The sequence below is a fragment of the Mus pahari genome, chromosome 11 (assembly GCF_900095145.1).
Source record: "Mus pahari chromosome 11, PAHARI_EIJ_v1.1, whole genome shotgun sequence".
Classification (NCBI taxonomy): domain Eukaryota; kingdom Metazoa; phylum Chordata; class Mammalia; order Rodentia; family Muridae; genus Mus; species Mus pahari.
Genome location: NC_034600.1, coordinates 11392071 through 11454127, shown reverse-complemented (window position 1 = coordinate 11454127; position 62057 = coordinate 11392071). Strand labels below are relative to the sequence as shown.

General features: G+C 37.6%; 1 protein-coding gene and 1 pseudogene across 1 annotated transcript; one reads left to right on the top strand and one right to left on the bottom strand.

The window, feature by feature from the left end:
- Nucleotides 1-32361: 32361 nt before the first annotated feature.
- On the bottom strand, nt 32362-33126 carry LOC110329260 (annotated as a pseudogene).
- A 26671-nt stretch (nt 33127-59797) lies between these two features.
- On the top strand, nt 59798-60727 carry LOC110329087 (60S ribosomal protein L6). The gene has a single exon (XM_021208649.2). The coding sequence runs from the start codon at nt 59814-59816 to the stop codon at nt 60696-60698; it is 885 nt and encodes a 294-aa protein (XP_021064308.1). The 5' UTR covers nt 59798-59813; the 3' UTR covers nt 60699-60727.
- The last annotated feature ends 1330 nt before the right edge of the window (nt 60728-62057 follow it).

The following is a 62057-nucleotide window of genomic DNA, read 5'->3' as shown; positions in this document are numbered from 1 at the left end:
GCTTCCTCAGACTCCTTTCTTTCTTTCCATAGGATATTTTCTTTATTTACATTTCAAATGTTACCCCCTTTCCCAGTCTCCCCCCTAGCCTCTTATCCATCTCCCCTCCCACTGTTTCTATGAGGGTATTCTCCCATCCACTCAACCATTCATGCCTCCCCACACTGGCCTTCCCCTACACCGGAGCATTGAACACCCTCAGGCCCAAGGAACTCTCCTCCCATTGATTCTCTACAAGGTCATCCTCTGCTACATAGCCATGGGTTCCTCCACAAGTATGCTTTGTTTGGTGGTTTAGTCCCTCAGTGCTCTGGGGGGTCTGGTAAATTGCTATTGTTGTTCTCCTTATGGGGTTTCAAACCNCTTCAGCTCCTTCAGTCCTTTCTCTAGCTCCTCCATTGGGGATCCCATGCTCAGTCCAATGGTTGGCTGCAATCATCTGCCTCTGTATTTGTCAGGTTTGGCAGAGCTTCTCAGGAGACAGCAAATCAGGCTCCTGTCAGCAAGCACTTCTTGGCAACTACAGTAGCGTCTGGGTTTGGTGACTATACATAGGAAGGATTATCAGGTGGGGCAGTCTTTGGATGGATTTCCTTCAGTCTCTGCTCCACATTTTGTCTCCATATTTCCTCTCATGAGTCTTTTCTTCTCCATTCTGAGAAGGACCGAAGTATCCACACTTTGTTCTTCCTTCTTGAGCTTCATGTGGTCTGAGAATTGTATCTTGGGTATTCTGAGCTTTTGGGCTATTATCCACTTATTGGTGAGTACATACCATGTATGTTCTTTTGTGACTGGTTACCTCACTCAGGATGATAATTTCTAATTTCATCTATGTGCCTAAGAATTTCATGAAGTCATTGTTTTTAGTAACTGCATAGTACTACATTGTGTAAATGTACCACATTTGTAAATGCAATGTAGGGGGAGGAAGGGATAATAAAAAATGGATAATAATAATGTTAAGAATAGTGTGAAGTAGCAGTAATCAGAATGCTGCTACAAATGTGTAATGCTTTCAAAGAAGAAATGTAATAAAGATAATTCTTTAAACTTTGCTTTTAAACAGTATACTTAGAAGAAAACAAAAAGTGTCTCATCACTAGTGGAAGCAGATTATGGTAGGCAGCCTCCAAGATGAGTCAAATAATTGTTTATGGTATTTATAGCCTTGTGAAATTATCCCATATTGAGTCAGACTAGCCTATGCAATGAAAAGAATTAGGAGAATAATTGTGTAATTTCCAAAACATAGTTGTTAGAGGGTAATGAAATGTTTACCTTTCTCATGAGTTTATATAGATAACTTCAAAATAATGAGACAACTGTAATTCTCTTTTTTCCTCTGACAACTGTAATTCTTCATATTGACAATGTATGTAAGTCTAGAGTCAACTACAAGGTAAACCACGTCTGTGAGGTTGTTTCTAGGTGTGTTCGTTGAGATGAATCACCTTACTCTTAGGATGGAAAGAAGGAAGGAAGCTGAGCACTTGTCTCTCAGCCTCTTGCCTGGATGTAATGTATTCAGGTACCTATTTCTACTGCAGCTGTGCCTTTCTCCCAAGTAGTGGCCTCTACCCACAAGCTGTGGGCCTATCCTTTCATTTAAAAAAGTGTCTTCTTTGTTTTTTAGCTTAACAATGATGGTGAATTGAAAGACTTACTGTTGTCAATGTTTTATTATGCACTATGTGCTTTACTTAATAACTTTTAAAAATGAAAAAAAATATTTATTTATTTTTTTACACGCCATATTTTGTTCCTCCTCTATCCACCCTCCAAATGTTCCATATCCTATACCTTCTTCCCAGCCCCCTGTCTTACATGGATGTCCTCACCTCATACCCCACCCGACCTCCCTGCGGCCTCCAATCTCTTGGGCATCCTTGTTTTGTCCATGATTTCAGAGGGATTGCTTCAAGTATGTCTCCATTTAATTTGATATTGGCTCTTGGTGTGCAGTAAATTGTTTTTATTATGTTTAGGTATGGGCCTTGAATTCCTGGTCTCTCCAATACTTTTAACATGAAGGGGTGTTATATTTTGTGAATGCATTTTCTGCATCTAAGGAGATGATCATGTGATTTTTTTCTTTTTTGTTTGTTTATATAGTGGATTATATGAATATATTTTCTTACATTAAACCAACCTTGCTTCCCTGGGATGAAGCCAACTTGATCGTGGTGAATGATGGTTTTGATGTGTTCTTGGATTCAGTTTGCGAGAATTTTATTGAGTATTTTTGCATCGATATTCTTAAGTGAGATTGGTCTGACGTTCTCTTTTTGGTTGGGTCTTTGTGTGGGTTAGGTATCAGAGTAATTGTGGCTTCATAGAACAGTTAGGTAGTGTTCCTTTTCATTTTATTTTATGGAATAGTTTGAGGAAAACTGGTATCAGGTTTTCTTTGAAGGCCTGGTAGAATTCTGCACTAAATTCATCTAACCCAGGTTGTTTTTTTTTTGTTTTGGGGAATTTTTTAATGACTTCTTATATTTCCTTGTGTGATTTGGGCCAGTTTAGATAGTTTATCTGCTCTTGATTTAACTTTGGTATGTGGTATCTATCTAGAAAACCACGCATTTCATCTAGATTTTCAAGTTTTGTTGAGTATAGGCTTTTAGAGTAGGATCTGATGATTTTTTTTGAATTTCTTCCATTTCTGTTGTTATGTCTCCCTTTTCATTTCAGAATTTGTTAATTTGGATACAGCCTCTCAACTCTTTAGTTAGGTTGGCTAGGGGTTTATCTATCTTGTTGATTCTCTCTAGGACCAGCTTTTGAGTTTGTTGATTCTTTGCATTATTTACTTTGTTTCTATTTGGATGATTTCTACCCTGAGTTTGACTATTTCATGCTTTCTACTCCTCTTGGGTGAATTTGCTTCTTTTTATTGTAGAGTTCACAGGTGTGTTGTTAAGTTGTTAGTGTAAGATCTCTCCAGTTTCTTTAAGAGGGCACTTAGTACTATGAACTTTCCTCTTAGCACTGCTTTCATTGTGTCCCACAAGTTTGGGTATGATGTGTCAATATTTTCTTTAAATTCTAAAAACTCTTTAATTTCTTCCTTTGTTTCTTCCCTGAACACGTTATCATTGAGTAAAAAATTGTTCAGTTTACACAAGTATGTGGACTTCTTGTAGTTTTCGCTGTTATTGAAGCCAGCCTTAGGCCATGGTGATCTGATAGGATGCATGGATTTATTTCAATTTTCTTGTATTTGCTGAGGGTTATTTTGTGACCAATTATATGATCGATTTTGGAGACAGTACTATGAGGTGCTGAGCAAAAAGTGTATTGTTTCCTTTCAGGGTGAAATTTTCTATTCATATCTGTTAAATCAGTTTTGTTCATAACCTCTCTTAGTTTCACAGTGTCTCTGTTTATTTTCTGTTTCAATGACCTGTCCATTCATGAGAGTTGGGTGTTGAAATCTCCCACTATTATTGTGTGGGTTTCATGTATGTTCTGAGCTTTAGTAAAGTTTCTATATGGGTGCTCTTGCATTTCAGGCATAGATGTTTAGAATTCAGACTTTCATCAAGGGGTGGATTTTCCCCTTGATGAATATGAGGTGTCCTTTATCATGCTTGATAAGTTTTGGTTGAAAGTCTTTTTTATTAGATATTAGGATGGCAACTCCTGGTTGTTTTCTGGGATCATTCGCTTGAAAGATGTTTTTCCATCTTTTTCCTCTGAAATAGTAGCTGTCTTTGTTATTTACATATGTTTCTTGTATGCAGTAAAATGCTTGATCCTGTTTGCACATCTAGTCTGTTAGCTTATGTTGTTTTATAGGTGTGTTGAGTACATTAATATTGAGAGATATCAAAGATAGATGTCTGCTGATTCCTGATATGTTTGTTTTTGTAGGTGGCTTTATATGCTGTGGTTCTCTCAGTTTGGCTTTGCTGTGAGATGCTTAATAGCTTGTCCTTTCTTTGGTGCAGGTATCTTCCTTGCCTTGGAGTTTTCCTTCCAGGATCCTCTATAGGACTGGATTGGTAGATACTGTTTGAATTTGGTTTTGTCCTGGAATATTTTGCTTTCTCCATCTGTGTTCATTGAGACTTTTGCTGAGTACAGCAGCCAGGTTGGCATTTGTGTTCTCTTATAGTGTGGACGAACTAGGCTCCTCTGGCTTTCTTTTTTCTCTTTTCTTTTTTATTAGATATTTTCTTTATTCACATTTCAAATGCTATTCCCTATCCTGGTTTCCTCTCCAAAAAACCCTTATCCCCTTCCCACTCCCCCTGCTCTCTAAAACACACACTCCCACTTCCTGTCCCTGGCATTCCTTTCTACTGGGGCATAGAACTTTCACAGGACCAAGGGCCTTTGCTCCCATTGATGACCGACTAGGCCATCCTCTGCTACATATGCAGCTAGAACTGTGAGTCCCACCATATGTTTTCTTTGGTTGGTGGTTTAGTCCCAGGATGCTCTGGCATTAATGGTTAGTTTATATTGTTGTTCCTCCTATGGGACTGCAAACCCCTTCAACTCCTTGGGTACTTTCTGTAGATCCTTAATTGGGGACCCTGTGCTTCATCCAATGAATGGCTGTGAGCATCCACTTCTGTATTTGTCAGACACTAGCAGAGCCTCTCAGGAGACAGCTTTATCAGTCTCCTGTCAGCAAGCTCTTGTTGGCATCCACAATAGTGTCTGGGTTTGGTGGGATCCCCAGGTGGGGTAGTCCACTAATATTGAGAGATATTAAAGAGAGATGACTGTTGGTTCCTGACATGTTTGTTTTTGTAGGTGGCTTTATGTGCTTGTGGCTCTCTTGCTTTGGCTTTGCTGTGAGATGCTTAATAGCTTGTCCTTTCTTTGGTGCAGGTATCTTCTTTGCATTGGAGTTTTCCTTCTAGGATCCTCTATAGGGCTGGGTTGATAGATAGATATTGTTTGAATGTGGTTTTTTTCCTGAAATATTTTGTTTTCTCCATCTATGTTGATTGAGAGTTTTACTGGGTATAGTAACCTGGGCTGTGGCATCTGTGCTCTCTTAGAGTCTGCATGACCTCTGACCAGGCTCTTCTGGCTTTCACAGTCTCTGTTGAGAAGTCTGCTGTAATTCTGATAGGTCTACCTTTGTATGTTTCTTAGCCCTTTTCTCTTGCAGCTTTTAATATTGTTTTTTGGTTCTGTGCATTCATGGTTTGATAATTATGTGACAAGAGGATTTTCTTTTCTTGTTCTATTTATTTGGTGTTCTATAGGCTTCTTGTAGCTTTATGGCCATCTCTTTCTTTAGGTTGGAGAAGTTTCCTTCTATGATTTTGTTGAAGTCATTTTCAGGTCCTTTGAGTTGGGAATCTTCATTTTCCTTTATTCTGATTATTCTTGATTTGGTCTTTTCATTGTATCCTGAATTTTTGGGATGCTTTTGATTAGAAGTTTTTTTATGTTTTAAATTTTCTTTGACAGTTGTGTCAACCTCTTCTATGGTATCGTCTGTACCTGAGAATCTTTCTTCTATCTCATGTACTCTATCTCATGTATTCATGTACATCTGTAATTCCTGACCTCCTTCCTATGTTTTTTATTTCCAGGTTTGTCTCTGTTTGTGTTTCTTGTATTGTTTCTTCTTCCACTTTTAGGTCTTGGATCACTTCATTCAGTTCCTTTACCTTTTTACCTGTGTTTTCCTGTATTTCTTTCAGTGAGTTATTGATATCCTCCTTAAAAGACTATTATCTTCATGAGATAGGATTTTAGGACAGATTCCTGATTCAGGTGTGTTGGTGTATTTAGGGTTTGCCGTGGTGGGAAAACTGGGTCCTGATGATGCCCATGTATTTTGGCATTTGTTGGTTATGCACTTGCCTTTTGCCATCTGGATATTGCCATCTGGATATTCCTGGTCTTTGTTGATCTTGATGACTGTCTGGAGTCTGCTTCTTTTGACCCTGGTTGCTTCGGGTCTCCCAGTAGGCCTACAGATCTGGATGTAGCAGACCACCTGAAGGGTCTTCCAACTGGGGGTCTCTTCACAGGGGCAGAGAAGCTGCTGATCTCTTGCCCTGGCTGCAGTAGATCTCTTGGGAAATCTTCAGACTGTTAGGCCTTCAGTGGAGCAGTCCAACTGCTATGAGTATGGCTGATCCTCAACTCCTCTGAGTACAGATGATCCTTAACTTCTCTGAGTGCAGCAGGTCCTCAACTGTTCTGAGTACTTCAGGTCCTCTAGGATGAGTCAAGATATGGTGTCTTCATGGGAGCAGACCAACTAGGAATCTGTCCCAGCAGAAAGAGACTGGGCAGAAGGGGTGGAACAGATGGAAAGGGAGTGGTATTTAGGAAGGCAGGGGTTTGATGAGTGATGGGTCTGGAGTCTACCAGGCTCCCAGTGACAGCTCTAGGACTGATGTGTGTGTGGGGGGGTGGGGGTGGGGAGTTCTTACCAACTTCTCTGAGTGCAGAGGGTCAGCATATGGTGACTTCACTGTAGTAGACCAGCTAGAAATCTGCCCCAGCAGAAAGAACAGGGTGAAAGAGTGGAAAAGACAGAAGGGGAGAGGTATTTGGGAGGGCAGTAATTTTGGTGGGTGATGGATCCCCAGTTTACCAGACTCCCAGAGGCAGCTGTGGGACTCTGGAGGATGGGTTCTTATTAACTGTTCTGAGTGCAGTGGGTCCTCTAGGATGGATCAGGATATGGTGTCTGAACAGGAGCAGACCATCTAGAAGTCTACCCCAGCAGAAAGGACCGGGTAGAAGGGTTATATCCTTTATTTATTTATTTATTTATTTATTTATTTATTTATCTATCTATTTATTTATTTAATGAATCTAGAATTTTGAAATATCTGCCTAACAAAATATATTGGTAAATTATTTTCTATGCATTAAATTAAAAATATTACCACTTACACAACTGTTATAAAAGATAGTCATAATTATAAGTTGGCATAATTTCAGTTTAAATCATAGATGCTATCATTTTAGTTTACTATGTGGCCTTATGCTCAATTTCCATCAAATTTATTTAAAATCTGTGTAAGAAGTTAGAGACCTTAAAAAAATAGTTCCTTCACACAGTCTTTCTTGAAGGACAAACTGATTTCATTGATATGGATACATGAATCAAGTTTAATGATCTTTCTGTTTTTGTAATACACTCTTGCCTCCTTTTAGATTTGTCTAATAAAATTTGTATTGTAAGCACTTGTTTCTCTCCACTTAGTGTGAAATATCTGCATGTAAATTCTTTCCTTTGGATACCTCTGAATTTGAATTAATGTGAGGTGATTACATAGTTCTAAATACACAGTAAATGTGAGGAAAACACTGATATTTAAAAATTTGCCTCCTCAGGACTGTGTCTCCTCTATCAGAGCATGCTGGGTCCCTGGTGTGGCACAATAACACTTGACTTCATTCTTGCCAAATAAATACCTCTGTATGAATTACTCATATTCGCTTACAGTGGAGGGGCCACTTCAACTCATTGTAATACACTCAAGAGTGTCAAAGTTTCTACAAAAATCACAATAGGATTTTGTCCTCATTTCAGATACCAAAGGGAATACTTCTTTCCAGAGAAATGCTTCAAAATATAGGAACATGTTTCACAAGCAACAAAATGTCTACTTAGAATGAAGAAAGAAATTGATTTGCCCCAAGAAAAGCCAGTTTCCTCTGAAAATATGTTGTCTCACTGACCTTATTTTCCTTTACTTATCCTTAAATTATTATCACTTTAAAACCCAATCGCATTTTGTGCAATATTTCAAAACCTTAAAACATAAAGTATTTTATTTATGTTCTTAAACAATTCTGTAATAAAATATATAGTTATATGGAAGTAAGACTCCTAACTTCAATGAAAAGGATAATATAAAATAAGTAAAAAGTATGAGGACATCTCTACCTTCACAACTGTGTGACATACTTGAAATAGGTCAAAGAAGCATAAGGAACAGCCGTGCAACCATCTTGAACTGAATCTTGACCCACAACTGGGAATGTTTCTTAGAACAGGGTAGCAATCATGTGTTAGCAGCATTTTCTTATGGAAATGGCCAGACAGAAGATAAACTAATATAATTATTTATATATAACTGGACAATGTCAAATAATCAAGTTTTGTTTAAGAATTCCTTGACTAGAGGATAGAATATTTCCCTCTGTGATCATGAGAAATTATAAATAGCCAAACATACCAATATCATATTCAATCCTTTCCAGTTGTAACTCTGCAATGCAGTCTGAAAATATATTTAGGCTTAATAGATAATGGCACCATGACTGAATATAATTCACATGATGGATTGTCATTTCCCCTTCTCTGGCTTGTAAGTTGTCAATGAAATGTTGTAGATTAATTAGTAGAATTTTTTTCTATTTTTAAATAACAAATAAAAACAATGTTGTGTCTATTGATTGATAACATTCATTAGCATTTTATTGAGTCTAATAACTTAATTTTAAAGTCTTAAAACACGCTAAAGAAATTATTTTATAATCAATAGCATAGTCAGTATAGTTGTTTCTTTTCCCTTTGGCAAGAAGTTGAATCTTATATTGAATGATTATAACAGATAGAAAAGTAGACACGAAAACCACAGTTTTCACAGTTTGTTTAGTTATATGTTATTGTATCCTCCATTTTCAAGAAATAAATTACCTATTGAGAAAATTATTGAAAGAAAATCTATTGCAAAATACCAATTACCTTTCCTAAAGTTTTTTTTAAGATTATGATATAATTACATTTCTCCTTTCTTTTTACTTTCTCCAAGTCTTCCATATATTTCAAGTTGATCTGATTTCAAAATCATGATCTCCTTTTAGTTAATTGTTATTACTCTATGTATGTGAATATATTTATATACATAATATAATTGCTCAATCATGTAGCTATGTGTTCAGGACTGACCATTTGGTATTAGATAACCAATTTGGGAGCTCTTGATTGGTGAAGAAGTCAAAAGCAATCATATTATTAATCATTATTTAAGAAAACTGTAATCCACATAATTCTGAGTGTAAACATACATGTATAGTTTAAATTAATTTTTCACATGTGGGATGAAATTACTTCCACTGTGAGCCAAAGGACACCCAACAAAAACCCCAACATCAGGACTTACAAGTGCTGTTTTTAAATTGCTGATCAGGGATATCTAAGAACTCCCAAAACATTACATTTTACTGGTTGCTCTTTTTTGCCCCACAGGTGGAGAGTAAATCCCTTTCTATTACTTACAATGCCATGTACTTTGAAAATAGGGTCCAGACTCCAATAAGTAGGACAGGATTTGAAAGCCTTCCCCTTGAGACTAGCTTTCATGATATCAGAAGACAAAATGCATGGTTCCAAAAGGAGGAAAGAAACTAATAGTCTAAGATGACTGTGAACCTCATCAATAAACATCATGGCTCAATAATCCTAAGGACAACATATTGATCCATAAGCTTTTGAGATAACCAAAAATTATCTAGTTTGACTTAATAATTACCTGTAAAAGAAGTCAAAATACTTTAGATGTCTACTAAAATGTGAAAACAATGCAGTATTTTGAAAATATTGCAAAGTACTAATGTCTTTAAGCACTTACATTTAGAGAGAATAGAAAAACAGGTGGCCCTTTCCAGCCTGCACCTTCCTCTGGGGCAGATCATCAGCTTCTCTGCTCCTCTAAAGACCCCACAGAGTGAAGGCTTCACAGGAGTAATGCTTCACAGAGAGCAACAGACCCCATAGTCTGAAGACATCTCAGGAGAACAACTACATGAAGGGTGACAGCTTGAATGCTCCTCTGAAGATCCAAACTTATGGTGGCCTCCCAGGAGATCTGTTGCACATGGGGGAATGGATCAGCAGCATGTCTGCCTACTCTGAAGACCCAACAGTCTGAAGACCTCACAAGGGGTCTACAACAGCCAGGGTCACAGACCTCCCATGAAACCTGCAGCAAGCTAGGGAAAATAAAGGCATTCTCCATAAAGAGACACTCAGGCCATCTAACACCAGAGCTAGTGAAATGGGTAGAGGCAAGAGATGGACAAAAAGCAACAGAAACAAATATACTTTGGCATCATCAGAACCAAGTCATCTCACCACAGCAAGCCCTGGATATATGAACACACCTGAAAATGAGGAAGCTGACCTAAAATCCTATCTCATGAAGATAATGGAGTCCTTTAAGGAGGAAATAACACACTGAAAGAAATACAGGAAAATACAGGTAAACAGGTAGAAGCCCATAAAGAGGAAACAAAGGATTCCCTTTAAAAAAAAATACAGGAAAACACAACCAAACAAGAGAAGGAATTAAACAAAGTGGTCCAAGACTTAAAAGTGGAAGTAGAAGCAATAAAGAAAACACAAAGGGAAGCAAGCATTGAAATGGAAAACCTAGAAAAGAAGCCAGGAATTACAGATGTAAACATCATTAACAGAATACAAGAGATAGAAGAGAGGATCTCAGCTGTAGAAGATACCTTAAAAGATATTAACACAACTGCCAAAGAATAGTCAAAACATATAAAACTCCTAACCCCCCAAATCCAGGAAAAGACCAAACATAAAAATGATAGGAGTAGAGAAGAGTAAGGATTCCCAGCTTAAAGGACCCAAAATATCATCAACAAAATCATAGAAGAAAACATCCCCAACATAAAGAAAGAAATGGCCATAAATGTATAAAAAGCCTATTGTACTGAATAGCTTTGTGTCAACTTGACACAGCTGGAGTTATCACAGAGAAAGGAGCTTCAGTTGGGGAAATGCCTCCATGAGATACAGCTGTAAGGCATTTTCTCAATTAGTGATCAAGGGGGGAGGGCCCCTTGTGGGTGGTGCCATCTCTGGGCTGGTAGTCTTGGTTCTATAAGAGAGCAGGCTGAGCAAGCCATGGGAAGCAAGCCAGTAAAGAACATCCCTCCATGGCNTCTGCATCAGCTCCTGCTTTCTGACCTGCTTGAGTTCCAGTCCTGCATCCTTTGGTGATCAACAGCAGTATGAAAATGTAAGGTGAATAAACCCTTTCCTCCCCAACTTGCTTCTTGGTCATGATGTTGTACAGGAATAGAAACCCTGACTAAGACACCTATAGAACACCAAATAAATGGGAAAAGAAATGAAAATCTTCTTGTCACATAATCATCAAAACACTAAATGCACAGACCAAAGAAAGAATATTAAAAGCTGCAAGGGAAAAAAGCCAAGTAACATACAAAAAATTACATCAGAATTATACCAGACTTCTCAACACAGACACCAAAAGCCAGAGAAAGTATCACAAGTCAGATTTAGGGATGGAGCTGAGAGTGACAGAAAGAGAATGCCGGTGACTCAGAGGATCAGGATATATTAGTGTTTATTCATAAACAAATATAAAACAAATAGAGGGCGAAATGGGATCACATTCATTCATACACTCACTTGACTCTCCTCTGGTCCATCATATGTAGCCTGGCTCAGATGGCTGTGCAGGCAAGGCCCACAACATTCCCTGCTGTGTTTCAGATCTCTGCTGGAGCTTTGGTCCAGAGTTGGTGTGTCTGGAATCAGTGCGCTGGCTCTGGCCATGAGCTGTTCTCAACTCAACTCAACTCAACTCAACTCAGCTCAACTCAATAGTATGTGTAGGGTCCTGAGAACTCAACAATCTGTGTAGGGTCCTGGGATCTGGGCAGGTTGAAGTTGCCAGACCAGAGTTTTAAGTCTCTTTCAGGTCAGGCATTCAGCATTTCTTTATCTGACATTGGGCCTTATCATGTTCATTCAAACAGTCCAAACTTGGGTTTCATGGTAACAATTTAGCCAGTCAAAATTGAGGCATTCACTTAGTCATGGCCTTTACCTTAACACATTTCACACACACACACACAGAGTCTGGACTGGGTATATATATATATATATATATATATATATATATATATATATATATATATTACATTTATTCTTTACATAAACCTAATCAGAAGTCATGCAGACTCTAAGAGAACATAAATGCCAGCCCAGGCTACTATAGCCAGCAAAATTCTCAATCAACTTAAATGGAGAAATCTAGATGTTTCAGGATCAAACCAAATTCAAACAGTATCTATCTACCAATCCAGCCATGCAGAATATTTTAGAAGGAAAACTCCAACACAAGGAGGGTACCTACACTAAGGAAAAGACATGGTATTAATCATCTCACAACGAAGCCAAATGAAACACATCAAATGCACATAATGATACCCACAACAACAAACATAACAGAATCTAACAATCATCTGTCTTTAATATCTCTCAGTATCAATGGATTCAATTCACCAATAAAAGAACCTAAGCTATCAGACTGGATAAGCAAACTGGATCCAGCATTTGGCTGGAAACAAACCTCAATAACAAAGACAGACACTGCCTTAGAGAAAAAGGTTGGAAAAAAAGTCTTCCAAGCAAATGGTCCAAGGAAACAAACTGGAAGTGCCAGCATAATATCCAGTAAAATAGACTTTTAACCAAAACTTTTCAAGCTAGATCAGTAAGGACACATTATATTCATCAATGGAAAAATCCACCAAGATATAGTCTCAATTCTGAACATCTATGCTCCAAATGTACAGGTGCCCACATTCATAACATAAACTTTACTAAAGCTCAAAGCACACATTGAGCCCTACACTATTATAGTAGAAATTTCAACACCCCACTCTCACCATTGGACAGGTCATTGAAATGGAAACTAAACAGAGACATAATGAAATTTACCGAGGTCATGAAGCATTGAATTAAACAGATATCTACAGAATATTTTACCTTAAAACAAAAGAATATATCTTCTTCTCAGCACCTCATTGTACCTTCTCCAAAATTATATGTGACCATATAAGTTGGTCACAAAACAAGCCTAAATAGAGATGAGAAGTTTGACATAATCCCATGCATCCACTCAGACCACAACAGACTAAGGCTAGAATTCAATAACAGCAAAAGCAACAGAAAAACCAAATAACAATGGAAACTGAACAACTCTCTACTCAAAGACAACTTGCTTGCTCAGGAAAGAATTAAAGAAAGAAATTAAAGACTTTATAGAATTCAGTGAAAATGGTTATACAGCATACCCAAACTTATGGGACAAAATGAAAGTGGTACTAAGAAGAAAATTCATAGTAACAAGTATTCTGTTAAAGAAAATAGAAAAAAATCCCATACAAGCAACTTAACAACACATCTGAAAGCTCTAGGACAGAAAGAAGCAAACACACCAAAGAGGAGGAGAAGGTAGGAAATAGTCAAATTCAGGGCTGAAAGTAACCAAATAGAAACAAAGAGAACAATACAAAGAATCCACAAACCCAAAAGCTGGATCCTTAAGAAAATCAACAAGAGAGATAAACCCTTTTAGCCAAACAAACAAAAGAGCCCAGAGGCAATATCCAAATGAACAAAATTATAAATGAAAAGGAAAGCATAACAACAGAAACTGAGGAAATTCAAAAAATCATCAGATCCTACTACAGAAGACTACACTCAATGAAACTGGAAAATTTAGATGAAATGGATAATTTTCAAGACAGATAGCACAAACCAAATTTAAATCAATAGCAGGTAATTGATCTAAACAGGACCATATCCCCTAAGGAAACAGAAGAAATCATTAAATACCTCCCAACCAAAAGAGCCCAGTGCCAGATGGCTTTAGGGCAGAATTCTACCAGACCTTCAAAGATGAGGAAATACCAACACTCCTCAAAGTGTGCCATAAAATAGAAACAGAAGGAATGCTAACTAATTCATTCTATGAAGCCATGATTACTCTGATACCTAAAACACACCAGGACCCAACAAGAAAGAGAAAAGTTCAGACAAAAAAACACAAGATCATCTTCTTAGATACAGAAAAACATTAAAAAACAAAACAAAACAAAACAAAACAAACCACCATCCCTTCATGTATAAAGTCTTGAAAATATCAGGAATTCAAGGCCCATACCTAAACATAGTAAAAAGCAATATACAGCAAACTGTGGGGCAATGGGCTATGCACAGACAGCCTGGTGTCCAGGCAAACTTAGGTCTCGAACCCCGGTGGGATTTGGTGGGTGGTTAATTCCACCTACATGGGACAGATCATGTCTCCTGGACCCCTAGCTCCTGTCAAAAGTACTACCCCCACACCCCCATAGGAGAGGTCTGTGGCTATCAGTCACACAGACAATGTCCCAATCTTCTGGCATTCTGGCTAGACTCCTCTCCAGTTACATGGCAACGGTCTGATACCCCAACCCACTATAAGAGGGGCTGGTTGGCCCATCCTCACTCTCTTTAAACTTTTACCTTTCTTACTCTCTTCTTGCCCTCCTTCCCTCTCTCTCTTCCCCCCTCTATCCAGGTGGTCATGGACATCCTCTCCCTCTATCTTTCTACCCTCTCTCCATTCTCCCTACCTTTCTACAATAAAGCTCTAAAACCAGAGATTGCCTCTGATCATCAAGGCCAGCCATGCGTGAATGATGGGATAGGCTTTCTCCTAATGAGCCACATCTAACCTCCTGCTAGAAGGCCTTTCTAAACTGCAGCCACGGACTGGACTAAGGACTCTTGCCTGCCTGAGAACCACCCAGCACCCCCCCTCTCCCACTGCCCTCTCTTCCCTTATCTCCGGGCCGAGTGCTACCCCAGGGCCTCTATTCTGTTACCAGCCCCTCTGTTGTATTGAGTGTAGGATGCCTGAGACTGAGAACCTGGTACCTGGGGCTTTCCCTTGTCCACCACCCGCCATGTGGGGTCAGTGGCTAACACAACCAGATGCCCACCCGGGGCCATGTGGAAAGCGTGCACAGTCCTCCTGTGTCCACCTGGCCAGAGCACTGGAACTGTGTTCTCTTCCACACCCCTCTTTTCCCCACACCCACGGCCCAGCAGTAAACCAGTAGATAACATCAAATTAAATGTAGAGAAACTTGAAGCAATTCCACTAAAATCAGGGACTAGACAAGGCTGCCCACTCTCTCCCTACCTATTCTATATAGTACCTGAAACCCTAGCAAGAGCAATTAGACAACAAAAGGAGATCAAAGGGATATAAATTGGAAAGGAAGAAGTCAAAATATCACTGCTTGCAGATGGTATGATAGCATAATTAAGTGACCCCCCAAAAATCCACCAGAGAATTCCTACAGGTGATAAGCAATATCAGCAAAATATCTGGATATAAAAATTAAGTCAAATTAATCAGTAGTTTTCCTTTATACAAATGATAAACAGGCTGAAAAAGAAATTAGGGAAATACCACCCTTCACAATAATCACAAATAATATAAAATATCTTGGGGTAACTCTAACCAAACAAGTGAAAGATCTGTATGACAAGAACTTCAAGTCTCTCAAGAAAAAAAAATTAAAGAGGACCTCAGAAACTGGAGAGATCACCTAAGCTCATGAATTGGTAGAATTAACAGACTAAAAATGGCCATCCTACCAAAAGCTATCTACAGATTCATTGCAATTCACATCAAAATTCCAACATAATTCTTCAAAGAAATGGAAAGAGTTCTCAATTTCATATGAAAAAATAAACCAACAAACAAAAAACCCAGAAGAGTTAAAATAATTTTTAACAATAAAAGAACTTCTGGCTAGGCAGTGGTGGTGCACGCCTTTAATCCCAGCACTTGGGAGACAGAGACAGGCGGATTTCTGAGTTCGAGGCCAGCCTGGTCTACAGAGTGAGTTCCAGGATAGCCAGCACTATACAGCGAAAGCCTGTCTTGAAAACAAACAAACAAACAAGCAAATAAATAAATAAATAATAGAACTTCTGGGGGAATTACCATCCCTGACCTCAAGCTATATTACAGAACAATAATGACAAAAATGACATGATAGTGGTACAGAGACAGACAGGTTTGTCAATAGAATAGAATTGAAGACCAAGAAATAAACCTCCACACTTTTGAACACTTGATCTTTGACAAAGAAGACAAAAATATACAATGTAAAAAGAAAGCATCTACAATAATGATGCTGATCTAACTGTAAGTCTATATGTATAAAAATGAAAATAGATCCGTGTTTGTCACTTTGCACAAAGCTCAATCCAAATTAATCAAGGACCTCAACATAAAGTCAGATACACTGAATCTAATAGAAGAGAAAATGGGAAATAACCTCAAACACATTGGCATGGGGGAAATTTCATAAATAGAACTCCAGTGGCTCAGACTTTAAGATTAAGAATTGATAAATGGCTCCGGCAGGGACTCTCAGGAGACAGCTATAACAAGCTCCTTTCAGCAAGCATTTCTTAGCATCCACAATAGTGTTGGAGTTTGGTGACTGTATCTCAGATGAGTTCCCATGTGGGGCAGTCTCTGGATGGCCTTTCCTTCAGTCTATGCTCTACACTTTGTCTCCATATTTGCTCCTGTGAGTATTTTATTCCCCTTTTTAAGAAGAACCGAAGCACCCATACTTTGGTCTTCCTTTTTCTTGAGCTTCAAGTGGCATGTATGTGAATTGTCCTCACAGCCAATCATTGCCCTGAGTGTGGAGTCCCCAATGGTGTTAGAAAAAGGACTGAAAGAGGTGAAGGGGTTTGTAACCCCATAGGAAGAACAACAATATCAACCAATTACACACCCCCTCCAGTGCTCTCAGGGACTAAGCCACCAACCAAAGAGTACACATGGCTCCAGTTGCATAAGTAGCAGAGGATGGCCTTGTCAACCATCAACGGGAGGAGAGAGGTCCTTGGTCCTATGAAGGCTTAATAGATGCCCCAGTGTTGGGGAGTCAAAGGTAGGGAGGCAGGAGTGGGTAGCTGAGTGGAGGAACACTCTCATAGAAGCAGAGGGTGGGGATGATGGGATAGCAGGTTTCCTGGAGAGAGGAAACCAGGTAAGAGGATAACAATTGAAATGTAAATAAATTTAAAAAATAAATTAATTAACTAATTTTAAAAAGAATTGATAAACAGGACTTCATGAAACTGAAAAGCTTTTGTATGGCAAAGGACACAGTCAATAGATAAAAATCAGCAACTAATATCCAAAATATATAAATAACTCAACAAGCTAAACTCCAAAAGACCAACAACCCTATCAAATAATGGGGTATAGAACTAAATAGAGAACTCACAACTGAGGAGTCTCGAACGACTGAATAGCACTCCACAAAATGTTAAAAGTTCTTTGTAATTAGGGAAATGAGAAATGAAACAACCCTGAGATTCTACTTTACACCAATCAAAATAGCTAAGATCTAAAACTCACATGTCAGCTCAGGTTGGTGAGGGTGTGAAGGAAGTAGAACACTCCTCCACTGCTGGTAGGATTGAAAAATGGGACAACCACTCTGGAAATCAATCTGGAGATTCATCTGAAAATTGGAAATACATCTACCTGAACACCCAGCTTTACCACTCTTGGGAATATTCCGAAAAGGTGACTCACCATGCCACAGGGCACAAGTTCCTCTATATTCATAGTGACCTTATTTGTGATAGCCAAAAGCTGGAAACAACTCTGATGTTCTACAATGGAAGGATGGATGGAGAAAATGTGGTTCATTTACATAATGTAACACTACTCAGCTATTAAGAATGAAGTGATCCTGAATTTTGTAGGCAAACGGAACTAGAAAATAACATCCTGGTTGAGGTAACTCAGCTCCAAAGGACATGCATGGTAAGTACTCACCAATAAGTGGATATTAGCCAAAACATGCACAGAATACCCAGGATACAATCAACAGAACTCAATAAATTTAACAAGCTAAAGGGCCCAAATAAAGATGGCTCAATCCTGCTTGAGGAGAAGAAGAAAGCAGTCACAAGGGGGAGATGGAGGGAGGAACATGGGTGGGAGAAGGTACAGGGAGGGGAAAGGGGGGACATGATATAGTATTACGTGAGGAAACAGCAGTGAAATCCTGGAGGCTAGCAGAAAGAATGGAAATGGGTAACCTCAGGAGGTAGGAGGTGGGGGAACACCCTGGAGAAAGTACCAAGACCTGGGAGACTATCCAGACTAGAAGGGAGGGGCCTTTGATGAAATAGCCCTACAGTAAAGAGAGGGAAATCGTGCAGTCTATCTACATTAGAAGTATAGGTCATCAAGTGGAGAGACATGGTTGCCATGCTGCAGCCAAGAGTTCTGACCCAAAGTTGTTCCTGTCTAAAAGATACACCTAAACCTTGAAAGACTTGAGGCCTCAGGGAGTAGGGATGTCTGATGGGGTCGGGCTGCAGGGTGGGGATGTTGTCTTGGAGATGAGGGAGGTTGAATGGGATGAGAGGCTATTAGAGGGCAGACTGGGAGTGGGATGCCGATTGGACTGTGAAAAATCAGTAAAGGATAATACTAATAAAAATAAAAATAATTTAAAAAAAGTAAAACAGGTGGTCATGATGAATTTCATTATAAATTTATTGATCATTAATTCTAATTATTTTCACAGAATCTAAATTTGAGTTTTCAAAATAAAATCCCCTCATGATATAATTTTTATTTTGGGAATGTAAATCATTAATCCATAATTAACATAATGGCAAATGCATCCCAAAGTTTTACTTACAATATCAAAATACATATATCATTATGACAGAATTAAGATAAAAAAATATAACACTAAGCTCTCCATACCCAAATCACGTCTGGAGAGAGCTGGTCTTCCAGGAGTACTGTCACAGGTGAGACCACCACTACTGCTCCAATACTTAGCCCAAGAGGGACCCTACAGGAGCCCACAGGGCACAGGGAGCAGCTGGGCACAGGGTTCTTCTGGTTTCCCTCTGCACCCCAGAGCTAGCTTTGTGCCACTGCTCTCCATACCCAAATTCTGCCCAAAGAGAGCTGGTCTCCCAGAAGTGCTGACACACCTAAGGTCACAGTAAAACCACCATTACTGCCCTAATACCTGTCCCAAGAAAGACCTGCCAGATGCACACAGGGAACAGGAACCACAGAGAAGTGAGAGACAGGATCAGATCCTTGTAGTTTCCATTTTCACCCTGAAGTTAACTCTGTGCCATAGCTCTCAGTATCCAAATTCTGCCTAGACAGAGCTGGTCTCCCAGGAGTGTTATCACCACTAAAATTATAGTCTCACAGGCTCACAGGCTCACAGGCTCACAGGATTACAAGCTCCAGTCAGAGACAGCAAGAACAACTAACACCAGAGATAACCAGATGGTTAGAGGGAAGTGCAAAAATCTAAGCAACAGAAACCAAGGCTACCTGGCATCATCGGAACCCTGTCATCCACACCACAGCTAACCCTGGATACCTCAACACACTAGAAAAGCAAGATTCTGATTTAAAATTGCATCTCTTCAAGATGATGGAAGACATTAAAAAGAACATAAATAACCCAATTAAAGAAATACAGGAGAATACTGGTAAACAGGTAGAAGCACTTAAAGAAGAAAAACAAAAAATCCCTTTAAAAATTACAGGAAAACACAACCAAACAGGTGAAAAAAATGAATAAAACCATTTAGAATTTAAAAATGGAAATAGAAACAATGAAGAAATCACAAAGGGAGAAAACCCAGGAAATAGCAAACCTAGGAAAGAGATCAGGAGTGATAGATGCAAGCATTACCAATAGAATACAAGTGACGGAAGAGAAATCTCAGGTGTAGAAAATACCATTGACATGACTATCAAAGAAAATGCAAAAAGCAAAAAGCTCATAACCCAAAACATTCAGGAAATCCAGGACATAATGAGAAGACCAAATGAGGATAATAGGTATAAAAGAGAGTGAAGTTTCCCAACTCAAAGGGCTAGTAAATATCTTCAACAAAATTATAGAAAACACCTTCCCTTTTCTAAAGAAAGAGATGCCCATAAACATACAAGAAGACTACCAAACTCACAATAGATTGGAACAGAAAAGAAATCCCTCCCACCCCATAATAGTCAAAACACCAAATGCACAAAATAAAGAAAGTATATTTAAAGCAGTAAGGGAAAAGGTCAAGTAACATATAAAGGCAGACCTATTAGAATTATACCAGACTTCTCACCAGACATTATGAAAGCCAGGAGGTCCTAGACAGATGTCATACAGACCCCAAGAGAACACAAATGCCAGCTCAGGCTACTATACCAAGCAAAGCTCTTAATTACCATAGATGGAGAAACCAAAGTATTCCATGTCAAAACCAAATACACAATATCTTTCAAAAAATCCAGCCCTCCAAAGGATAATAAAGGGGAAACTCCAACATAAGGAGGGAAATTATGCCCTAGAGAAAGCATGAAAATAATCTTTCCACAAACCTAAAAGAAGAAAGTCACAGGAAGGGACAGTTACTTTTCCTTACTAACTCTTAATGTCAATGGACTCAATTCTCCCATCCCCCAAAAGACATAGACTAACAGAGTAGCTCCATAAACAGGACTGAACATATTGCTGCATATAGTAAACCCACCTCAATGACAAGGGCAGACACTACCTATTCAATATAGTACTTCAAGTCCTAGCCAGAGCAATTCCACAACAAAAGGACATCAAAGGGATACAAATTGGAAAGGAAGAAGCCAAAATATCACTAATTGCAGATGATATGATCAAATACATAAGTGACCCCAGAAATTCTACCAGAGAACTCCTAAACCTCATAAATAACTTCAACAAAGTAGCTGGATATAAAATTAACTCAAACAAATCAGTGGTCTTTCTCTACCCAAAGGATTAAACAGGCTGAGAAAGAAATTAGGGAAACAACACCCTTCACAATAGTCACAAATATAAAATACTTTGCTGTGACCCTAACTAAGCAAGTCAAAGATCTGTATGATAAGAACTTCAAGTCTCTGAAGAAAGAAAGAAATAGAAGAAGGTCTCAGAAGATGCAAAGTTCTCCCATGCTCATGGATTGGCAAGATTAATATAGTAAAAATGATGATCTTGCTGAAAGCAATCTATAGATTCAATGCAATTCCCATCAAAATTCCAACTCAATTCTTCACAGAGTTAGAAAGGGGAATTTGCAAATTCACCTAGAATAACAAAAAAAACTAGAATAGCAAAAACTATTCTCAATAATCAAAGAACCTCTGGTGGAATCACCATTCCTGACCTACTAGTATAGTGACAGACATGAAGACCCAGAAATGCACCCACACACCTATGATGACTTGATCTTTGAAAAGGAGCTAAAACCATCCAGTGGAAAAAAAGACAGCATTTTCACCAAATGGTGATGGCAAAAATTGGTGGCTAGCATGTAGAAGAATGGGAACCAATCCATTCTTATCTCCCTGTAGAAAACACAAGTCCAAGTTGATCAGGGACCTGTAAATAAAACCAGAGACATTGAAAGTTATAGAGGAGAAAGTCAGAAAGAGTCTCGAACATATGGGCACAGGGCAAAAATTCCTGAGCAGAACACCAATGGCTTGTGCTGTAAGATCAAGAATCAACAAATGAGACCTCATAAAATTGCAAAGCCTCTGTAATGCAAAGGACACTATTAATAAGAAAAAAGGCAACCAAAAGATTGGGGAAAGATCTTTACCAATCTGATAGAGGGCTAGTGTCCAATATACACAAAGAACTCAAGAATTTTGACTCCAGAGAACCAAATAACCCTATTACAAAATGGGATACAAATCTAATCAAAGAATTCTAAGTGGAGGAATACTGATTGACTGAGAAGCACCTAAAAAAATTGTCAAAAAGTCGTCAGGGAAATGCAAATAAAAACAACCCTGCGATTCTACCTTACACTGGTCAGAATGGCTAAGATCAAAAACTCACAGACTACAGATGATGGCAAGGATATGGACAAAGAGGAACACTCCTTTATTTCTGGTGCGATTGCAAGCTGGTACAAGTACTCTGGAAATCATTTTGGTGGTTCCTCAGAAAATTGGACATAGTACTACCTGAGGACCCAACAATACCACTCCTGGGCATATACCCAGAAGATGCTCCAACTTGTAATAAGGATACAGATTCCACTATGTTAATAGCAGCCTTATTTATAACAGCCAGAAGCTAGAAAGAACCCAGATGTTCCTTAACAGAGGAATGGATACAGAAAATATGGTACATTTACACAATGGAGTACTACTCAGCTATTATAAACAATGAATTTATGAAATTCTTTGACAAATAGATGGATCTGGAGGATAGCATCCTGAATAAGGTAACCCAATCACAAAAGAACACACTGATAAATGGATATAAATTAGCCCAGAAGCTCGGAATACCCAAGATACAATTCAGAAAACACATGAAACACAAAGAGAAGGAAGGCTAATGTGTGGATACATCAATACTTCTTAGAAGAGGAAACAAAACACCCATGGAAGGAGTTACAAAGTGTTTAGCAGACAGATGGAATGTCCATCCAGAGACTGCCCCACCTGGGGATACATCCCATATACAATCATTAAACTCAAACACTATTGTGGATCCCAACAAGAGCTTGCTGATAGGAGTCTGATAGAGCTGTCTCCTGAGATGCTCTGCCAGTGCCTGACAACTGCAGAAGTGGATCCTCACAGCCTTCCATTGGACAAAGCACAGGATCCCCAATGAAGGAGCTTGAGAAAGTATCCAACAAGGTGAAGGGGTTTGCAGCCCCATAGGAGGAACAAAAATATGAACTAACCAGTACAATCAGAGTTCCCTGGGATAAACCATCAAACAAAGAAAACAAAATTGTGGGACTCATTGCTCTAGTTGCATATGTAGCAGAGAATGGCCTAGTGGATCATCAATGGGAGGAGAAGCTCTTGGTCCTATGAAAGTTCTATGCACCAGTATAGGGAAATGCCAAGGCCAGGAAGCAGCAGTGGGAAGGTTCGTGAGCAGGGGGAGGGGGAATGGGATAGTGGTTTTTCAGAGTGGAAAACAGGAAAGGGGATAGCATTTAAAATGTAAATAAAGTCTCTATTTTTTTTAAAAGTGGAAAAAAATATTAGTCATGTGAATAAATGCACAATTATGTAAATATTCTTTTGTCCTAATATTGAAAAACTTACAATGATAGTGGATGTCTCCAAGTTCAATGATTTTAGTAAATATGATATAATGTATACATATGATAAGAAGTACACATTTTATCAGAAAATGTAACACAAAGTCTATCCCAGAATATTGGAGCAGTCAGTGACTGTGTAATAGTTGTCAGTCCTTTGACAGTAATATTTGTACAAACAGAGGCCTTGATTATGAGAGAATGGAGGGGGGAAGACAATATGAATAGGTATTGGGGGGCAGGAGAGAAGCTCTGAGGTCTAGCAGAATGAATTGGTAGTATATAACCTCAGGATGAGATGTAGGGGTACCCTCTAGAATCTACCAGAGACATTGTAGTTGAGAGAAGCTCTGGACCCAAAGGGAGGGACCTTAGATAAAATATCCAACTGTAGGGAGAGGAAACTTGTAGAGTCCACCCCTATCAGAAAGACAGGGAATCAAATGGACGGGTGGGGTTGCCATCCCACAGTCAAAAATTTTGACCTAGAATTTTTCCTGTATAAAGAACTGTGGGGGCAAAACTGGATAAGAGGAAAAGGAGGTCCAGTGACCTGCCTAACTTGGAATCCATCTCAAAGGGAGTCTCCAAGGCCTGACACTTCTACTGATATTATTATGTGCTTGTACAGAGGAGTCTACTGTGGCTGTCCTTTGAGTGTGGCCCAACAAGCAGCTGACGAAGACAGATGCAGATGGTTAAATGGAACCATTGGACTGAAGTCAGAGACCCCTGTTGCTGAAGAAGTTGAGGAGGAAGGTGACTCCACAGGAAGAACAGCAGTCTCAACTAGCCCAGATCCCTAAGATCTCTCAGATACTGAGTCACCAACCAAGAAGTAAACACCAGCTGATAAAAGGCCCCTGACATGTATACAGCTTAGGACTGCCTGGTCTGCCTCAGTGAGAGAAGATGCATCTAATCCTTGAGAAACTTGAGGTCCCAGGGAGTGGGGAGGCCTGGTAGGGTGTGTGGAATGTGGGGTTAGGGACATCATCTTGGAGACATTAGAGGGGAGGAATGTGATGAGGAACTGTCCACAGGTAGACTGGGAAGGAGATAATGACTGAACTATAAAAAAAATTAAAGATAAATATTTTTTTAAAAGTTTACAAGACACAACTTTAAACCTAGCCCTGCCATACAAGCTTACTTCCAGATGCATTTCTTCTTCTGATCAAAAGTGATACTGTAATGTGGCATTATGATTTATACAACTTTGCATATTGACTGTTTTTTGTGGTTCACTTTGATTTTGATTGTTAACCTTTCATTTTTCCTTAGTTCTCATGCAAATTTAAAACTTTCAATAAAAACAAAATTAATTTATAATTAACTATTAAAAATCCATACTACGTACATCTTGACATTTTCTCCAGTGAAGTGCTTATTTTGTTAACTTTATAATGTTATGGGAATAATTAATACAGGTAATTATTGATATGGGAAGTATACCATGGTGAATATAACTCAATTATAAGTGCAGACACCAAATATGAACAAAAATTAAAGAGAGCCTGATTCTTTTATGCATATTATCCTTTAACTTAGGTAAGAAATTCTTAAGCTCATTGATTAGTAGATGACTGTTTCATTTTAAGTAGCAAAGCATGTTGAAACCAGTACATGTACAGAACAGAACTTGGCATATGTAGGTATTTCTTGTACAACTTGTATGAGTTACATGAAATTTCTTAGTTTCCATCCCTTTCATCCTCCCTATGTCTTTCCCCCGTGGTTTCCTTTCTCACACTCTGATGTAGAGACATTTTATTCTCATGTTGAAAGTCATCATCAAAAAGTGGGCTCATTAAGATGAAAGGATGGACTATTCAGAGACTACCCCATCCAGGGAATCCATGCCATCATCAGCCACCAAACCCAGATACTAATGCACATGCCAGCAAGATTCTTCTGAAGGGACCCTGATATAGTGGCCTCTTGTGAGGCTATGCCAGTGCCTGGCAAACACAGAAGTGGATGCTCACTCTCAGCTATTGGATGGAAAACAGGGCCCCCAGTGGAGAAGCTAGAGAAAGTACCCAAGGAGCTGAAGGGGGATGCAACCCTGTAGGTGGAACAACAATATTAACTAACCAGTACCCCCTGAGCTCGTGTCTCTAGCTGCATATGTAGTAGAAGATGGCCTATTCAGCCATCATTGGGAAGAGAAGCCCCTTGGTCTTGCAAACTTTATATGACCCAGCACAGGGGAAGGCCAGGGCCAAGAAGTGGGAGTGGGTTGGTAGGGGAGTAGGGGTGGGGGGGCGGTTAGGGAACTTTCGGGATAGCATTTGAAATGTAAATAAAGAAAATAATAATAATAAAAAAATTAGAAATAAAGAACATTGATATTGAAAAAAAAAAAAGTGGGCTCATATTGTACTGGTCACATTTGCCCTGGCAGCAGTAACCTGGTCTGAGACCTTCTTCCCATTCTTTCATGTACTGTCTGGATATCATCTAAACACTGAGAAACTTGGCAACAGATTTTGATTTGCTCTCATAAAAGTGGATTTCATACTCAGAATTAGTGGGGTTATATAGCTATAACCAATCTTGTGAAGTAGTTGGAGGTACTGTTGAAGTCAAATGATCAGGAAAATCACCGTTATCTGTTAGGTTCATTGTGCCTCTAGCAATTAGTCTTATTAATAAGCATTTGAGAAAATTCTGATTAGACATTAGGCTTATAGAGCCTCTGACAATATGTTGCTATATGTTCTTTGGGAGATCACTGGTTAACAACATACTAAAACAGGTTCTACTCTGTTTATATAAATATTAATTATAAAATTTCAGAAATTATTATAAAACAAAGTACAAAAATTCAAACGAAGATACAAACTTGTTATAGTGCTCAAGTGTAAAGATATTGTAGTATATGTATTCTTTTTGTTTGGTGTGTGAGTGAGTGTGTGTGTGTGTGTGTGTGTGTGTGTGTGTGTGTGTGTGTTTGTGTGTGTGACTTAATGTCATGATCTCTTAAAGTAATGGGAAACCTTGGAAATTGTAACCCAAAGTGGATTTATCTGGAACAGCAGCGTGAAACTCTAGTTTGGGAAAAATTAAGAGCATATGTTCCAGAAGTCAGCTCTAATTTGCAATGAATTGCTTCACTAAACCACTTGTATCAGTATTGTTAATCTTAATGGTTACAAGTGACCCATGCTTTAATAATCCAGACCATGAGTTGGGGACAAATCTCTTTTTCTAATTAAGAATGTTTGACCACAAGAGGGAGTTCCTTGCCAACTGTTTATGTATCACAGATATCACAGGTCTAAATTTACAAAGAAAAATACCTTCAAGTACATTTAGTCCCATAAGTGATTTGATTCTGAGAAAATGATGACAATTTGCTTATATTTAGATTTTCACACAGTTCTAAACACAGCATAATGTATCATGAAATTCTAATTCTAACAGATTATGAGTTGTTCAGGAATGAGACAATGTTTCAAAGTACTTCCCAGGTTTGTGATTGGAAAATAAAATCACAGCTCTCTACCTTTGGGTGGGCAGATCCAATGCTGACACACAAAAATGTATTGAGGTCAAAGTATATAAAATTACAGACTGACTTATTGAAGTGTAAAGGTAACTGTTTATATAAATTGATGCACATATTTTGTTGAAGTTTTCATCACTAATGAATAAAGTAGAATGTGACTTTGATAGTACAAACTAAATCAGCACTTTTAGGAAATAAAAAAGCCAATATTCCAACTAGTGTACTTTTAGAATACAAATTCACTCCATTTTTCCTGATTACCTGCATAATATAGGCAACAACTCAAGAATATATTAAGTTACTAAACATAATTTGTATCCCATAGCACTTCCACATAAAGTTGTGTTTAAGTCAGAGCATTCCAATAAAGTAAGCACTGACCACACCTTTAAACGTATTAGCATAATTATGATGTTTTAGTTATGTAATAGTTTTCAACGACTTTATGCATCAAAGAAAATTTTCATTTAAATGCATTTTCCAAGTATTATTCCTCAGGTATTATTCCTGAAATATTATGCCGCTGAGTCCTGAACCCCTACTCACCAGCATCCTTCCTCATTTTATAATCAAGTCAAAAGTGTCTCCTTGGAACTGTGCCTCCTTTTAGAGGTAGGCACTCTGGAAATACATACTGGGAGAATTAATAATTGTAACTGTAGTAAATGTAGTAATTTTCGCAAAACTTATTTGGAGAAAATGACTAGATCTCACTTGCATTCCTGGTGTGTCTTGATGGCACTGACTATAAATACAGGACATAGAAAAAGAAAATACCAGTAATTTTTTGGCTGTTCCCTCCCACCTCCTATGGTTCTTAAGATTGTATTATTTTACACCATTTTTGGCATATTTTGCTGCATGAAGTCATGCATTTTTAAGAGTTTTTCTTTTACAGTAACTAAAAATGACAAGTAAAGAAAACAGAATTCTTTGGTGAGCCAAGTGTTGCAAACTTCACTAAAAGGATTTTTCCAACATATCTCCAACACACACACACACACACACACACACACACACACACACACAGTGATGAAAAGGGCAATGTATGTCCGTATATCTTTAAGAATAAGGCATTCAGTAAGAGTAAATACTGAGAAAGATAGCAAGGCATTGAAAACACTTATTCACTGAACAATGGACAAAAATAGGTTCAACATAAACATTTTGTGTAAAGGTATGTAATGATAAATTACTCTTATAAATCCAAGATCAAAGTTAGTATGAAAATATCCTGGATAAACAGAAATTTATCTTAATTTCTTCAACAAATAGTTGAGGTATATACTTTATTATATTTTGTGGCAATGAAAAGTTGCTCATTTTCTTTCCATATTTCATCTTCATTTCCTCCTTTCTCTTTCCTCCTCACTGCACATGCAAGCTTGCTTAAGTGTTCTCTCTCTCTCTCTCTCTCTCTCTCTCTCTCTCTCTCTCTCTCTCTCTCTCTGGCTCTCTCTCTCTCTGTATGTATGTGTATGCACATCCACATGCGCGCCTCCTTCTTCTCCCCTCTCCTTCCTCCGTCTCCTAATCACTCCTCTTTCCCTTTTCCTCCCCATCTCTTGTCACTATAACATGCAAGTGTGTTTACTCAAATATATGAAAATAACTTCTTGTTTGAGGTTAATAACATTGAGATTCTCAGGGGATGTCATAAAAATATGCCTAGATGTAAAACTTTAGTGAAAACATCTGAGCGATTTGGTTCTCATGAGGTAAAAGATCCAGATGTTTGAAACTATGTCTGCTAACTGACACACACACACACACACACACACACACACACACACACACACACACACACACACATATATATGGACATGTGTGCACAGACATATGTGCATGGTGTATATAACATTATACAGATGTTTGTGTACAGGTGCAATAACCATTTCCTAATGCTATTCAGATAAGACTATCATTTCCACACATTCCCATTTTGACATAAACAACTTTTATAAAGTTAATTTAGGAGTTCTCTGGTGTAATTTTTGTGTTCACTTAAGTATACTATCATATCACCTGCAAATAGTGATATTTTGACTCCTTCCTTCCCAACATGTATCCCTTTAACCTCCTCTTGTGTAATTACTCTGGTTAGGACTTTGAGAACTATATTGAATAGGTAGGGAGAGAGTGGGCAGTCTTGTCTACTCCCTGATTTTAGTGGGTTGCTTCAAGTTTCTCTCCATTTAGTTTGATGTTGTCTACTGTTTTGCTGTATATTGCTTTTACCATGTTTAGGTATGGGCAGTGAATTCCTGATCTTTTCCAAGGTATTTATCATGAAGGGATGTTGAATTTTGTCAAATTCTTTCTCATCATCAAAGGAGATAATCATGTGTTTTTTCTTTGAATTTGTTCATATAGTGAATTTTAATGATGGATTTCCAGATATAAATCATCCCACCTCCTATGTTCTTAAGATTGTATTATTTTACACCATTTCTAAATTAAATGGAGGGAACATTAAACCATCCCTGCATCCCTGCATTGAAGCCTACTTGATTATGATGGATGACTGTTTTGCTGTGTTCTTGGATTTGGTTTGCCAGAATTTTATTGAGTATTTTTGCATTGATATTCATAAGGAAAATTGGTTTGAAGTTCCCTTTCTTTGTTGGGTCTTTTTGTGGTTTAGGTATCCAAGTAATTGTGGCTTCATAGAACGAATTGGGTAGTGTTCCTTCTGATTTTAATTTGTGGAATCGTTTGAAGAGTATTGGTATTAGGTCTTCTTTGAAGAATTCTCCACTAAACCAGAAGCTCCAGAGCTCCCAGGGAATAAACCACAAACCCAAACTTACACATGGAGGGTCCCATGGCTCCAACTTCACATGCAGCAGAGAATGGCCTTGTCAGGCATTTGTTGGAGGAGGGGACCTTGGTACTGTGAAAGCTCAATGTCCCAGTGTAGTTGAATGCCAGGGCAGGGAGTCGCACGTGGGTGGGTGGGTGCAGAAACACCCTCATTGAAGCAGGGGGAAGGAGGATGGGATAGGGTGTTTGGGGGGGGAGACCAGGAAAGGGAATAACATTTGAAATGTAAATAAAGAAAATATCCATTAATATGCATATATATGTATATTTATTGTTAATTTAAAAAGTTATAGCACATTTACATTTCAGTCATTTAGTTTTGAAAGCACCTTCTTCTGCTGATGAAGAGTATTCAAAACAGAATTAAGCACATCTATTAGAAGAAGAGAACCAAGTGACCAGCTCATGGGATCACTTCCTCAGCTCTTTCAAAACCAGACCAAAACTCAGTCTCAGTTTTTCTATCCAAAAATGATAGTGTGTGTCATAAGTAATTATACACATGGAAGAGGAAAGGAGAGAAGGAATTTAGTCTGACAGATTTTAAGAAATCCACGTCTTTCTTTTAAAAAGATCATGTTTTAAAAATATTATATTAATGTCATAGTTTGGTTTTTCTTACAAGTTTTAAATTTTAGTAGGTCTATGTATGTCTATCATTCTTATTATGACATCAATATTTTCTAACTCTATAAAACCAATTTACACCAGGAATAAAAATTGTTTTCTTAATCAATGTGAATTTCGCAGACAGTAAAGCATGCAACTTCGAACCTATTACAGTGACTTCTTTTTATATCAAGAGTATGTTAAATAATTTTCAGTCAGCCCTAACAATGTGGTTTAAAATAGGCCAAACCTCCATATGCTGTTGTGGGGCTGAGGCTTCAGTTAATACTGCAGAAAGCTCTCTTTACTAGCTTTTGGTTGCTCAGCAGGACAAGCAGGCCTGGGATTAGAGATAATGATACTTGTTGGAACTGCAGGGAGGCAAAAGAGAAAGTGATTGGCCTCCCTTGGCTTTATAAAAAAGCCATATTGAAAGAAACTTACATTCAGAAGAGCATGATACTAGATGGCGATACACCTGCACATCTAAATGTGACTTTTTTTTTCTTTCTTTCATCTTGGGCTAAGACAGTGATCTTAAATTAAATGCAAAGTTGTAATGCTTAACCACCAGAGATCCAACTGGAAATCTCTCTCAGTTTTTTCTGCCTCTTTTCTACATCACTGTCTCCATTCCTTTTAAATCCATGTCATAATAACCAATATCAGTGCAATCATTCTGTTTCCAGTGTGATTGTCCCCCTCCAAGTGCCTGACTATCACAACTAGTCTAAAATAATTACATAAGTCATCTGACCTTTCTAATTAGCTGCTGTGGTTTTGTTACCTCTTAATTCTGAAACTTCTAGAGCATTCTGACACATTCAAAGTAAATGTGTACATTAAAGTGACACTAAGATCCACTTAGTTCCTTTCTGAAGATATCATCTTTCTTGATTTTTTTTCACATTGATTATTCTCATAGGAAAGATTCCTTGACAGTCTTTGCTCCATTTCCTACAGGTGGGAAGAGTGTGTACTCTGTGGAAGCTGCTGGCCATTTAAGAGAAATGATGTTTATTTCATATTCTTGGGGATGTCTTCCTATGTTTTAAGTGCATCTCTTACTCTTCATCTCTTAATTGGAGTTAATTCAGAGTTCTGAGAACTCCATTAGGTAAAAACTAAATTTATTTATTCATGGGTAGTATATCCTCCCCACATTTTTTTCTGGTACTCAGCGAGGTCATATTGTAACAATTTAATTTAAAGACTGCTTCAGTGGTCATAGTAAACCCTACAGAAGTTATTTCTGTAATGAAGGAGCAGACAAAGTTTGAGTAAAGTAGTAGAGTGTGTAAACATGGACATTAGTGCAAAGAGCTACACTCTGGGATGTACATCATACAAATTCAGAAATGCTATGTTGATTGTGCTCCCTCGTCCCTCTGATGACCAGCATGAGCATGCCAGAAACATGGAGGAACATGAGAGCTAGTGTAAGACACTCATCCGCTGTACTTTCTGACACATGATCTTAGAAATGTCATTTATTTTGGTCAAAGACCAAAAGTCTTTTCAAAAGAGTTTGTGTTAAACATTTTCTAAACATCTCAGTAATTTTCTTCTTCTTGTCCTCTGTTGCTTGATTGTGTGTTGTTATCCCCTTTGTTGCTAATCTAACGGGCTTCTCTATTTCTTATAGGTTGCCTGTTACCCACTAGTGCCAAAGACGTAATCAAACACTGCCCTGTTTGATGATGTTTTCTGATTCTGACCATATCCAATGAAAACATTTATAAATATGTAAGAATTTTGTATACATGTTATAATAATACAGAATGTAAGTTCTCAAGTGCCATCACAATTGTTTACATGGTTACGTATTCTCAGAGGTATTATGGTTTAGATATGACATGATACCCAAGCACTAATGTATTTAAGTCTTAAGTCCCCAGCTGGTGGACATTATTAGGAGGTAGTTATGTCATAAGGATGTTAATCGCATCAGTGTTAAATTATTGAAATATTGGCTGCTGAATGAGATAGTAATAGATAAGTCACTGATGGATGGCTTGTGTAGAATATTCCTTATCTCAGTATTTTTCTGATAGCTGTGAGTTATGGTAAGTAGCAATTATCTTCTACACTAAGCTGTTGTGCATTGCCACAGAACTGGAAACAAGGAAGGGCCATGTCATGATAGAATGAATGCTCTGCAACAGAAAGCTAAAATAAATTATTCCTTTTTACTGACTACCTCAAGTATTATGTCTCAGTAATATAATGCCTACACACATGGGCACAACAAACAAGACATAATTATTAGAATCACCAATTATTTTATTAATTATCTTAGTTTATTTTCTTAGCCATTATTGTATTACAAAAACCATACGTATATACTTACATAATGTACATTCTTACATAATGATCAAAATATTCTTTTTAGAATATAAATTTACTAAAAAGTTTTTTTTTTAATTTTCGAGTTATATTTATGTGCAGAAAACTTAGTGTACATTTAACTCAATTTAGAGGTGAGTTCTTTAGTCTTTGCCTTTTTTCAGCTTGGCAGTGCGAGCCAAAGACTTAGGATCTAGGACGTTGCCTCCCCAGTGGCGATGGATCTCGTCATTATAATTGGTCCCAATAGCTTCCACCAGCTTAGCCAGAGCACCCTTGTCTTCCGAGTTAACCTGTGTGAAAGCAACAGTGGTGCATGTCTTCCTGTGGACCAGGAGCCTCAACCTGGCCTTTCCCTAGATGATGAAGTAGGGCACACCCATCTTTTGACACAGGGCAGGCAGGAAAACCACCAGCTCAATGGGGTCTCCATCATGGGCAATCACCACCAGCTGATTCTTGTTCTCCATCAAGGTGGTGACTGTATTGACTCCTGCTCCAAGGACAGGTGGCTTCTTAGTTGGGTTGTCCCATTTGCCAGAAGCTTTCTTCTCAGCTCGGGTCTTTGCTTCTTCTCTTGCTTTGTTTCTGGGCTGTGCGTGTGGTTAGCTGTTTGCCTGTCCAGGACCTGAGTGGACTGGTTAATGACAGGAGGCACTTTGAGCCATTTATAGAGGATGGCTCTTTGCTGCTGCAGCCTGATGTAGCCGGGCTGTTTGACTAAGCGTGTTATATCTCTTTTGGGCTGGATGTCCTGCCCAATGCCGACATTCTTGGGTCTTTTCTCAAACAAAGGCTTGACCAGCTTTTTGACCTCATGTTTCTTGATGACATTGGGGCCTGGGACCACTTTCTTCCTCTTGGCCTTCTTTCCTTTTGGCATCTTGTTTGGCTGGTGGAGCTGAAAGTTTTAATTTGTTGTTTGTTTGTTTGTTTGTTTTACACTCCTTATTTTATTCCCCTCCATCCACCCTCTAACTGTCCCACATCTTACACCTCCTCCCCACACCCTGTCTCCATGTGGATGTCCCCATTCCCTACCCCACCTGACCTTTAAACTCCCTGGGACCTCCAGTTTCTTGAAGGTTTGGTGCATAATCTCTGAATGAACACAGACCTGGAAGTCCTCTACTGTATGTGTGTTGGGGGCCTCATATCATCTGGTGTATGCTGCCTGTTTGGTGGTCCAGTGTTTGAGAGATCTCAGGGGTCCAGATTAATTGAGACTGCTGGTCCTCTTGCAGGATCCCCCATCTTCTCAGCTTCTTTCTGCCTTCTCTAACTCAATAACACTCCTCCATTGCTGGTAGGATTGCAAACTGATACAAGTGCTCTGGAAATCAATCTGGAGGTTCTTCAGAAAATTTAAAATATATCTACTTGAATACCCAGCTATTCTGCTCTTGGGAATACCCTCAAAAGATGCTCCACCATGCCACAGGGGCATATGTTGCACTATGTTCATAGCAGTCTTATTTATGAAAACCAGAAACTGGAAACAACCTAGATGTCCCATGACAGAAGAATAAATACAGAAAATGTGATTCATTTACACAATGGAATACTACTCAGCTATTAAGAACAAGGAAATCTTGAGTTTTGCAGGCAAATGGATGGAACTAGAAAATATCATCCTGAGGTAACTCAGATCCAAAAGGACATGCATGCTATGTACTCACTAATAAGTGGATATTAGGGGGGAAAAAGGACAGATACAGTCCATAGACCTCAAAAAAGATCAACAAACTGAAGAGCCCAAGTGAGGACCACTCAGTCCCTCTGGGGAGATAGAAGAAAGCAATCAAAAGTAGAGAGGGACCTGGGAGGGAAAGTGATTGGGGAGGCAGTGGGAGGGAGAGGGGAACCTGATCTGGTATTGGATGAGGTAAAGGACTGAAGCCCTGAGGGCCAGCAGAAAGAACAACCCTGGGAATCAGGCAACCTTGGAGATAAGAGGTTGGGGGACCCTCCAGTATGTACCAGAGATCTGGGAGGTGAGGGACTCTCAGGACTCAAAGGGAGGGACCATACATGAAATACCCAACAGTAGGAAGAGGGAACTTATAGAGTCCACATCCAGCAGGAAGACAGGACATCAAGTAAGGGATGGGGTTGTCATCCCACAGTCACACCTCTGACCCATAATTGTTCCTGTTTGAAAGAATTATAGAGATGGAAACAGAGAGGAGTCTGAATAAAAGAAGGGCCAATGACAGGCCCACTTTGGAGTGAGATCCAGCTCAAGGAGGGTCCCAAGGTCTGACACTGTTACTGAGGGTGTGGAGCACTCACAAATAGTCATGATAGCATCACTGCCTTCAGAAAGAACCAACAAGCAGCTGAAAGAATCACAGCTGAATGGTTTTAATGTGTGTGCATAGTCAACTTTAGGTAACAACCAATGTTGTTACTTATAAATGTGTCTTTGATCATAAGTACCCTGTTAAAGTCCTAGTTGCTTGTCGAACTTTCCTAATGCTGTAGTTATCAGCTATTCATATGCACATAAGGAAAGTTGGTTTTAGTTTTTCTCTAACATCTACATATTGCCTTCTCTCCTTGCTGATCTAATAAGACTCAAAGTTAACACAAATTACATAATTTACCATGAATTCTTGTGATAAAACTGCTTAAAATAGACATTTCAAATAAGCTTAGGAAGTTTTCCAAAAACTGAAGCCAACACTTTTTTTTTACAGTATCCATCTCAATTTTTAAATAAATCTAATTTCCTACATTAATCAGCACTTTCCACTCCATTGATGTTAAAATACTAGATTTCTGAAGGAAACAACATTTTTTGTTTGTGTTCTTAAATGTCTCTCCCTAGCTGAAATATAGTTGCACCAACCTGAATCCAATTTTGTAATTAAAAATCGCTCCCCTTCTGTGAACTTGTAGTAATGTTTCATCCAAAAGCAGATTATTACAACCAAATTATAAACTCCTAAAAAATAAGGGGGGCATTATAAATGGAAGCACCCACCCAACCTTAAGTACCATATAGCAATGAAAACAGCATCATGCTAATGACAGTAATCCCACTCCTCTCTACTGCATTCATGCAAATGACAATTTAGTACAGATGTGGCACACATTTGCATGGTTAATGGCACCATTTTTTTGTCCTTTTCTTCTCCTCTATAGTATGATCAGCTGTTGTGCTTAACATTATAAATTCTATGAGCTGTTCGTAACATTAGTGGAAACATAAGGCTGGTAGTTTCCTTGTCAGTGATTTAACTAAAACATGCATATGTACAAAAAAGCAGGAGGTGTGGGAGGAGGGTGGGCACGAGGAGAGAAGAGTAGTGCCTGGCTGGCTTCTCTTTATTATTGAAGCACCCTTTCAAGTTTACTTTTAAATCCACATCTGATAAACCTCAGTGATTGCACTGCTTCTACTACCTATACAGTTTTTGTGAGTTAGAAGGCCTGCGGATGCGACTCAGTGGTAGGCTGTATGCATCATATGGAGAAGCCCTTTGTTTGACTCCAAATGCTGAACAACAAATATGAACAGAATATTCCATGTGCAACTTGAGCTCACACAAAAGTTTCAAGATAGGTTCATTTGTGTATCTCTCTCTATTCTATTGTGTTTGGTGTTTGTTGTATTTACTGAATCTGAAGTCATGAAAGTAATGGATCCATATTTTAAAGGCCTTAGTGTAATAAGTGTGTAAAATAGCAGCAGATAAATCTAAAAGCACACTTAATCCAATCATATTACACTTATTACATATCAGCTAGTGCTAAAATTTTCAGTTTAAAATACTAATGACCACATTAAGAAACAGACACATTTCTGTCCAAGACAAGATATATATATATATATATATATATATATATATATATATATATGGAAAATTTAAGTAGAACAATTGGAATATTGTATTCTTACATCTTCTAACTTTGAGGATTTCATCAATTATTAAATCTACATCAGACTCAAAACAACACTTCTACATTTTCTGGTTATTTTTCTTCCTTTGTGTTCTTTTCTCCTATCTAAAACTCCACTCCAATACACACTCAAAGCCTGTTATAGGATGTTGACTGTATGTTGTGCCTCTGTTCCCAGAAACAAAGACTCTGTGATTCAAATATTAAAAAATACCTAGGACATAATGTTTGGGTGCTCTCTGACTTGATCATAAGTTACTCATCCTGTTATTCTATCCTAGGTTCCGCCACTTGATTGTTTACCTCTGCTGAGGTCTAATGCATTTCTCCTCCTTCATATCCCCAGGCAAATTCTCACCTTCCCAGGTGTCTGGATGTCCCACCTTCTATTCACTCTTTTCCTATAGGCCATAGGTTTTTGTTTGTTTGTTTGTTTGTTTGTTTGTTTGACAAGTGATATGTCTGTACAACACATAATACACAATATGCAAGACATTCTCTACAAAAATTCTTTCCAAGTTTGATGCCACATGTCAGACTATATTCTATGAATTGCAACTTTGCTAATTCATCCTATGGTGTTTTGGGAAATTCTTGAACAACTTCTCACATTCCAACATAATTTTGTTTTTCTGATATGTTTACTACAGCAATAGTCAAATTTAATATTATATCAGTTAATATTTGTGATGATTTATATATTCTTGGACCAGGGATTGGCACCATTTGGAGGTGTGGCTTTGTTGAAATAGGTGTGACCGGGTTGGCGTAGATGTGTCACTGTGGGTGTGGGCTTAAGATCCTCACCCTAGTTGCCTGGAAGTCAGTCTTCCACTAACAGCTTTTGGATGAAGTCATAGAACTCTCAGATCTGCCTGCACCATTCCTGTCTGAATGCTGCCATGCTCCCACCTTGATGATAATGGACTGAACCTCTGAACCTGTAAGCCATTCCCAATTAAACGTTTTTTATAAGACTTGCCTTGGTCATGGTGTCTGTTCACAGTAGTAAATCCATGACTAATACAATATTCATATCTTAATATTTCATTTATTTGTTTAATAGTTATGAATTTGAGTGGTATATATGTACATTTGTATGGGGTAAGTATATATTTCCATATATGCCCACATGAGGAGACTAGAAGTGGATGCAGCCAACAAGCCTCAGTGACTCTCATTTCACCGTGCTCCTAATATAAATACACACACACACACACACACACACACATACACACACACACAGACACATACACACTGGAAATACAGGCACTTTTGCTTCATCTTGCAATGCTAAATCATGCAAAACTGACTGAGACGTTTGGGGGATTAAAAAAAAAAGATAGATATTGACGTAATGACATCATTCTAACTCCACCAGGTGAAGACTATGCCATTTTCCTGAGGCTGACCCCGGAAAGACTTTGCAATTCTCAAGAGTCTAAGGAACTGCCATCCTTGACATGGCCTTGCAGTTATTATCAAGAAACTGAATACACATAGTATGACAAAGGCTACATTTTGTGTTTCAGAGTTAAATTAATTAAGTATTCAATCTTCAGAAACCTTTCTTTTTCCATTTGATTGCATTTTGGAAAACTGTATAGCTAACTCAACTTATCCAATTTGGTTCAAAAAGAGAAAGCATAAAAAATTTACAGAAATTCTAGTTCTATTTAATTGTTAGAATTGCTATTTTAACAACATAAATTATTCTTCAAAAAATCACACTACAGGAGTTATCAGATCCCTGGTTAAAAATCTGCAATTAGCTTATCCTAGAATTATTCTCCAGTGCCACAATTGAGCAACTCCTGTTGCTAAAAGGACTTCCTGACATCAAGCTGTCATGAAATGTATTAGGGTTCTCTAGAATATCAGAAATTAAAGAATGAATATCTATACATAATAACGAGAATTATTACAATGACCTACAGGATATAGTTCAGTTAATCTTACAATGGTTGTCTGTGAATGGAAGGACCAACAACCCAGTAGTTCTTCATTTCAGGAGAGTGAGTGTCTCAGCAGTCTTCAGTATACCTTGTAATCATAAAAGTGTAGGCTCTAATTCCAGTGAATAAATAAACTCATGAGGGCAAGGAAAACAGGCAAAGAGCACAATCAACCCTTTTCCATGTCCTTATACAGGCTACCAGCAGAAGGGTGGCCCAGAACAAAGGTATATATTTCCAGCCCAAAATATCGAGTAAGATCTGTTGATAAAAATAAAGATTTCTCCATCAAAGACCCAATTTTGTCTTCCAGCTTCAAGTGATTAAAAAAAAGTCCTTCGCAGGTGTGCTCAGCCTTTTTGGAGTTTTTGTTACTTCCAGATATAGTTCAGTTGACAGCCAGAAGTAGAAGGCAAATTTCTGCTGAAACACTGCAGCAGTACTGATGCTACACAGCTTACCTAACTTAACACTGTGGAAAAATATAAACTCAAACAATTCAGAGAAAATTTGATGGTTGTAAGCTAAATCAAATCTGGTTTTCTTACTGCAAGAGACCCTGAAAGTCAGAGTCGTAATTTCTCAGCATCTGTATACAATAAACATTACTTTCAAAGATAGTAAATAAGCTAATTTATAGTTCTGTTACATAAAGCACTAAAGTTAGTGCATTCTACAGTCATATTGATACATTTTAAATGACTTGTCTGTTCTTGCTGCTATTATTTAAAGTATTATTTATTCTATACTATTAAAATTTTAAATCTCCCCACAAACTATGTCAAATAAATGACTTAAATTACAAGAGGAGAAATTTTTTACACTAAACTGCATAGGAGAACACATTAATATGTATCCAATTCCAACTTACCACTATATAATAATATGATTCTTTTTCAAGATAGAGTTTTGTGTTTGTTAGACTTGCTTAAGACTCTTGTGTCAGAACAAGAGTCCGAGCATCCTCTTAAGTAGATCAAAATATGAACACATAATACATTAGCATAAGAATTTAAGAAAACAAAACAAAATATATTCATTAGTTCCTTGAATTTATTCATGTGCAATTTATAAATATTCAAAAATATGTTGGTATGTTTAACACTAATAAGAGTCAACCAAAATGTTATTGTAAATAGTCAAATTTCTATTTTGTCAGTTGATTTTTGGAAGTCAGTATTTGTGCGTTCATTAATTTATTATAACCACATGTACTTTTTCCGTAGTATATTTTCTACCCCACTTCTATAGTCTTTTTTTTCTTCATCAGCCTTCCATTAACCTCTATTATATTATTTCTCCCATGTACATTTTATTGTACATTATTGATGGAAGGAAGGACCATCCAGAGACTGCCCCACCTGGGAATCCATCTCATATACAACCACCAAACCCAGACACTATTGCATACGCCAGAAATATTTTGCTAACAGCACCCTGACATAGCTCTCTCTTGTGAGGTTGTGCCAGTGCCTGAGAAATACAGAAGTGGATGCTCACTGTCATCTATTGAATGGAACAGAGGGCCCCTAACGAAGGAACTAGAGAAGGTACCCAAGGAGCTAAAGGGGTCTGCAACCCTATAGAAGGAACAGCAATCTAATCAGTAACCCCCAGAGCTGTGCCTGTAGTTGCATATGTAGCAGAGGATGGCCTGGTTGGTCATCAATGGGAGGAGAGGCCCTAGGCCTTGTGAAGATCATATGCCCCAGTACAGGGGAATGCTAGGGCCAGGAAGCAGGAATGGTTGGGTGTGTTGGGGGGCAGAGCGGAAGGGGGAGGGTATGGGGGCTTTGGGGATAGTATTTGAAATGTAAAGGAAGAAAATATCTAATTAAAAAAAGTTTAGGAAGAATCTTCTTAATTGAGAGCATTTTCTCATTAACAGTTAAATTGACTTGAAATATTTAATTGCATGTCTTATTAAACTATATGCCCCAAACTAATTCAATCACTAATATTTTCCAGAGATTGAATTTTTAGTTTACTTCTACCTTCTGTAATCAAAGAATTAAATTTCTATTAAAGAACACTTAATCATTTAATGCATATGTCACGTTTCCTTATTGCTTGAACTGCTCTGCTTTTACTTATTTCAATACCAACTTTAAAACAATAGGTAAATATCCTACAAGACATTTTTTAATGTAAACAATTTTTACACATTCTAATATGGCTGTAGAGTAATTTTCTGATCAACATGGCAAGGGATCACAACCAGAGATATAATAAGGCTGTAATGCAAATGTGCCATATTTAATCCTCCTGGCTACAGTACATATCTTTAATCATTCGTAAAAGAAACTTTAGTAAAGCTCAAAGCACACATTGTACCTCACAAAATAATAATGGGAAACTTCAACCCCCCACTCTACTCAGCGAACAGATCATGGAAACAGAAACTAGACAGAGACATAGTGAAACTAACAGAAGATATGAAACAAATGGTTCTAACAGATATTTATAGAAAATTTCATCCTAAAGCAAAAGAATATAACTTCTTAGCAACTCATGCTACATTCTTTGAAATTGAACATATAATTGTTCAAAAAACAGGCCTCAACAGATACAAGAAGACTGAAATTATCCTATGCATCCTATCAGATCACCAAGGACTAAGGCTGAACTTCAATAGCAACAAAACAACAAATATGGAAGCTGAACAATGCCCTACTCAAAGATAACTTGGTAAAGGAAGAAAAATAGAAATTAAATACTTTTTAGAATTTAATGAAAATGAAGCCACAACACACCAAACTTATGGGACACAATTAAAGAAGTGCAAAGAGGGAAACTCATAGCTCCAAGTGACTCTAAGTAGACACTGGAGAAAGCATACACTAGCAGCTTGACAGCACATCTTAAAGTTCTAGAACAAAAGAAGCAAATATGCCCAAGAGGAGTAGGAAATAATCAAACTCAGGGCTGAAATCAAACAAGTAGAAGAAAAAGAACTGTTCAAAGAATCGCCAAAACCAGGAGCTAGTACTTTGATAAAATCAACAAGGTAGACAAACCCTTAGACATACTAACTAAAGGCTATAGAGTCAGTATCTTAATTAACAAAATCAGAAATGAAAAGGGAGATACAACAACAGAATCTAAAAAATTTAAAAAATCATCAGATCATACTACAAAAACCTATATTCAACAAAACTGAAAAATTTGGATGAAGTGGACAATTTTCTAGACAGCTACCAAATACCAAACTTAATAAGGGTCAGATAAACCATCTAAATAGTCCCATATGCCCTAAAGAAATAGCAATAGTCATTAAAAATTTCCCAATCAAAAAAGGCCTAGGACCAGATGTGTTTAGGGCAGAATTTTTTCAGACCTTCAAAGAATACCTAATACCAATAATCGTCGAACGATTCAACAAAATAGAAACAGAAGGAAAACTACCCAATTCAATCTATGAAGCCACAGTATACTGCATATTCTCCCTTGGAGATGGAACGTTTTCTTTCTAATCAGGAATATGTCACAATTTCCTTCCATAGAGGACTTTACAAGATTTTTTTCTACTTCTATCATATTTAATGTTTCAAATAGAATTTAAAAATCTATTTGAGTGCCTATTAGTTTTAGTTTAAGAAGTTATTATGTATATTTAAGAGTCATTTAACTATTACAAATTATTTTGATGACTCAAAAAATGTCAATACTGGATTGCATATTTTAAAATAAATTGTGTTAGTTTAATATAAACAAAACAAAACAAAACAAAACAAAAGCATGATGTATTACTGAGGGGCAGACAGGGATGAATCAGAAAAAGATTTGACAGAATGTGTCGTGGATTTGATAAGCCCATGTCTTACATGAGAACAGGAGAGAGAGGCTACTTAAAGAGCAGTGAGAGAGATGGACAAGATTGGATCAGTTCAGGTGAATTTAGTTGTGCTCAGTTCAGTTTGGATCAGTTCAGTTTTTGACATTCAGAGGCAGTCCTTCCAAGCAGAGCAATTCAGTTGGAAGCCAAGAGAAGCCAATTTGGATTACTCAGCTTGGAGAGGAATTTGAACCACAACAAGTGAGTTGAACCAGTTAGCCAGATATCAGAAAGAGCTAAAAAGGAAAAGTTTATTCAGCAGTAAGTCCCAGATCCTGAAACATTCTAGGCCTATTTTATCAGACAGAGACTAGCAGTGAAAACCTTCAAAGAGAAGGTGCATAGGCTAGAAGGTTCCAGGCCTAGTTTTAGGGAAGGTAGATAGAAATACTATGAACTCAGCCTATGCCATGGATTCACTCAGCTCTCATTTCATCACCTCATCTTAGGAAGTAAAAGCAATATTTTCATTTCCATTTGGCACTTGGTTTTCACTTCCTCTCCTAGTACTTTGATTTAAATTCCTAAGAATAATTGGGAATTAACAGCATAGTCAAAACCAGGTAGGAAATGTGCAAAAACAAACAAGAAATTAAAGAATGATCAAAACAATGGACAAAATTCAAGTAATTTTGATTCATGGGATAAATAGACTGGACAGCCATTATCATAAAGGTGACAAGGTCAACAATTTTGCTCATTATTTTCATAGAAAATTACCACAAAGACTATAGAGGATATAAGAACAAATACAAAATTACATAAAAACCAACACATAACATGAAAATTAGTATAAAATTTTCTGGGCATGAACTATGACAACAGTCAGTTTGGGTAACAATTATTAAAGTAGTGAATTATATCATATATTCTGCTTTCATAAATATTTTCAATTTACAATTAAAACATATAGTCATGTCTTTTCTGATTTCACTTTAAAGTATTTTATATAAAAATATTGATTGTCTATATTTAACATATAAAACATGGTAATAATTTATGTATAAATATAGTGCAGTGTTGATCTTTTCTCAATCAGTAGGCTGCCATTTTTTGTTATTTACAGTGTCTCTTGACTTACAAAAAATTTAGTTTCATGAGATCCCCTTTATTATTTGTGGATTTTAGTACCTGAGACATTGGTGTTCTATTCAGGAAGTTGTCTCTTGGACAAATGAGTTCAAGTCTATTTCCCACTTTCTATTCTACTGTATTTAGTGTATCTGGTTTTATATTGAGGACTACGGTTCACTTGGACTTGAATTTTGTGAAGGATGATAAATATGGATCTATTTGCATTTGTTCTCATGCTGACACTCAGTTAGACCAACATTATTTGTTGAAGATACTCTGCCCTATCCACTGTATGGCTTTGGCTTCTTTGTGAAAAATAAATTATCTGTAGGGGTGTTGGTTTATTTCTGGGTCCTTGATTCAGTTTCATTGATCATCCTGTCTGTTTCTATACTAATACCCAGGACATTTTATTACTATTTCTCTGTAGTACAGCTTGAAGTCAGGAATGAGGATACCACCAGAAGTTCTTTTGTTGTACAGGATTGTTTTACCTAGCCTAGGTTTTCTTGGTTGTTGTTGGTTTTTGTTTTGTTTTGTTTTGTTTTGTTTTGTTTTGTTTTGTTTTGTTTTGTTTTGTTTGTCTTTCCATATGAAGGTGAGAACTGTTCTTTCAAGGTCTGTATAGAATTGTGTTGGAATTTTTATGGAAATTGCTTTGAATTTGTAGATAGCTTTTGGCAGGATGACCATTTTCACTGTTAATCCTATTGATCCAAAAGCATCAATCTTCTGATATCTTCTGTCTCTTTCTTCTGAGATTGGAAGTTCTTGCCATAAAGGTCTTTCACTTGCTTGGTTATAGTTATACTAAGACATTTTATATTATTTGTGAATATTATAAAGGGATTTTTTTCTCTAATTTTTTATCAGCATTTTGATCATTTGTGCAAAGTACTTTGAGTTAATTTTGTATCCAGGCACTTTCCTGAAAGTATTCATCAGGTATAGGAATTCCCTGGTAGAATTTTTGTGGTCACTTATGCATACTATCATATCATCTATGAATAGTGAAAGTTTTATTTCTTCTTTTCCAGTTTTATTGCTTTGATCTGTTTTAGTTGTCTTGCTGTTCTAACTAGGACTAGAGTACCATATTAAAGAGATAAGGAAAGAGTTGTTAGCCTTTTCTTGTCCCTGATTTTAATAAATTGCTTGAAGTTTCTCTCCATTTGATTTGATGTTGGCTATTGCCTTGAGATATATTGTCTCCATTGTGTTTAAGTATATGCTTTGTATCATTGATCTAAGATTTTTAACATGAACAGATCTTCAATTTGTCCAACACCTGTTCAGCATCTAGTGAGATGATTATGTAGTTTTTTTTTTCTTTCAGTTTGTTTCTATGGTGGACTGTGTGGGTGGATTTTTGTATATTAATATACAACTGTACCCATAGGATGAAGCCTATCTGATCAGGATGGAGTACATTTAATGTGTTCTTGGATTCAGTTTGCTAGGATTTTATTGAGTACTTTTTGCACTGACATTGGCCTAACTTTCTCTTCTTTGTTGAGTCTTTGTGCGGTTTGGTATGAATGTGGCTTTGGACTCATAATACCCTTTTCATTTTTGATTTTGTTAATTTGGGTACTGCCTCTCTAATATTTAGTTTAGTTTTCCTAAGGATTTACCTAGTTTATTGATTATCTGAAAGAAACAACTCTTGGTTTTGTTGATTCTTTGCATTATTCTCTTTGTTTCTAATTGATTGATTTCAGTTCTCAGTTTGATTATTTCCTGTCATCTACTCCTCTTGGGTGTGTTTCCTTTTTTTTTGTCTGTTTGTGTGTCTGTGTGTCTAATAAGTTTGGGTATATTGTGCCTTAATTTTCATTGAAATCTAGCAAGTTTTTAATTTCTTTCTTTCTCACTTCCTTGATTCAGCAATCACTGAGAAGAGAGTTGTTCAGTTCTCGTGAGTATTTTGGCTTTCTGCTGGTGTTTTGTTGCTATTGAAATCCAGCTTTAATCTACAATGTTCTATTAAGATACAAGGGGTTATTTCAATTTTCTTGTATTTGTTGAGGCTTGGTTCATGCCTGACTATATGGTAAGTTTTGGAGAAGGATCCATAAGATGCTGAGAAGAAGAAATATTCCTTTGTGTTTGTTTGAAATGTTCTGTAGATATCTGTAAGGTCTATTTGATCATAACCCCTGTTATTGATATTATTTCTCAGGTTAGTTTTTGTTTTGATGACATGACAATTGGTGAGAGTGGGGTGTTGAAGTTTCCCAGTATTAGCTATGGGGTTTGATGTGTGATTTAATGTTTCTTTTAAGAATATGGGTGCCTTTACAATTGGGGCATAGATGTTGAAAATTGAGATGCCACCTTGGTGGATTTTTCCTTTGATGAGTATGAAGTATCCTTTTGTAATTTTTTTATTATTTTTCATTGACTTCTATTTTATATTAGTATCTATATTTTATAATTATATTTATTTACAATGGCTACTATAGCTTGTTTCTTGAGTCTATTTGCTTTGAATACATTTTTCATCCCTTTCCTCTGAGGTAATATCTAGCTCTAGCTGAGGTGTGTTTCTTGTATAAAACAGGATGATGAATCCTATGTTTTGATCCACTCTGGTAGCCTGTGTCTTTTTATTAGGAAATTGAGAGCCTTGATGTTGTAAGATATTAATGACCAGTGAATGTTAGTTCCTGTTATTTTGTTGTTGTTGGTGGTGGTGGTGGTATTCTGTGTACATGTGCATGTGTGAATGCGTGTCTTTCTTTTTTTGTTTTACTGGTGTGGAATTATGTATTTCTTGTGTTTTCATGGGTGTAGTTACACTCCTCGTGTTGGAATTTCCCTTGTATTATCCTCTATAGGGATGGATTGGTGGAAAGATACTCTTTAAATTTGGTTTGGTGATGGAACATCTCATCTTGTTTTCTTTGTCTATGGTGATTTAAACTAGCTAGGTATAGAAATCTGTTTTGGCATCTGTGATCTATTAGAGACTATAAGACATTTATAAAAGCCTAGGCCCTTTGTGATTTTAACGTCTGTATTGAGAAATCTGGTATAATTTTCATAGGTCTGCCTTTATATGTTACTTTGCCTTTGTTCATTAGGGCTTTTAACATTCGTTCTTTCTTCTGCATATATAATGTACTGCATATAATGTGGTGGGAAGATTTTCCTTTTTGGTCCATTCTATCTGCTGTTCTGTAAGCATCTTGTACATTATTTGGGATTTCTTCCTTTATTTTAGGGAAATTTTCTTGTATGGTTTCCTTGAAGATATTTTCTTGACCCTCGAGTTGGGAGACTTCTCCTTTCTCTATTCTCATCATTCATAGGTTTGGTCTTTTCATAGTGCCGCAAATATCCTAGATATTTTGTATTAGAAACTTATTAGCTTTAGCATTTTCTTTGACCAATATTTCTATTTCTTCCATGGTATCATCTACAGTTGAGATTCTCTCTTCCATCTCCTGTGTTCTGTTGGTGATACTTCTATCTGAGTTCCTATTTTTTTCCTGTTTTTTTACCTTCAGATTTGCCTCAGAATGTGCTTTCTTTACTGCTTCTGTTTTCATTTACAGGTTTTGAAAAGTTTTATACATTTCTTTCACCTGTTTGATTGTATTCTCTTGTATCTCTTTATATTTATTCATTTCTTCTTTAAGAGCTTCTACCTGTTTGATTGTATTTTGCTGTATTTCTTTAACGCATTTATTCATTTCCTCTTGAAAGGCTTCTATCGTCTTCATAAAATTAGATTTATGGTTGTTTTATTTGTATGTGTGTGTGTGTGTGTGTGTGTGTGTGTGTGTGTGTGTGTATGTGTATGAATAAAGTGTCTTAGGATAGTTCATGTATGACTATAGTAGGATGGCTTGTTTCTGGTGGTGCCATATTATACTGGCTTTTGTTGTTTGTGTTTATATACTTGCCTTTAGCCATTTGGTTGCTCCTAGTGTTGGAAAGCCTTGTAATCCCTGATGAGAGTATACCTCTGGAGCTGCAGGAATACTATGTCCCTGATGTCAGCAGGCCTACGGCATTGTGAGAAGAACTGGGTATTCCTGGTGATAATAGGCTTCCAGGGATGCAGGCAGAGCTGTCAGACCCTGATGGCTTCACACTGCTAGTTGTCCTGGTAGTTAAGTATAATGGTTTTATGTGTATATGCTTCTTTATAAACCTTAATAGTAATAAAGGTGAGATTTCACTGTAGAAGAGAAGAAACAGCCAGTAAGAAAGTTCAAGCTTGTTCAAATAAAAATCTTAATCTGATAGAAACTGCAAAGCTAATTAACAGGCTCAAATTTCAAAAGTACTCTTTTAACATCTAGGTTCATGGATCTCATATGAACATACCTAATATTTCTTGAGCATTACCAGTTCAGAATTGTAATCACACAATATATCAATAGAGATTTAAAAAAAAAAACACAGTCATTGAAATTTTTCTTTGTGTCTGCTTTGGGATAATGTGGATAGCCATCAGGCCGTTACAGTGGTACATTCCTTAGTTCTGAAAACATAGGTATGATTTCAAGTTGCACTGCCAGGGAAATAATGGAATGAGAGCAAAAAGTAACATATTCCTGGATGACTGGAGGTCCCATATTTCACATGATAAAGCCTTAGCTCTGACCAGAATACTACTTTAGAACAAACAGTATACAAATGAGAAATTAAAAAAACTGGAGTGTATTGAGACCAATTGCATTTCCTTATGTGGTATACTTTGTGAAAAGTGGCTATAACTTACAAGAGTGGAACTCACATCAAATAAACTTAATGGCTTTAGGCATTAGATATATTGATGAAAAGAAGGATCATTTGAATAAATGACAAAGAGTATAAAAATTTTGAGGTAGAGGACTACCTTGGCAAAATTATTCCACAAATAAATCCTCTAACATGATTCTCCCTCCCAATCAGCTAACATTCTGTGACTCTGTGTGTGTGTGTGTATGTGTGTGTGTGTGCGTGTGTGTAATAATTGTGTTAAATATTCCTGTGGCAGATAGAATGAGAATGGCAGACATAGGCTCAAATGTTTCCAAGCTTGATTTACAGTTGGTTGAACATGATTTGAAGAATTTGGAGACATGGAGTTCTTGGAGAAAATATGACACTTGGATTGGACTTAGAAGATTCAAAAGACTAATGTCATTCACAATGGACCTCCTGTTTGTGAATCAAGATATGAGCTTTCAACTCTTCCTGTCATCATACTATTTCTTCACTACCAAAGAGTTTAACCCTTTGAAATTATAAGCCCAATAATATTCAATCTTTTATAAGTTCCTGTGGACTGTGGGGCTGTAAGGGGAAAGGGGGGGGAGAGAGCCCACGTTTGGTCAGAGGTCCTTTGCTCTGGGCAGGCAGACATGGGAGGACTGCCGAGTGCTTTTCATTAGGCCCTGGGTGGGCATCTAAGCCACTGAACCCACTTGGCATGGGGTGGACAAGGGGCAGCCCCCAATACCAGAGAGCCTGGGGTGACACCCTCGGCTCCTGAGATACAGCAGAGAGGGCAGAGGGACCGAGGTTCCCATGTGGGTGAGAGTCCTTAGTCTGGTCCATGGCTGGAGAACAGAAAGGCCTTCTGACTGGAGATTAGGCGCAGCTCATTAGGAGAAAGCCTATCCCATCATCTAAGCACAGCAGGCCTTGATGAACAGAGACAGTCAATGGTTTTAGAGCTTTATTATAGAAAGGTGGGAGGAAGGAGAGAAAGTAGAAAGAGAAAGAGACCAGTCATGGGAGGAGGGAAGGGGGAAAGAGAGAGAAAGAGGAAAGGCTAGATGTAAGAGGCTAGAGAGAGAGAGAGAGAGCAAGGAGAGAGAGTAAGAGGTTAGAGAGTAAGGGGAGTAAGAGAGTGAGGAGGGACCAAGAAGCCCCACTTATGGTGGGATTGTGTTATCTTGCTGTTGCTAGTTTTAGCCTGAAGGTCAGAAGCATGGAAAATTGGGTACATGACTAAAGGCCATGCTTCTCCCATGGGAGCTGTGGGAGTGGTAACTTCAACAGAAGCCAGGTGTCCAGGAAATATGAGGGAACACCTTCTGTCCCATGTAGATAAATTATCACCACTGAGTTTCTCCTGGGTTCACAACCTTAACTGACGGGAGACGAGGCTGTCTATACATAGCCCATTGCCCCACAAGTTCCTTGGTTACTGTTGGGAACTAAAAGGGGGGGGCATGGAGAAGAGGGGGAATGGGAAGACCCACACTTTGCCAGAGTTCCACCTATTCTCTGGTCAGTCAGGCATGGGAGAGTTGCCATATACTTTCCACTCATCCCCGTGTGGGCATCTATCCCCTGACCCACTCTTTGGGGGGTGGCAAAGGGGCAGCCTTACCTGGGAGCCCTGGAGCTACTTTGCTATAGCCACTGGGGTTATGAGAGAGAGGAACTAGGGAAGAGAGGTTCCCAACACTGGCAAGAGTGAGTACAGCAGATCTTGACTGGAGCAGAGACTGTCTATGGTTTTAGAGCTTTATTATAGAAGGGCAGGAAGAAAGAAGGGAGAGAGAGAGAGAGAGAGAGAGAGAGAGAGAGAGAGAGAGAGAGAGAGAGAGGGAGAGAGAGAAGAGGAGAAGACAGAGAGGAGAGAGGCGAGAAGGCAAAGAGAGAGGAGTGAGATAGTGAGAGTGAGGGGTAAGAGGTAAGAGAGTAAGAAGTAAAAGAGTGAGGTGGGGACCTAATAGCCCCTTTTATGGTCTTTACTGTTGCTAGGTAACTGGGGAGGAGTTTAGCCTAAAGCTCAGAAGCTTGGGACATTATCTATGTGACTTCTAGCCATGCTTCTCTTGTGGGAGCTGTGGGGGGCAGTAATTTAGGCAGGAGCCAGAGTTCCAGGAACATGAGGGAATTCCTACCATGTCATGTAGGTGAATTATCACCCTTTGAGTTTCAGACATCAGCTCGACTGGAGAACAGTCTGTCTGTGTTATAGCCCAATTCCCCACAGGTTACATTTTTTTTTCATAGCAATAGAAAAACTAACAAAATTTCTAAACACCGTTCTCAAGTTAATACCCATATAGTTATGAATTACTATGATTTTACACCAAGACGATGTGTTTGCATGCTTGATGTACCTCTGTACTTTCTTTGCACTATAAAACCGATACAAAGATTACTCATCAATGATGAAGTAAGCAATTAAAGAGGCACAAATGAATATCCAAACAACTAGAAAATACAGTTTATTTGAAAAACTGAAATATTGCTAATTATTTGGAAGAAAATAGATACTTCTTTCAAATTAAAGTAAGAATTTTTGCTTAGATTCTATGTTTAGAGGCATAGATAAGATGATTACAGGTTTTAAGCTAGCATAGGCTATCTTAAATATAGATCTAGCATAGAACATATCAAAAATCACAAAAAACAGCCTAAAATATTGATAAGCTACAGCCTAAAATTTCATATCTATTGAATTACTGAAGACTTTTAAAAGTCTGAACATTCACAAAATTAGAATTATACATATGGGCAAGCCTGACCTACATAGTAAGAACTGTGTTAAAAATGGAAGTACATATATAAAGGAGATGAAAAATATGTCTGGATTAGCTTACTGAATATCAAAAAGCAAATCACCAAGTGATTATTGTCCTACATAATTTTTCTTTGACTCTAAAGAATTACTTAAATAATCTCAACTTAAAAGAGATAGGGTGATTCTAGCTCAGAGTTCTAATGAGTGGTCCATCATGGCAAGGGAGTTCTGTCATCAGAAGTCAGAGACAGTTGTTTGCACCATATTTACATGGTGAGATAGCATGAAATGATGAATATTCTTGATAAGGTAAATTTCTCCTGTTTATTATACTCATGAATGAAGTCCAGAGAGTGAGCCCATTAATTAAGTTGGTCCTGCCAACCTCAACTCATATAACCAAATTAATCCCTTACAGGCATACCTGAGACTTGACTCTTCTCATTCCCAGATTGTTTCATGCTGAAAGTCAACCAACAAGTTAGGAAGCACAAGTCCACTACTTATAAACTGGATACCAAAATATATCACTTTCTCATGAAAACCTTCTACCCCTTCCCAAGACTCATGGTAATCTTATAATATAAAATAACTTCAGTCCAATTTCAAAAAGTCCTATAGGTATTTAATAGTTCTAACACTGCTTATCTTATATCCAAGTTTCAGGGACCTGAAAGACCACCAAGGCACCAATTCTGATGCAAACACATAAGGGTCTTTATTCCCAACTGGAGAGCAAGTACTTTCACATTCACTGTTGAAGCAGATCATAGTGGTATCCTCAAATCTAGGGGGCATGGTATTTGCTGTGGTTATGGTAAGCTTGGGGAATGTCCATATGTTACCAGCAAGTTAATCGTTTTAGAAGTGCATTACTGACAAACTCTCCAGGAACTTGACACAGGGTAAAAACAACTTGACAAAGAGGATGGCCAGGTTATCTGTGCTGTACAAGATGTCTTAGCTTATCTATGTGTACCTTGACCATGCTCTTGTTGTCTGTCACTTAGGGATTAAGAGTTGCCATGGGAAGTTTTCTCAAGTGAACTTTGTGGCTTTCCTGCTGGAATTGGAGTTTAGGCTCTGGTTTCACACAAAAGGGTTTTCTTCAACAATATTAGTTGGGCTTTACACTCACAAATATAAATGTATAATCTCTTCCAAGGCTCGGGACTATATACTATCAAAACCAAATTGTATAATTCTAACATGAAGCAACACATTATAGACACTGAGATTTCAAAATATGAGTGGAGGCAACTGAAAAGAATTATTGGACCAAAGCAAAATCAAAATCCAAACAGCAAAAACATCCTTCATTTCCAATGTTGATATCTAAAAGTTGTGATAGGATTATTTGGGTTCAAAGGACAAAAGTTGCTAAATGTCTCCATCTCTTCTGACCACAGAAACAACAATTCACTCTTTGGATGTATTCAATATCTGAAACAATTTTCTTCAGACACCATGGTATTTGTATTTTTAGTAATCTTGATGTCTTCTTTCCATCTTATCCTTAACCTTCGTGGCTTCACTTGGTAACCTCTCATGATCTTCATGCAGTGACTACAACTTGTGACTACTGTCACAAATTGCTCTGCCTCAGTAGCTCTCTGGAACTGTGGTGGAAGGTTCAATTGGCTCTATGAATCCTGAATCTTTCATGCCTGAAAATCTAGCAATAGACAGAGAAGATAACCAAGTTATGCTGCCAGCTCTGAATAGGGCCTGCTCCCTCGAATCCCAATTGTGCTAATCTCTATGTTCTCATAGCAGAGAAATATCCCTAGAGGCAACTGTTCTCTTGGAGAAGGAAGTACCTCAAGAATTTTGAGTTTAAGTCACTTGGAATTTTCATAAGTTGAAACTTGGATGCGTACATTAACGCTATGTCAAGGCAACATTCCTATTTGTCTCAATTTAAAAAGTAGGAATTTTCAGTATTAACATTGCAGCTTTTTTTAAGGGTGCACAGGCACAACTTTAAACTTGTTCAGTCTTTTCTTTGATAAACTGCTAAGAATCTTTCCTCTAAACCTTTCTACTACAGTGACTACTTCTTTTCACTGAAGCACTGCAGATCTAGACAAGATTAATGGACATTAACAATTACAAAGACTGAATAATAACCTGGCTAGGAATTCTCTCCCTTTGTTAAATTTACTGGGTGATAATAAGACCACTACTACAATTTTGAGCCTAATTTGATGCAAGGTTGATTTTATTGGGAAGTACTTGAGAACTGGGCTACAACTGCCTCTTTCACTTGTTTAGGAATATATGATACTGAAGTTTATTCTCAGCTACATAGCTTGATTTATTTTTTCATGTAATCTTGGCCCAGAAAATAAGACCCCTCTTTTTTTTCAAGCAAGTATGCATGAAATTCTATTTCTCAGGTTAACAAAAATTTATACTCATGACTATTGGCCCAAATATTTTTGTATGCACCTTGTTTCTTTGGTATAAAAACAGAAATAAATCCAAAATAAAACATTGGACAATTCAAGAGATGCAAAAATACACTCCATTATCCAAACTTAATAAAACATCTAAATTTATGTAGTGGTATGGAAAATTACAAGTTAACACCAAAATGTCTCAAGGTGAAATTTAGTTTACAGTGAGGCCAAAAGTTCAATCTTCTCTGAATCAGGAGAGTGAAGTGGCCAAGACTATGAAAGCAAGGGAGCCTTTTTATCACTAATGAGCAAGTGATTAAACCGGAAACCTTGAAGTTAGCAGTTAGCTACTTTTATGATCTTGTGAAAAGGGGGTGTTTTGTGTTAATTGTGAGTCAATTCTTAGAACATGCAAAGAAATAGTAGAAATTATTGATTACATGTGAATCACAAGACTGTAGAGGAAGAACAAGTCAAAATAACAAGTTGTCCTTTAGCTAAGGACATAATTAGAGAGGAGAAAAACACCATAAACAACAATATAGAAATAAGTCACATTCTAAAATTGTGTATAACTAAAAAAGAAAACTTTGGAGTCAATTGTCCCATAAAAATTGTACTTAAATATCAACAATTTTTATTTTTATAAAATAGATTTAAGAGTTTCTTTAAATAGTAAATCATTTTTTATTAGTTGTTAATGACTGATTTGCAATATGGTCATGATAATTTCATGTTTATTGTATAGTATGCATGTTCATAACTATCTTTGCATTATTCAATTGACTTATGTCCAAGGTGACTAGTGAACATACAATGCAAAAACAAATTTATTAGATCTTAAGTTGGGTATGACATTTTAAGTGCACTCATCCACTGTGGAACTGCATACAAACCTATTTATATATATGTTACTTACTTTTGAGCAATGACATATTCTAAACTTATAAAACTATAAGCCATGTTATAATATAAATAGGAGGAACTTAGAGGAATAAATACCTGGCTTGTTTGATTACAGAATAAAAATTAAGAAAATATTCAAGCAATTTTTATTATAATACCTGTATGTCTTTCTGTGTGCTATAAATATATGATATATTATCTAGTCTCCTTATACAAATTGTCTCCCCAAACATTTTTATCATGTTTTGTGACATTCATAATATTCAACATATTTTTAAACATCATTGAAAATAAATGGCTCTGGCTAATATGCTCACTGTTTTTCATTTTCTTTATATGTCACTAAGTGATTGCTACTTACTTAAATATTTAACCTGTAATTTGTTGAATGAGCACATGGTAATTTTCAATGTAAGAATTATTTTAATATATCAAAGAGAACTATTCAATTTATTGGACCTTAAACATATTATTAGAGGAATAAATTTTTTCTGAGGATTTTAGTAACCACAGTTTTATTATCTTCTCTTTATTATATGCATTACACAGCAAGTAGAAAACAGAATATTGTTTAATAAGCAGTTATAACTGCCATGGCTTTTTTCATATAAAATAATGAGTTAAACAAAGAAATTTATACAAAATATCAAGAAGTGGTTCGATAAATCAACAAGTAATATATTCTTATTATGACTTAAATTCTTGCAATAAAAACAAGAAACTATATTCTAGGAAACTCATGTAAATATAAAAATCTATGTGAGCTTCAAGCTGACTTCCAATACTAGGCAGAATGTCTCATCTCTTCTAGGTAAATGTAGTAATTAAGGAATTATTATCTGTGGACCTCATATTTACACACTACTGATGGCATCATCAATGTAATAGAATCACTTGAGTAAAATCTCATGAAAATGTTGGATACTGGTATAGCTGTAATTTTACAGATGTGGTCCTTCTTGATTCTATTATTTAATGAGTCTTTGCAAGGAGGTAAGCAGTAGCTAAAATGTTCTATTGAAGGAGAAATCCTGGCAAGATTGCTCACATTTACTATCGAGGTTCTTTGCAAACTATGTTTCTACAGCACACATTGACAGATACACATTGAAGGATAATTGAATGATTTGATTCTTGGTAGTAAATTGCATAAATTAAGGAATAATTTCTCATTCTATGTTTATTGACACCATGAAATCTATTAATGTAACTAAAAGATTTATGTCACAAAGATAGTAAAATATCATGGTTGATTCATGTTTTGTACTTTTGAACACATCTAACTATCAAAGCTGGGGTCATATCATCTATTCTTTCATTTACATAATATTTACTGAGTCCCAATTAAGTGCTAAACTTCTTACTTGAACCAAGACCTTCAAGAAATGAAAAGGGTTTCTCCTGTAGCTTGACACTAGTTATTTAAGAAAATGATATTTAATATTGGATTTATTTTTATTATGATTACAGATGCTTTCCTTTTGTATTCTTAGGTTTCAGCCATTGCTTTGCTTTTTAGCTTGGTATTTCCATTTATTTGGAGCACCATTCTCTAAATGTTATTTTCCAAGTTATTCCCAAGATTTGGAGGAGATGGGAGTCATTGCATGACCCTTAAATCTTTCATTTATTATTCAAAACTCCTCAACAGTGTAGAATCATTAAACATATAAAATATATTGCCATGATTTTTTTATTAATCACTTTATTTGTTTACATTTCAAATAGCCCTTTTCCAGGTTACCCCCCCAAATACCCTCCCCCTAGCCCCATCCCCGATTTTCCCCTTCCCTTTGCCTCTGTGTGGGTGCTGCTCTACCTACCCAACCACTCCTGACTCTCTGCTCTAGCATCCCCTTACACTGTGCCATCGAGCCTCCACAGAACTAAGGGCCTTCCTCCCATTGATATAAGATAAGGACATCCTCTGCTACATAGGTATCAGGAGCTATGGATCCATCCATGACTCTTTGGTTGGTAGATTAGTCCATGGGAGCTCTGGGTGGTCCATTTCATTGATATCGATCTTACCATAGAGATATAAACTCCTTCAGCTTCTTCAGTCCTTCTAGTTCTTTCATTGGAGTCCTAGGACTCAGTCCTATGGTTGATTGTAAATATCTGTATCTTTATTGGTCAGGTGCTATTATAACCTCTAAGAGAACAGCTATATAAGACTCATGTCAGCAAGGGCTTCCTGGTATCAGCAATAGTGTAGGGGTTTGGTTTCTGCACATGGGATGAATCCCTAGATGGAGCAGTCTGTGGATAGCCTTTGTCTTTCCTTTGGAAAGGAACATTTCTGGGTTAAAATTTTTGAAATGGTGGTGGCCCCATCCCTTCATTGGGGGCAACAACTATCTACTGGAGGTGGTCTCTACAGGTTCTCTCTCCCCTTTGTTTGGTATTTTGACTAAACACTACCCCACTGGGTACAGGAAACCTCTCACTTCTCTGGCGTATGGGACTTTCTAGTGGCTACCCCTAGTTCTGCATCCCCTACTTCTATATGTTTCTATTTAATTTCATGATCCTTTGGACTTCTCTCCTGTATCTTCCAGTACCTGACTCTGCTCCCTACTTTTTCCTTCCTCCTTCTCTATTCTTACTTAAGTTCTTCCCTTCCTCTACCTCCTATGATTATCTTGTTTCCTGTTCTATGTAGGATTAAATTTTCTTTTCTTTAATTTCTTTAAGATATTTACTCTTTTCCTCCTTAAGGACTTCAACCATCTCCATAAATTAGGTTTTAAGAATATGTGTGCATGTGTGTGTGTGTGTGTGTGTGTGTGTGTGTGTGTGTGCGCGCGCGTGCGCGCGCGCGCGCGCGCGCGCGCGTGTGCGCTTCAGGTTGGTTGGAATATTTAGGGCTTGTTGTAATTTAATGGCTGGGTTCTGGTGGTGACATATTGATCTGTGTGTTGTTGATTATATTGTTACAATCAACTGTATTCTTACAGTGATTTTGAGGTTTCTAGATTTGGGGTAATTATAAATGTAGGAGCTTATTGTTGGCTTTATTTTTGTTGGCTAGGTGTTTTTTTTTTTTTTTTCCTTGATTTCTGTCTGGTCTTCCGGATGGTGGTTAAATAGAGGGTCGAATCCTAGTTGGATACTCTTTTTCTGGGGACTTGGACGGTTTCTGCTCCATCAGGGTTTTTTGTTTGTTTTTTTTTTGTTTGTTTGTTTGTTTTTTCCCACATTGGGGACTATAGTCCTGGTGATGTTCATGGCCTCTGATCTGAACAGGGTTCCTCTGAGGTTCAGGAAGCTGGGCTGACTTGACTTCTGGTAGTACAGGAGGCTTCTGACTACTTTTCAGGCAGATGGTCTGGTTTGGGGGACTCAAAATGCTGGCCTGGCCTCTAGTGGGTAGGAGTCTTCTGGAAGAGATTTGGAGCAAAAAATGGTGACAAGGAGAGGAGGGGCAATTGCAGTTATGCTGGGTAAGTACAGTCATGGCAGGTAAGCTTAAAAAAAAAGGAAGTTTTTATTAACAGGTCTGAAGAGTTCTAGCAAAATTCTGAATAGTCAGTTAGCATTGAAAAACAATTTGCAATTTTTTAAAAGTTTCAGACAATAGAAAAAAAGAAAAAGACACACATTATATAATGGTAGGTACTGGTTAGTGAAATGAGAAACAAAGTGAAACTGTAAGCATGAAGAGGAAAGGAGGATGGTGCTAGGGAAGTCCTCCTTGAAATTACAGTTTAGGCACCGAAATGGATGATCACAGCCAGCTACTGGATGGAACACAGGGTCCCCAATGCAGGAACTAGAGAAAGTACCCAAGTACCTGAAGGGGGCTGCAACCCTGTAGGAGGAACAACAACAGGAACTAACTAGTACCCCCTGGGTTTGTGTTTCTAGCTGCATTTGTAGCAGAAGATGACCTAATCGGCCAACAGTGGGAATAGAGGCTCCTTGGTCTCCCAAACTCCATATGACCTAGCACAAGGCAAGGCCTGGGCCAAGTAGTGGGAGTGGGTGGGTAGGGGAACAGAGGTGGGGGGAGGGGTATGGGAATCTTTCGGGATAGCATTTGAAATGTAAATAAAGAAAATAAAAAAAAAAAAAAAAAAAAAAAAAAAAAAAAAAAAAAAAAAAAAAAAAGAAATTACAGTTTAGGGATATGGTCAAACTTTATTAACCAGAAGTTAGAGTAATGAGAAACAATTTCTTTGGAGACTTTGAACTCTTTGCCCTAGACCTATCAATGAGTATTTATACATTCAGAAAAGCTGCTCCAGGCAGCCCATCTATCCCTTTGAAATACTAACCCCCTAAGAATGCACAATGTAGCTGATATATTTTCCTTAATAAATTACCATCGTATTTCACACATATGTGTCAAAGACTACATGTAGATATTCTCAATCATTATTTTCCATTTTCTTGCTAATTTGTGGTACTATTTCATTAGTTTCTCAGGTTTGTTAAAAGAGTGAGCAATAACTTACCTTCATACTACATATTTTGCTTCTAAAGTATATTAGGCTCTAAAGTATACCTAATTAATGAGGTTTGGGTTCTTTACATTAAGCATTTTAAAGTAGCAACTCCACTTAATAAGTGTCTCATTTCTTAAATAAAAATTTAAATCATTAAAATATATTTTAGAGGGGGAATATTAAAATTACAGACACATTGTCTAGGGCAGTGGTTCTCAACCTTCCTAATTCTTAGACCCTTTAATACAGTGCCTCAGGTTGTGGTGACTAACAAACACAAAGTCATTTCGTGGCTACTTCACTATTGTAATCTTGCTAATATTATGAATTTTAATGTAAATATTTTTAGATATGTAGATTTGGAAAGGTGTCAAAACACACAGGCTGAGAACCAATGATGAGAACAATGGACTGCAAGTCTGTACATGATTTTGACGTCTTGCTGCCTTCTAGACTTTGTTGTTCTTTTTTATTTTTCCTTGTTCATATACATACAAGCTTTCTATATGTGTGATAGTAACATATGTACTCTTTCATATATATATTTTCATTTTATCTCCCTATTAAATAGCTCTCCTTCCTATGTCTTAAGATAAATTCTGCCTATACTTAAGTAAGGAACTCTTTTTTTTTATGTTTTATTGAGAAACTCACTAATGTATACATTGCCTTTGTGCCCGTTCATTGATTATCAGTTGGTATGCACCTCTTTCTCTTCCCTATGATTGAAACACAAGAGTCAGACTCTTGCTCAACAGTGCATCTAAGCTGCTACAACTTGATTAAGGATTAGTCAAATATTAGTAAATTGTACTAATTTAGCCATTATGTTGTTCAAGCAAAAATCCTGGATCTTTACTATTTCCTTCACACTTACATTTTATAACCATAGTACTTAGCAGGAATTCAATCTTTTACCACGACCTATAATATTACACGAAGGCTTCCAAATTTGTCACCTGAAGAATAATTCTAGTTTTCTGAGAGAAGATTTTTTTCATTATATTATATTTTGAAGTTTGTTTTCATATATGTAATGAAGATTACACAGATTTCCATCTTTTGTGCCCATAATAGTACCTTATAGTGGTTCATTTACTCTAAGGTAAAATCAGGCTTCACTGTCTGAGATGAGATTTACTTGGTCATAAAGTATTATTCTATTATTTAGAATATTGTCAACAATTTTGGCATGATCATTCATGAAGTATATTTTCTATGTTTTTCCATTTTATAATATATCTTACTGGAATAGTGAGAATAATAGACATTTTAAACTGTCTATATCTATGGAATTAATACATTTTCAAGTACACCATGACATAGAATTGCGTAAGTCTTTGATAATATCTCCACACTCTTTACAATTATTCAGATTGTAGTTATACAATCTTTTTTACTTTTAATACAGATAATTAGTCTTCTCATTTCCGCTTGGTAAGCCTTAATAGAGATTTGTAAGTTTTAGGGTTCTTCCCACAGTATCTTGTCTAGTAGTTTTACTAATTTTCTTTGTTTTAATATCATCTTTGGTTAGTTCTCTTTCCCATCTTGCAAGATGGCGGGTGAAAAGGCGCCTGATAAAAAGGAGAAGAAACCTGCAGCCAAGAAGGCTGGAGGTGACGCTGCTGCCTCCCGTCCCCGGGCCGCAGTAGCCAAAAAGGGTCGCCCTAAGGTTAAAAAGCCCAAGAAGCCCAAGCGCCATTGCAGCCGAAACCCCGTCCTGGTGAGAGGAATTGGCAGGTACTCCAGGTCTGCTATGTACTCCAGGAAGGCCTTGTACAAAAGGAAATACTCTGCTGCCAAGACCAAGGTTGAGAAGAAGAAAAAGGAGAAGGTCCTTGCTACTGTCACCAAAACTGTTGGTGGAGACAAGAACGGTGGCACCCGGGTGGTGAAGCTTCGGAAAATGCCTAGGTATTATCCCACCGAAGATGTGCCTCGGAAGCTGCTGAGCCATGGCAAGAAGCCCTTCAGCCAGCATGTGAGAAGGCTGCGCTCCAGCATCACTCCTGGGACTGTCCTGATCATCCTCACAGGGCGCCACCGGGGCAAGAGGGTGGTCTTTTTGAAGCAGCTGGCCAGCGGTTTGCTACTTGTGACTGGACCTCTAGTCATCAACAGAGTTCCTCTGCGCAGAACACACCAGAAGTTTGTCATTGCCACCTCTACAAAAGTTGATATCAGCGGTGTTAAAATCCCCAAACACCTGAATGACGCTTACTTCAAGAAGAAGCAGCTGCGCAAGCCCAGGCATCAGGAGGGCGAGATCTTCGANACGGAGAAGGAGAAATACNAGATTACAGAGCGGCGAAAGGCTGATCAGAAAGCTGTGGACTCGCAGATTTTGCCAAAGATTAAAGCTGTTCCTCAGCTCCAGGGCTACCTGCGATCTCAGTTTTCCCTGACAAACGGGATGTATCCTCACAAGCTGGTCTTCTAAACTGTTAACCTAATTAAACAGCTTCCTATGTTAAAAAAAAATATATCATCTTTGTCTTTATTTCTTCATATTTTATAATTGTGTATCATTTTACCTTACTCTATTTTGTTACTTTATTGTCTTTCCCCACCTCTCTCTCCTTTCTTAAAGTAAAAACAGTAAACATACTTAAGGATTTCTGCATAGTTTCATATCAAACATTGCAATATTTATCCTAATAGATATTCTTTTGTCATATTTAATTTACATATGTTTATTTAACAAGTCTATACTCTCACTTATAAACACATGAACCAAGAAGGAGGAGGAAGAGAAAGAAGAGGAAGAAGAGGAGGAGGTAGTTTTATGGGGACAGTTATAGAGAGACAGGTTGCAGAAAGAGAACAAGCCAGAGAAGTTAACAGATTAAAACAGGTTGACAAAGTTAGTATGAGGCCAAGCAGAGCAATTCAGTCAGAGGTCAATAGAGTAGTCAGGTTGAATAAGCCATCTTAGAGGGGAGTTTGAACCAGAACAAAAGAGTTGAACCAGCCAACAGAGTTCAGAAAGAACTAGAAAGAGTGAGATTAATCAGCAGTAGATCTCAGAGGCAGAAAATATCCTAGGCCTAGATAATACTATATGGAGACTATAAGCTTCCAAGACTAGGTTTCTGCTTCATCATTATTATTATTATTATTTTATTTTATTTCATTTCAAGTGTTGACCCCCTTCCTGATCTCTGCTCCAGAAACCCCTCACACCATACCCTTTCTGCTTTGTCTCCAAGAGGATCTCCTCCACCCACCTACCCACTTCTGACTCACTGAACTAGCATCCCAATATTCTGGGGTATCAATTCTTCATGGGATCAATAGGCTCCTCTCCAGTTGATGCCACATAATTCAATCCTCTGCTACATATGTAGCTAAAGTCATCATTCCATCCATATATACTCTTTGGTTGGTGATTTAGCCTCTGGGTGATGCAGTTACTTGATACTGTTCTTCTTCCTCTGGGGTTACAATCCCATTCAGCTTCTTCAGTCCTTCCCCTACCTCTTCCCACTGGGGTCTCTGTGTTGCTACCGTCTCCAACCAGCTGAAAAGAAGCAACAAAACCGATGTCCTTCTCAAAGCAGTTTATTCAGGAACATAACTATGTGCAGTAAAAAGATCCCTGACCTATCTCGGCCATCCCTCTTTATACCTTCTAGTCCACTCCCTGTCACCCCATTCCACATAGGCCCAGTTCATTGGCTCAGGACTACATTTGTCACATCATCTGATCTTTCACCGTGGTGCACCTGTGCAGTGCAGTCTAATGGACATGGCTATCTTGAGGGATATGAGGAAGTCAGTTGTCAGTTGTTAGACTTGG